Here is a 72,089-nt window from a genome sequence, read left to right as displayed (position 1 = left end):
AAACACCACCGCCGCAGACAACTGTCTCGTATGGGTGAAATGCACGCATAAACAATTTATGAAATTCCAAACCTCGAGTTCTCTCATCGTACCGAAACTAGAGCTATCTCTCTGTCTTTTTTTTTTTAACCGTAAAATTTACGTCCTCTCCTTGCCGTCCAAGAGAGCCAATTCAGAGAAATCGAGTCGAAATTATACACTCAATGTTATTACTAACCCGTCTCGCTCTTTTCTCATTTTAACGTGAAACTTACGTACTCTCCGCGCCGTCTAAGGTACACAAAACAGCCGCTTCGGAAACATTCGAGGCCGACAAATTTTCATATTCAATGTTAATTTTCCCTCAATGTTATTACTAACCCGTCCCGCTCTGTTCTCATTTTACCGTGAAACTTACGTACTCTCCGTGCCGTCCAAGGTGCACAAAAAAGCCGCTTCGGAAAAATTCGAGACCGTCGAATTTTCATACCCAATGTTAATTTTCCCATAGGGTATCATACCCCATGTTATCTCTATGGCAAATTCATACCCATCCCGTTCTCTCATTTATATACTACTCTGGGGTGTAAGTCAATAACAACAGACAGACACACACACACACACACACACACACACACACACAGACACGTCGAAATTAGAACCTCTCCGTGACATACGTCACTCGGAGAGGTAATAAAAATAGTTCCAGCGGGCGGGAAAAATAATCACACTAATGCTTTTATAAAACACGAGTACGCTCACAACAACAAGTCAAGATAAAAAAGTAGGGACGAAATTACTTATCACGTTAATTGAGTTTTCATGTTGTGGGACAGTCATCTCAACTGTTCTTTGAGGAGTGGTATTTTGCTCTTCGTTTATTCTTTCTTTTAATTGATAGTTTTGTTTTTGGGGACAATCTCGAGCCATATGGTCCGTAGAATTGCATACAAAGCATTTAGGCCTAGCTGATTTAAGATACGATTCAAGGGGTAAGGTTACTTCTTGCGGTCTACTTCTTTTATTTGGGCAGTTATAAACAAAATGTCCGTATTCCTTGCAATAGTTGCAAAATTTGTTGATGAAGGGGTTTCGGGGTTCGTTTGTTCCTTGATTTCTAGGGTGTAAAATTCCCATCACTGGTTGAAGTTGCTTTACTACCTCTAAAAGTTCATCAACTGTGGTACAAGTTTTCAGGTTCAATAGGGCTTCATATTCGGGCATTAATCCAAAAATTATATGGTCTAATCGAAGCTTGCTCAGAGGGGATAGAGGGTAATTCATCATATATGTTAATCATATCCTGCACATAATCTCCAGGACTCTCATTAGGTCTCTGCCTTCTTGTTTGAATTTTTCTCTTGATTATTTTGGAATAACCGTCTCCCAAATATTTTTCTTTAAACTTATTTTCAAAGTCATTCCAGGTATGAAAATGATTAATATTTTTCCAATACCATTTCTTAGCTTGTCCTTCGAATGCTAGGGGTATATGGGTCAATAATTCTTGAAGTGTTACGCTTGTTACCATCCCATACTCGTACGCGCTATATAGGAATTCTATAGGATTTGATTCTCCATTAAATCTTGCCGTAAATTGAGGAATTGGTAAAGCTCTATTTCTCTGGGTTGAATGTTGTAATTTTTCTCCTCTAGGAATTAAGGTAATATCGGGAATATTTGATATCTCTTGTTCTTTCTCGTATACAGGAAATATAGGACTTTTCAACTTGTCTTGGAAAAAGGTATTCTGATTTAGTATAGGTTCCTCTATAGGTTCGTTTCTTGGAAAAAGTTCCTCTCTCTCTGGTCTCAAGGGAACGTTAGTAGGGGGGTAGAAAAATTCTTTTACTCGTGTCGCATAGGGGTCTTCCGAACGTTTTTCTTCGTAAATATTGGAAGTTGAGGCAATGGCTCGGTTACCGGAGGAGTCTCTTCATGATGGACAATGTGTCCTTGTAATTCCTTCTCCGGCTAGATCTCTTCAGGCTGATGTACTTCTTGTTCTCGAGTTCTCTTTTTCGGAACCTGGTCCGAATGATCCTATCATTTCTTCTACTTCCTCGAGGGATTCGGAGGAAGACCGAGGTCTGTCTTTCTTCCGGTACATTTTGGGGTGGTGCCGTTCCTTCGGGAGTTTGCGCTCTTGGTCTCGTCTTAGTGGAGAGATGATTTCTTTTGCTAGAGTGTCTTCATCTTCCTGGATATGTCTGGTTCTTCTCCAGGAGTATCGCGATCTTAGTTTTCTTCCAATGGAGCTTCGGGGGTCTGATAAAGTTTCAGTTGAGACGACACGTTGATGGGTCCTGTTTTCTGACCGGAGATCATGTCTTCGAGGATATAAACCAATGGACGACTTCTTTTCTCTATGGTCTTGAATGGGCCGGTCCATTTCGGGCGCTGGACAAGGGATGAGTCAGCTTCCAAACAATCATTCCGACGTCTAATTCAAGATTTTTCCCTCTTGAGATCATAGTAATATTTCTCGAAATCACTTGACCTTCCCAAAAACAAACAAGGTCAAATCCTTGTTCAAGGAGATCCTTCAGGCAATGTTTTTGCCTTGGGGCATTGTTCTTGCGTCTTAGATGGACCCCCACCAATGACAGCCCAAGTTGCCGAGAGACAAGGTCGATATTTGGCAGATAACATACTTAACAAGAGTATTCCAAACAAAGATTTAACAAGTAAAGTTGAACCCTTCAAATTCCAATCTATGGGAATGTTGGCTTATATTGGTGGTTATAAAGCTCTTACTGATTTAGCTGACTTTAAACTACAAGGAGAGATTTCAGTTAAAGGAACAGTTCAGGCAACATAACAGATAATAGCTTAAAAGAACGGCCTTTTTCTAAATATGAAAGGAAATATATTGAAATCAAAATAAATGACCTCTTATTACAATATGATAATTAGCATTTAATTCGGTTAAAAAACGAGCAAGGACTTTTGCGCCTCCCGCAATTCTCACAGGCTGACGCCAGTAAAGCAATGGCCGCGCAGTTGTCCCCGTTTTTAAGACTAATTAAATGATAATTAATTTATAATAAGAGATCATTTATTGTTTTTGATATTTTTCCTTTTATATTTCGAAAAAGGCCATTCTTTTAAGCTCTAATCAGTTATGTTACCTGAACTTTTAAGTTCAAAATATTTAGTTTTAAGCCTAATTAGTAAGCTCTTAGGTGTCACATCTTGGTTTTTATGGCGATCTGCTTATTTAACACGTTTGGGGAGTTGGCGTTTAAGAATGCAGGTTCCTATGGATTGGTTAAAAACAATTCTTTTTGGAAGAGATACATCCAAATTTTAAGAATGTTGCCAAATAATTTCAAAGGTTTTGTGAAGCTTTGTGACAGGGTTTAGGAGTGTAGTTATAGTGTTTGTGAAATTATTGACCAGAAATCTTATTTATAACAGATATTTTTGAATTGGTGTTTATAATTCTTGATTATGTAATTAATGTTTTTTAAATAATTATTTTCTAATTAATAAATGATTTACAATTATACAAAAATGTAATTTCATTATTTAAATTATTTTTGCTAGGAAATACAATAGGTGAATATATAAAGTATATATATATATATTGCAGAGGTTAACGGTAATAGTTAGTATAGGGCGCTGTCGGTTAGCTGTGGCATAGGGGCTAGCCACCACCCCTCTATGCATTGTAAAGGCGTTAGATAAGTGGCAATAAGTCGCAAGATGACTTGGTCCAATTAGCTAGCTGAACTTATTATTATTAAAGTATTTGGTCTTGCTCAACTTGTCAAAAAATAAGAAAACGTCATCACAGTTGCGCGCGATTTTGCACGAGACGTAAGTCTAGATGTAGAATGCTCGTGAGGATTTTTTTTTTTCAAACTAAAACAAATTTCCTCAGGTGCATTCTTTCCATGATCTTACGAATATGAGCGCGAGCGTCATTTTTCCACACTAGAAACGTCACTCGTGACGATTTGTTATATTTTTCAATTAGCTCCTCCTACTTTATATATTTACCTATTCTGCAACAGCAACAATGGTAGCTAAAATCATACAAGTCATGACTTGCTATAATGAAATAATAATTATTATTATTATTATTAACTGTTAATGAACTTACTGCAGGAATGATGGGAGTGTTTAAAGAATATTCTACAGCTTTATAACCAAACATAAACGTTCCTCCAACAGTTAGAATAAAATTCATGACAGCAAACATCTGAGATCTTAATAATTTGACTTCATTAATTTATAACTGGTCCATGGGTTTCTTTCAAAGCTTTGTTATCCACATTTAGTGTCATTTTGTTATAGTCACGTTGGGCTTGTTCTTTCTTTAATCGTTCGATTCTAGCTTCATATTCAGCGCTCTTATTTTAAATTAAATTAAAACTTAATGGTGATTACCCGTACAAAAATTTTAAGCTGTAATTCATCTGCATACGCGCTTTTTTATCGCTACCACGCTGTAATAGGTATAAATTAAGGCTACATTTTCTGCAGCTCGAAAAACGCGAAAATTTCACAGAAATTCCAGAACTGCAAATTGTCTGCCGTTTCTACATTTTCTGTTTATTATCTGTTAATTGTCTGTATTGGCAGAAATATGCAGCGCGATTCTGCAAACGCGATGCAAAAGTAGAAATAACAGCTGCTAGTTTAAAACTGTAATTTGACCACAGTTATAGACATGTTACAGTTCTGCAAAAGTGATGGAAAAGTAGAAACCCAGCTGCCAATTTAAAACTGCAATTTGACTATATTTATTGACATGTTACAGGTCTGCAAAAGTGATGAAAAAGTAGAAATACCAGCTGCTAGTTTAAAACTGCAACTTGACCACATTTATAGACATGTTACAGGCCTGAAAATGTGATGGAAAAGTAGAAATCCAGATGCCATTTTAAAACTGTAATATGACCATATTTATAGACATGTTACAGGTCTGCAAAACTTATGGAAAAGTAGATATTCAGCTGCCAATTTAAAACTGTAATTTGACCATTTTTATAGACATGTTACAGGTGTGCAAAAGCGATAGAAAAGTAGAAATACCAGATGCTAGTTTAAAACTGTAATTTGACTACATGTATAGACATGTTACAAGTCTGAAAAAGTGATGGAAAAGTGGAAATCCAGCTGCCAATTTAAAACTGCAATTTGACCATATTTATAGACATGTTACAAGTCTGAAAAAGCGATGGAAAAGTAGAAATCCAGCTGCCTATTTAAAACTGTAATTTGACCATATTTATAGACATGTTACAAGTCTGAAAAAGCGATGGAAAAGTAGAAATCCAGCTGCCTATTTAAAACTGTAATTTGACCATTTATATAGACATGTTACAGGTCTGCAAAAGTGATGGAAAAGTAGATATTCAGCTGCCAATTTAAAACTGTAATTTGACCATTTTTATAGACATGTTACAGGTGTGCAAAAGCGATAGAAAAGTAGAAATACCAGATGCTAGTTTAAAACTGTAATTTGACTACATGTATAGACATGTTCAAGTCTGAAAAAGTGATGGAAAAGTAGAAATCCAGCTGCCAATTTAAAACTGCAATTTGACCATATTTATAGACATGTTACAAGTCTGAAAAAGTGATGGAAAAGTAGAAATCCAGCTGCCAATTTAAAACTGTAATTTGACCATATTTATAGACATGTTACAAGTCTGAAAAAGCGATGGAAAAGTAGAAATCCAGCTGCCTATTTAAAACTGTAATTTGACCATTTATATAGACATGTTACAGGTCTGCAAAAGTGATGGAAAAGTAGATATCCAGCTGCCAATTTAAAACTGCAATTTGACCACATTTATACACATGTTACAGGTCTGCAAAAGTTATGGGAAAGTTGAAATCTAGCTTCCAATTTAAAACTGTAACTATTCAACATTTATAGACATATTGCAGGTATTCAAAAGTAGAATTTCCTACTTTTGAATACCTGCAATATCTCTCTAAATGTGGTTAAATTTCAGTTTTAAATTGGCAGCTAAATTTCTACTTTTCCATCACTTTTGCAGACCTGTAACATGTCTATAAAAATGGTCAATTTAGGTCAAATTAAAGTTTTAAATTGGCAGCTGTATTTCTACTGTTCCATCACTTTTGCAGACCTGTAACATGTCTTTAAATGTAGTCAAATTGCAGTTTTAAATTAGCAGCTAGATTTCTACTTTTCAATCACTCTTTCAGACCTGTAACATGCCTATAAATTTGGCCAAATTGCAGTTTTAAATTAGCAGCTGGATTTCTACTTTTCTATCACTTTTGCAGACCTGTAACATGTCTATAAAAAAGGTCCAATTACAGTTCTAAATTGGCAGCTGCATTTCTGCTTTTCCATCACTTTTGCAGATCTGTAACATATCTATTAAAACGGTCAAATTACAGTTCTAAATTAGCAGCTGGATTTCTACTTTTCCATCACTTTTGCAGACCTGTATCATATCTATAAAAACGGTCAAATTACAGTTTTAAACTAACAGCTGGTATTTCTACTTTTGCTTAGCGTTTGCAGAATTGCGCTGCATATTTCTGCCAGGCTAGACAGTTAACAGTTAACAAACAGAAAATGAAGAAACGGCAGTCAATTTGCAGTTCTAGAATTGCTGTGAAATTTTCCCGTTTTTTGAGCTGCAGAAATGTAGCCTTAATGTATACCTATTACAGCGTGGTAGCGATAAAAAAAGCGCGTATGCAGATGAATTACAGCTTAAAATTTTTGTACGGGAAGTCAACTTCGAGCGCACCCTAAATTTTTATCTGCTTCTGTTAGGCATTAATATTACTGCTTTTATTTTTCTAAAATTTGAATAAAGAATTGGTTAGGCCTAAAAAGGCATCTTAAAAATGCTTTACTCATTCATCTTAATAAAATCTTTTGATCTAATACTGTCACGTCTCGATCCTAAAAATATTTAAACCACCATAACAGATAGAAAATTGAAACATTTTTTGGTCATAAATGGGCCAGTATTGTATATACAGTTATCATAAGTTTATCAGATATGTTTCAATAAGTATGACACTGCCTATACTTCGTAATGCTAGAGACTTACTGAGAGCTAGTTCGAGAATGACGCGAGAATTGAATACACTCGGTTTTGCAGTCCAACTTCCTATTTAGCCTTATTAAGCCTTTGACAATGGCTCAACAGGCGTCGCTTTACGAGAATATGACGTTTCACCTACACCACTTCATGAAGTAACCAGTGACAAACTTATGGAACACATCTTACGAACTTATGCAGTTATGTTTAAGGTGTATCCAATACTAACAACATAAGGATTCCAAGCTTTCAAAGGTGTTGGCAGTCAAGTTCTATAGATTCAAAACCTAATAAAATAAGAGTTACTTCTATTTGAGGTAAAAAGTCGTAGAAAAACAATTTTTCATCCAAAAAAAGTAAATAAAATTAATTTCAGTTTATTTTAGTGATTTTATTCCAGTTTTTGAGACCAGACCTAGCTTTCTGTGTGTGTGTGCATGTGTGTGTTTGTGGCCCCGGGTACACGAAAAACAAGCGTGGATAGAAACCGATTAAGACAAGATCTACTATCACCATGGCGCTCGAAATGTGAAGGAAATTGCGAACCAAAGTACTTTAGCGCTATCATATAAGTTTACAGCAGTTTTCCTGGTTGCGGATAGACGTAAAACAAGCCTGTCGGGACCTTTCCCTTCAGTTGTAATCGGTTTTTAGCTATAAGTTTGAAAGAATTTTTCGACTACGTTCTGTGAGTGTGTATGTTGTGGATGTTAGATAGACGAAAAGACCTTCTTATCTAGATGTGGTGAGAACTTAATGTACATGTACCTAAACAGATGGACCATCTCAGATATTACTTTAGCAAGTCAGAAAAGAGTGTATTCAGATGAATTACAGCTTAATATTTTTGTAAGAGATGAATACAAGTTGGGAATCCAAAATAAACCTCTCCAAGTCGAGACGCAATTAAGAGGCTATTTTTAAATATTTAAATAAATATAAATGATATTTATTAATTTAATCGTCATTAATTTACCTTAATTCTAGTTAAATCGTTTTAAGAAACTTTATTCCTAAAATCATTTTAAACATAGCTATTGTTGACGTTTGAACTCAAGCGTAAGCCTCTTTAATTTTTTTTGGAAATTTAGGGTATATAATGCTACTGATTCACAATAATTGATAGGAAAACCCGCAATGACTCTGCAAAGCATATGAAACGCGCCTGCAATGATCCTGCAAAGAATCTGAAATGCACCTGCAATTATCCTACAAAGTATCTGAAACGCACCTGCAATGACCCTACAAAGAATCTGAAATCCACCTGCAATGATCCTGCGATGTATCTGAAATGCACCTGCAATGATCCTGCGAAGTATCTGAAACGAGTCTGCAATTATTCCACAAAGTATCTATATCGCGCCTACAATTATCCTTCAAAGTATCTGAAACGCGCCTGCAATGATCCTACAAAGAATCTGAAACGCGGCTGCAATGACCCTGCAAAGTATCTGAAACGCACCTGCAATTATCCTACAGAGTATCTGAAATGCTCCTGCGAAGTATCTGAAACGCGGCTGCAATGATCCTACAAAGTATCTGAAACGCACCTGCAATTATCCTACAAAGTATATGAAAAGAGCCTTCAATTAATCTAAAAAGTATCTGAAACGCGCCTGCAATTATCCTACAAAGTATCCGAAATACGCCTGCAATGATCCTAAAAAGTATCTGAAACGCGCCTGCAATGATCCAAAAAAGTATATGAAAAGCGCCTGCAATATTCCTACAAAATATATGAAAAGCGCCCGCAATTATCCTACAAAGTATATGAAAAGCGCCTGCAATTATCCTACGAAGTATCTGAAATGCTCCTGCAATTATCCTAAAAATTTCTGAAAAGTACCTGCAATTATCCTACAAAGTATCTGAAACGCGCCTGTAATTTTCCTACGAAGTATCTGAAGTGCGGCTGCAATGAACCTAAAAATTATCTGAAAAGCACCTGCCATTATCCTACAAAGTATCTGAAACGCGCCTGTAATTATCCTACAAAGTATATGAAAAGCAACTGCAATTATCCTACAAAGTATATGAAAAGAGCCTGCAATTATCCTAAAAAGTATCTGAAACGCGCCTACAATTATCCTAAAAATTATCTGAAAAGCACCTGCCATTATCCTAAAAATTATCTGAAAAGCACCTGCCATTATCCTTAAAAAGTATTTGAAACGCGCCTGCAATTTTCCTACAAAGTATATGAAACGCTCCTGAAATTATCCTGAAAAGTGTCTGAAGTGCGCCTGCAATTATCCTACAAAGTATCTGAAACGCGCCTGTAATTACCCTACAAAGTATATGAAAAGCAACTGCAATTATCCTACAAAGTATATGAAAAGAGCCTGCAATTATCCTAAAAAGTATCTGAAACGCGCCTACAATTATCCTAAAAATTATCTGAAAAGCACCTGCCATTATCCTAAAAATTATCTGAAAAGCACCTGCCATTATCCTTAAAAAGTATCTGAAACGCGCCTGCAATTTTCCTACAAAGTATATGAAACGCTCCTGAAATTATCCTGAAGTGTCTGAAATGCGCCTGCAATTATCCTACAAAGTACCTGAAACGCGCCTGTAATTATCCTACAAAGTATATGAAAAGCAACTGCAATTATCCTACAAAGTATATGAAAAGAGCCTGCAATTATCCTAAAAAGTATCTGAAACGCGCCTGCAATTATCCTAAAAAGCATCTGAAAAGCACCTGCAATTATCGTACAAATTAAAGTATCTGAAACGCGCCTGTAATGGTCCGTAAAAGTATCTGAAACGCGCCAGTAATGATCCTGAAAAGTATCTGAAACGCGCCTGCTATTTTCCTACAAAGTATATGAAAAGCGCCTGCATTTATCCTGCAAAGTATCTGACATGCGCCTGCAACTATCCTAAAAATTATCTGACATGCGCCTGCAACAATCCTAAAAATTATCTGAAACACGGCTGCAATTATCCTGCAAAGTATTTGAAACGCGGCTGCAATTATCCTACAAAGTATCTGAAACGCGGCTGCAATGACCCTGCAAAGTATCTGAAATGCGCCTGCAATTATCCTGAAAAGTATCTGACAAGCACCTGCAATTATCCTACAAAGTATCTGAAACGCGCCTGTAATTATCCTACAAAGTATATGAAAAGCGCCTGCAATTATCCTACAAAGTATATGAAAAGAGCCTGTAATTATCCTAAAAAGTATCTGAAACGCGCCTACAATTATCCTAAAAATTATCTGAAAAGCACCTGCCATTATCCTAAAAAGTATCTGAAAAGCACCTGTAATTATCGTATCTGAAACGCGCCTGTAATGGTCCTTAAAAGTATCTGAAACGCGCCTGTAATGGTCCTTAAACGTATCTGAAACGCGCCTGTAATGGTCCTTAAAAGTATCTGAAACGCGCCAGTAATGATCCTGAAAAGTATCTGAAACGCGCCTGCAATTTTCCTACAAAGTATATGAAAAGCGCCTGCATTTATCCTGCAAAGTATCTGACATGCGCCTGAAACTATCCTAAAAATTATCTGACATGCGCCTGCAACTATCCTAAAAATTATCTGAAACGCGGCTGCAATGATCCTGCAAATCATCTGAAACGCGGCTGCAATTATCCTACAAAGTATCTGAAACGCGCCTGCAATGATCCAAAAAAGTATCTAAAACGCGCCTGCAATTTTCCTACAAAGTATATGAAACGCGCCGGCAATGATCCTGAAAAGTATATGAAACGCGCCTGTAATGGTCCTGAAAATTATATGAAACGCTCCTGCAATTTTCCTACAAAGTATCTGAAACGCGCCTGTAATGATCCTGAAAAGTATCTGAAACGCGTCTGTGATGATCCTGAAAAGTATCTGAAACGCGCCTGTGATGATCCTGAAAAGTATCTGAAACGCGTCTGCAATTATCGTAAAAAGTATCCGAAACACGCCTGCAATTATCCTACAAACTTAGCAATTTCTGACTGTAACATGCATACAATATATTTGGAAGGTACAGTACTTGTAATGAGCCTACAAACATCCTGATTTCTTACGGGAGTTACTATTTCCCCTCTGTTTTCTAGCTGTAAGGTAACTATTTTATGACTCTAGAGGTGCTAAATTTTGTATACTGTTGTACTGAGTTTTCCAATGGAAGATATTTTTTCTGCAAAACGTCTAAAATGTTCTGCATTGCTCTCTGGAATCACCTTAATTTTGTCTGAAATTGAACATTTTTCAGGTTTATTCCAGTGTTTTTCCAGAATATTCCAGTTTATTTGCAATATATTGCAGATTCTAAAAAATCTAATTAACAGCAAAAATGCAGCCGTAAATTTTTGTACGGGTAGTTTAATCAGGTTTTAAAACCTAAATCTTTCTCTTTTTGGAATTGGTATGGAAGGATATATTAAATTTTCACTGTTTTCAACCCATTCTTGGAAGTCTTTGAAGTTTTGTACGTTAAATTAGGGTTTACATTAATATAATTTTGGTTAAATGTACCTATATGTTCGTTTTTTAAACAAAAATTTTGGTAGAGTTCCCGGATTTGTTCATAGGTCAACACTTCGTTTTGAAGTTTTTCTCTAAATCTCTTTCGCAAATTCGTGTCTAAATTGATTCAGTTAGTTCTTGGGAAAGTTTAAATTTAAAGGAAAGCGCGGCTCCATGATTACCCCTAGCATTCTGGCTAATCTTCTGCACACGAATTTTACCTTGCCAAAGGCAGGAACCAATCAGACCTAATGCACTAGTTCCCATTGGTTCCTGCCTTTGGTTTAACTAGCCTTCAGCAAGCTTAGCCACTGTGTAGCAGAAAAGCCATCTATAAGGGGCATCAACGGAGCCGCGCTATCGGTTGTTTCCATTATTGTAAACTTAATTTAAATACTTGTTTTTAATAATAAAAGTTAATCCTAACCCGCTGATCACAAGACTTTCAATTAAATTTAATTTAACATTTATTACATATTAATTCAGGGATGGGAAATCCAATAATTTCACTTTCGAGAGCGTAGGACTAGCAGTTTCTGAACTATAGACCACCAAACGTCGAAAGCTAGAAATAGAATTATGCAAATTATATGAATAAATATGAAAATAACTGGACGCCAATTTCTTCTTAAATTACTTTAATCGCGAGACGTAATTAAAATCCAGCGAAACCTAACCTGGCAAACGTACGAAGTATTTACGGGTGTAACACTATAGTTGAAAGCTGAAATCGAAGACCACTTTTACAAAATTTCGTTTCTCGGTTATTTTCGGTTTCTAATTGTAATTAGCTTAATTATTTAAGGAAAGGCATCAACTCTGAATGTTTCGAGCCTCCTAATTCCAATGGTGTCAATTTCAGATCTTCACGATTAACCGTTAATTAATTATGCAATTAAAGTATTAAACCTTCAAAAAGACAGCTTACATTTTTAATTTTTCGTATCTCGAACATACTTTTGGCTTTAAAATAGCAATAAATTTAAACGAAACTATCCGATTCTGACGTAAAAATCAATGTTAGGAATCGAAGGAAAGTAGTTGCAAGATCCCTAGACTAGCAGCTGATTAGTTGTTCCCCTAATTACGGTGATCCCCATTTTTATGTTCAACCTAACTGTGAAGCGAAAGAAAATGCTATAGTCTCTGGCCTCTCTCAAAGCACTGTAGACCTTAGTGTGTGGACTTCTACCGAGCAAGCTCTAGTTTGGCGTTCGGATTTATTTACTAATTCATTATTTTTCTGTAAAGTCTATCATTTGAAGAGTAAAATCAATTTAGTTTTGATTTTTGTTATCAGTCAGCAGTGTAATTTAAAATTAATTTTTGCAGTTGTTTGTTAGTTTTGTTTCTTGCAGTGTTTTGATTTTGTGTTATAGACGTTTTAATAGCAGCTTTCGCCTTTTATTTAATTCAATAGATCCTTACTAAAAGCACAAGTAGAATAATCTTACACCAAGTTCCTATGTAAGATTTTTTGCCGTAGCCTCTGTGTCTGAAAGTTCTGACGTTAAGCTTTCTAAAGTTTCCAACGGAGCTCGCGTGAATGAAGAGATAAAATTTCTAAAATATCGGCCACGACCGAAAACGAGCTTTTGAAGCAGCGCTCCACAGCGGTGGAGAGTGAAGTAAAACAGGCGGGGTTAATTTTTTTATCCGAGTAAGTTCAAGCATGGAGGGTTCATCCAAGTGCACTGTGTTTGCGTTTTTTATGGCGTGTGGTGTGCAAACGTTTTTAGAGAAAGCCGACGGAATTATATTTTTCTGGCGCGGAAATACTCTGAGTTTATTTTGAGAGCCTTTTATCCATTTCTAAATTAATACATTTACACCTAACTTGCTCCGCCATAACGTAAACTCCGATCGCCTTAGATCTACGCGAGCGGATCTACGTCTCTCTATTGGCCGAAAAGCTCATCACAAGCGGACCCAACCTCCCATCGAAAAATTGAAGTTTCGTACATTTTTTAAGGGGGGTGTAATTTTTTTAGCGAGACCCAGCTTTCCGCGGCTGATGTTAGTTAGCGCCGAGAAAAAATGTTAGTAGAGAAAAACTTTGGGTGTTCAACTACCATTTACTCTACAGTAAATACATTCGGCCTAGCCTTGGGATATCACGTTTTAGGAACACTCGAGATGAGACGTTCGTTAGAGATAACCTGACACACATTACCCTCATTCCTAGGCTGGAAAGCTATGTCCTTTGGATCATCTCCTTTTGCTAAAAGATATAGTGCATTACCACAAACCTAGCACAGGATATGATAAAAATTGAACGCAATGTGTTGGAAATAATTAAAACTCCTCTAAACATTAGAGTTAAGGTGAATTATTTGTAAAAAGTCACTTTATAAGCTTAATGAGCACTGACGACAAGTTAATTTCAACGTAATTAAGTGTAATTAACATGAAATTAACGTGAAATTAAACCACAAATATACATTTTTTTTGGATGAAAACTAATAACTCTTAAATGATGTTCTTCATTAAGATTGTATCTACCCAAGCCGTTGGTAAAGCCCCATGTTTTCTCTTTCACACTTAAACTAATTTAAATTATCTCCAAAGTACCTTATTAGGCGCGAAATTCAAAAGTTTAGCGTAAAATGAGAATCGAAAATTCCACTACATTTAAACTCATTTTATAACCTAAATGTACACTGCCAAAACACAGTCCTTCGTTAATTTTAACTCAATTAAATATATTTAACGTGAAATTAAACCAAAACATACATTTTTTGGATAAAAGCTCAAGTAACTTTTAATAAACTCTTTATGATTAAAACTACCCAAGCCATTGGTAAAGCCCAATGTTTTCTAATTCACACTTAAGTTAATTTAAACTATCTTTAAAGTACATTAATTGCCGCGAAATTCAAAAGTTTAGGGTACCATAATGATGAATATATGGCAAAAATATTAAACTGCACTAAACACTGCAATTAGGGTAAAAAATTCAAATAAATTTTAAGCTTAATCCACTCTCACGAACCACGCTCAAATTAAGATTAAAACATCACAAGTTTTTCGTACAGCCACAGATGTTTCCTATTTCACTTTCAAATTAATTTAAATGATCATTAAAATACATCAAAAGCGCATACATTAAAATTTTAGGGTAATTGCAATTAAAGTTAATATTTTATTGAAACTTGTATTATAAACTAAATCTACACTAGATAAACAAGATAAGCCGTTAAATTAAACTTAATCAAGTATAATTAATGTGAAAGATTCGTGTTTTGGGTAAATTCATGGATACCTTACAATTAAACTAACAAATTAAAATTAAAACTACACTTATCTTTCACCCAGCCTCCATTTTCCTGTTTAATTCTTACGGTTAGTTAAATTGTCATTTAAAAGCATTTTTTCCAATTTTGAAAAGAGAGCCATTGAAAAGGCGCGATATTTAAAAGTTTTGGGGCAAAATAGCGATTGTTCCGCAAGAGTCACTCCCCTAAAGTTTGCAGTTAAGGAGAATTTCTTATTCAAACTCGTATAATGAACTGAAATAACGCTAGTAAAAGAAGATAAGCCGTTAATTTCAACTTAATATCCGTATTTAACATGAAATTTATCGACAACAACAGGTTGGAAGGGTTGAAAGAGAAATTTACTTAATTTGCGATTCTCAGAATAGAAATGGCCAATGTTACGGATAAGACTAGCTTTTGAGACGTCACAAAGCCTTTTGCTAAATTTAGAATCTTGCCGCAAGCTTCAACAGGCGCCCGTAAGAGAGAAAACACGATGAGAATATTATTCATTTGCATAACCATACAAAGGAGATTGCTTGCTTGGAGTGTATAGTCAAATTTTATATACCCTGGAGACTTTTCGAAACTAGGCGAATTTTTCAGAAAATTACATTTAGCGTTTTTTTTTTAATATTATTAATTACGTTTAGTTTTAGCGTTTTAATTAATTAGCTACAGATTAATTATTAAATCTTATCATATTCGTATAGAGGACAATGAGAGCTTCAAAATGAGACCAATTACGTCGAAATCGAACCATAAATAAGGAAGTTTGAAAATGGTAATTTATCGCAACATTAATCCAATTTGAAATTTAACGCAACAATAAACAAATTTGAAAATATGAGAAAAATCCAACTTCCTTATTTACCGGCCGATTTTGACGCGGTTTCTTTTAAAATATAGCCAATTAAATCCTCTATTTAAATACACCATAAATTTTAACTAATAGAAATTAATTTAAATCATTAAATCAATAAAATACGATTATTATTGCACTTCAAAAATAAAAATAAGAAAAAATTTAAAAGACAAACCACACAAAATAATGGGAAAGTAAATAAACCATAGGCAGCCAATATCGCAGAAACCGAAAATAGAATTTGTATCGATTTTTGTCGATAAAAAGTAAAGAAATATAAATATGGTATAAAGATCACTGCCGTGAAAATGTAAACATCGGGGGGAGGGAGGGGGAGGGGGAAAAATTCTGGAGGTTTTTGTGGATTGTAGACCCGATATCAACACTTTAAATGACACTTTAACCAAGAACTTTAATACAAATCCACCTGATCTAACTGTATTACCCCAAAGTCTTACAGCTCAAATGCCTGATTTCCTTCCAACCCTAGTAGACCTTAAACATATTCTCCGCAACCTTGACTCAAAAAGTGCTTCGGGTCCTGATGGGATTCCAAACCGCCTCCTGAAGAATTGTGCCTCCTCGCTTGCCAAACCTCTTCTAACCCTTTTTTCTGTCACCTTAACTGAAGGGACCCTCCCCTCTGACTGGCGTGTTGCCCACGTCACTCCCATATACAAAGGTAAAGGTAGCAAAAGCGATGCCATAAATTACAGACCCATCAGCTTAACATCGACGGTTTGCAAGGTCCTTGAAAAGTGCATCCGTACGCCCCTCTTACAGTTTATAACCCCCCATCTAAGTAAGTTCCAACATGGTTTTCTTAACAATAGATCTGTTGAGTCAAACCTCCTTTCGGCGTTTTCTACGTGGCTTTCAGCTTTTGATGAGGAACATAGGGTTGACGTCATCTACCTTGACATAGCTAAGGCCTTTGACTTGGTTCCCCATCAAAGATTGTTGGCCAAACTAAGGGTATTGGGTATAAATAACAATATCTACCAGTGGATTAAGTCCTACCTACTTTCTCGCACTCAGTCAGTCCGCGTTGGCGAATCCCTTAGTACCTTCCTACCAGTTACTAGTGGCGTCCCTCAGGGTAGCGTTCTAGGCCCTCTTCTGTTCCTTATTTTCATAAATGACCTCCCCTCTCAATTATCCTCTAAGTTGTGCCTCTTCGCGGATGACCTTAAAATTTTTCGTGTGATCCACTCTTATGACGATGTACAAACCCTCCAGTCCGACCTCAATCGGCTTGAGGCATGGACCTCGCGTAACGGCCTCTCTTTCAACAGCCGAAAGTCCTTATTACTCACCATTCACCGTACGTCGAGTGAACGAATGTCGTGATTTAGGAGTGCAAGTCTCCCATAACCTTAAATTCCACACCCATATTGCTAGGACATGTAGTCGCGCCAATGGGCTACTCGCGACCATCAAAGCCAATTTTCCAAATCTCTCCCACCGATTTCTTACGCGTCTTTTCAACTGCTATGTTCGTCCGACCCTTGAATTTGGGTGCCAACTTTGGAACCCCTCCGCTAGTGGTGATATAAAACTCCTTAATGACGTGCAGGGTCGCGCTTCAAAAATCCCTAAGTCACTACGCAAATTACCTCGCGAAAGCAGACTCGCTTCCCTCGGTTGGGCTCCCCTGTCCAGTCGGCGCACCTACATGGATCTAATAAGCCTCTTTCGTGTCCTCCACTCCTCCGATCAGACCTACTTTATTTCCCGCCCTCACACGCACTTTACCCGCGGCCATGGTCGCCAACTCTTTCTCCCGCCATCCTGCAAAGACCCACTAAAACACTCTTTCTTCAGGAGAACTATTCCCGTTTGGAACTCCCTTCCTGAAGAAGTTGTTTCCCTGCGTTCGATTTCCCAATTCAAACTGGCTACCAAAAAATTATTAGGTCTTTAGTTTAGTTTAGTTTATCCCCACGAATTTGGAGCTGTAAGGCTTTGTATAAAGCCCTAGCTCGTCATAAAACAAAGGAGCAAATAAAAAAAAAACCTAAAAGTCCATATCTTTCTAGAGAGAAAAACATATAGAAAACCAGAGAAAATAACAGACAGTACGAAATTTATATTTTATAAAATAATAAATAAAAAATATTGCTGTAAAAATCCGTAAGAAATTTCGGTAATCCAACTGTTTTTCCCCTCATAGGAGATATAACCCTAGGCTATATAGTCTTAGCTTGGAGAAGCGAGATGGAGTCGTAATCTCCATTCCATACCTATAACGTTACGTTACAGTCTGTACCCCTCAACCTCAGCACGTTATCAAGACCCCGCCCACAAAATCTTTTAGGAAATTAACGTGTTTAAAATATGGGGTCGCGATGATTCCCAGTAGTTGTATGTATTCTTTACACGATATTGTGCGTGAGAGTTATCATTCAGTAAGATAAATGTCTTCCAAGGTTAGAAAATAGATTTTTACTAAAAACGGGTTACGGAAACAGTTACTTTATAGGAAATCTACATTTTCTGTTATAAAAAAAAAATAACAAACGAAAGAATATTCCATTCTAAAAAGGCAGATGTTTCGACACTAGAAGGCGTTAATCTAGCGGAAAAATTCCGCCAAAACTTTTATTTCCAACTCTTTAAACAAGTAGTTCCATAAAGAAGAACAATAAGGTATTTATTACCTATATAGTAAAAATTAAATATCTTACTGGGGACGTTATTTTAAATGTAATCTTCATAATACTCTGTGTGCAATTACTCCATGGAATGTCAAGCTTATAATGTTGTACTTTCGCAGATACAATCAAAGTTAGGTCAATTCAAGTTCAACCATACATAGTTTACACGCAAGGAGGATTCATACCATTTGCACAAGGAGACCAGGAAACTTAAGAGTGTAAAATAGCAGACTATTTTAGACTCTAAGTCGCTTGGTCTCCTTGTGTTAATGGTAGGAATCCACCATGCCAGGAGTTCATAATAACCTCCCTTCGGGGGGGGAAGTATGAAACTGGCCATAGAGCTAATGGTAAAAATCGCGAAAAACAAGATTCTGTCGTTGCGCATAGAAAGGATTAGCCTGTTTATGGACATACAACCTTACAGTATATCGTAGTGGTATCTATGCTCCTTGGTTTTCGTTCCAAAACTTCCGTTGGCTGGGATTTCGGTCGAAAAGAAAAATGGCGATATGGTGGACGTAGAAACACGAATTCTTATATTAAAGATACTGCGCATAAATTTGTCCTAACCGTTTTAATTTAACCTCGGAATTCTCACTCACACATATCACAACAAAACATTATTGACGATCGTTTAAATGTTTTGTAAAAAACTAGAAACCCCGACTAAAAGCCAACTTCTTAGCCTAGGCTTAATTTACACCGTTCCGACAGAAGCAGACGTGAACCATTTTCGCTCCCAAAATCACAAGATAAAAATAGTGCTAAACCGGAAGTGTGTAAGTTAATGCGCGTGGGCGCTAAAAAATGGCGTAACTATTTCTTTGGGAGTTAAGCGGTGTATGAATCCGCTGAGCTTTACGGCGAAACTTTGTTGTTACGGGCTTTTTAACCAGTTTCGTACTTCGGGTTATTATGGACTCCTGACCATGCCTGTAAATTATGTATAACAGACTGAATTAATTAAGTTTGTAGATTTCTGTTCGATTCAGTACTGGATAATTCAGTTCCAAACCTGAATTAATGCAGGAGATACTTTAATAACAAGTTATTGGCAACCCTGATTAGCGCGGGTTAAAGTTAGTCCCTTAATCGTACAATATCTTTAACAGAACTAAAAGTTATGGAGGACAGACAACGATATCAATGTAATAAGCTAGCCAAAAACACTACTTCCTCAAACGAGGTGTACTAACAAAAGACAGAAGCAAATGGCATATTCTCGAGACACATTCCGCGAGCTCAAATGTATGATTAGAGATTGCAGGTAAAGGTATTACAGCACGCGCCAATTTCATCTTACGATGCCTACACTATAATATTCTTTCAACCATCCCCAGTTTGCTCTAAACGCAATTGCAACACGTTAAATCTAAGGTTTAATACTTAGAGAATGGTAGAGTTGATTCCGAAAAAGGATTACACCAATAAATAGACCTAAAAACAGCTCCCAAAAGGCTTGCGAAGAAATCAAAACCCCAAAACAGCAAAATTACGAACAGAAAATGCCCGCCAGATATATTGCACATCAGATTATTTACTTGGAAAAACGGTAGGATTTATGAATTTCTGATCCTAAGCCTACTTTTAAAACGATTTCAAATGAAATTCAAAACAATGTTAAGCCTTAGTTCAATTTTTTTCCCGCTCTTTTTTCTCTTAAGCCTATTTTTAAAGTGAAATTCAAAACAATGTTAAGCCCAACTCCAACTTGTCTCAATTTTTCCCCGCTCTTTTTTCGCTTAAGCCTATTTTTAAAGTGAAATTCAAAGCAATGTTAAGCCTAACTCAAACTACCCATCAGAGAAACACTTCCGGCGTTTTTTTTTTTAAATCAAAACAACGCCACTAAGCCTAACGAAACTAACCCTGCCTTAATTAGCCCGCTTTCCAGCTATACTTTAGCCCTAACAAAATACCATTTGGAAGTAAACCAACCACAAAAAGTTATCGGAAAAAAAAAGTCCGAGATTGGGAATATATATATATATAATAGGAACTGTAGATAGCTAGAAAAGTACGTAAGCCTTGGCAGGGGATAAGATAAAGGTTTTTCGATTATTGGACCAAACAGAATAATCGATTAACCGATTTAGATCATCAACTACTGTTCCGGGTTCTAGCGTGGGAGTATAAGCCAGTGCTGTCAGTATAGTTAGAGGAACACGAGTGCCACCTGCCTTTTGGATTTTCATTCATTTCAAACCAGGAGAGCGCGGATGAGAGTGACCCCTACACCGAGAACCATCATCTTGTACGAGCTTAGACAAATTACTTTCGGGTTAGAACAATTCCCACAGAGAAAACGGAATAATATCAAATTTAGAAGAACGTAGTATCTGTACATATATATTAGCCTTTCATTCAAAGCTAATTATCTCCGGTCCTAATTAAGGTAGATCAAAGTAATTAATATCGTTGGATATGGAACAAATAGGGCTATAACATACTCAAAGGATTTCCCTGTATCTCTAATAGAACCAGAGTTAAGACCCTCCAAAATTTAATCCCAAAAACCCCAAGTTACCCTAATATGTTAATGAACATTTTTCTTAATTACTCAGGCCCTAATTGATGTAGCCCCAAGTAATTAAATTAACATAATTCCAAAGCTCAGAAATAGGGCTATGACATACTTAAAGGATTTCCTTGTATCTCGAATAGAACCAGAGTTACGACCCTCCAAAGTTGAATGCCAAAAATACTTCGACATAACTTAACCGCGCCGAGAGCATGCCTTACAATAAATTGTCTATGGTACACGGACGGACACCTAAATGAATTTCCAGCCAGCCTTCTAGTTCTAGGTCTAGATGACGCAAGGGTAACTAATGGAAAGGGGGGAAATCAAGAGCGGGGGAAAGGACCTGCCGTAAAAATCGGAGTTTCTGATTAAGTTGATGAATCGTTGGAGGTTTGAAGGTAAGGTCAAGCAGCGGGTAGAGTCGCGTGGAAGGCAGGCAGCCGGTATAACGGCGATATTTATTCTTCCACCTTACGCTTCGTTTAATAGTAACCGTTTCTCCCTTTTCTCTTTGCCTAATGCATTTATTACGGAAGCTGATCAGGTACTTAGTAGCGAAAGATATACCCTCCAATCTTTACCCTGCACGAAGAATGCCAATGGACCATCCCTAAAGACATAAGTTCATAAGATATATGTTATGTTCACCATAGGTTTGTGTTGTGGTTTTCTAATTGATTAGTTTAATAAACGTTTGTGCATAATAAAAGATTTATTTGTCACGATAAAAAGTACGCGTTGTTACATGGTAGATGTTCTTAAGAGAAGTGGTTCCTTCAAATATCTCTACCGATTAAGAAGACTCGGTTTCACTCTAGTTTAATCTTATGTCAATAGATAAAATAGTTTTTTAACTAACTTAGTTTTTTACATAATACAACAAGCTTTTTTTTTTTTTTACGGTCTACGCGGGTGAGTACCAAGCGGGGGTTTTCAATGGTCGTCCATACGATGACGTGGGTGTCTGGACTGTTCTTTGTGGGAAAGGTGGAACGGTTGGTGGTCGAGATTTCATTAGAGCAGTTGGTTGTGGGATCATCCTTGGCCCGGTCTCATCACGTGTTGACGTCTCTTGCAGAGATTGTCTTGATGGGTTCTCGATGTGTGATTCTAAAGGGTGGTTAGCATCTACTTCATGAGTATCGGGTAGATTGGGGAGGATAGATGATTGCTGGGAGTGATCTGTCAATACACTGGAAGATCTCGGAGACCTCGTCTCTGTCACAGCGACCGGTTTGTGCGCATAATGAGCCACTTTAGGTGTTTTGTTGAAAGCTTCTTCAAGAAGGTTAGCACGTGAGTCGTGTTGAAATCTTTGTTCGTTAATCCTTCTCGGAATTGCTGGTTTATTTTGATTATCAGGTTTTCGTTGAATTTGGTGGCGAAGGTGAATTCTTGATCGCCGGAAAATTTGATTTTGTTCCGTTTCTATGATGTAGGAATCTGGGGAGGTAGCTTTTTGAAGGATTATTGCCGGTTTCCAAGAACGTGTTCCCACGAAGTACCAGACTTTCTCCCCTATCTCGAGTGGACGTAGATTTCTGTGCGGTTTCGTGTCAGCATGTCTTTGCATGGTGAACTGTCTGTGTCGTAGTCCAGATATGATTTCTTGTGTCGGAAAATTCGGGTTGAGTGATGCGTCATTCATTGTGATGGGACTACGAAGTTTTCTCCCCATTAGCATTTCTGCCGGTGTGAGAAGATTTTCCAATGGAGTCGTCCGGTATTCTAGCAAGATTTGATTGAGGTCTTTGCCTTCAGGTTGCGATTTAGCTAGGTAGTTCTTTAGCGTTTGGACCATGCGTTCTGCTAATCCATTACTTTGTGGGTGATAAGGACTCGATGTGATTTGTTCCACGCCCCATTTTTCGAGAAATTTCGTAAACATGTATGAAGAGTAGGGTGGTCCATTGTCCGAAAGAAAACGTCTTGGAATACCATGGCGGGCAAAATTTGGTGTTAGGAACTTGATGACAGCTTCAGCGTTCGTGGTTGTCAATTCTTGGGCTTCTACATATTTCGAAAAGTGGTCAATCAGAAGGATATAGTTTTTAGAGCGGAATTTGAACAGATCAGACGAGACCGTGTGCCATGGATGTGGTGGAATTGTCAAGGGCTGTAAGGGCATCGCAGTGTTTGCGCGTTCTCGTTCCTTGCAAACGGGGCAATTTGCTATAAATCTGGTAATGTCGGCAGTCATGGTCGGCCAGTATACATTCATTTTGGCTTTGGCGAGACAAGCTGTAACACCTTGATGTATGGCGTGTATCTGCTTCATGGTATCTCCTTGTAGTATTGCCGGAACCACCAGACGATCGCCTCTGTATAGGAGTCCGTTCTGTGAGTGTATTTCCTCCTGTAGTGCCCAGAATGCCTTTACGCCAGGAAGACGGATTGACTTGTGATGCAAGGGCCAGCCATTTTCCACGTAGCTTTGAATCTGTTGCAGGTCAGGATCTTGATTTCTTGCATGTTGGAACTTTCGGAGTCGGTCATCTGAAAAAAAGAGTGGTCAGAGCATATATTGTTGCGGCGGGACCTTCCAAAAAGTCCGTTGTCATTGTGCAGTTGGGTTGAGGTACTCTCGAAAGGGCGTCAGCGATGAAAAGCTTGGTACCAGGAACAAAAATTAATGTCGGGTCATACCGCGCCAACCGCAATGTTAGGCGCTGCAGCCTCGGAGAGAGAAGATGGAACGGCTTCCGGATAATGGTAAGCAACGGCTTGTGGTCTGTCTGCACTGTTAGTGGGGCGGCTGCCACATAATAATGAAAATGTTCGCATGCATATAATATGGCAAGCAGCTCCTTTTCAATTTGAGCGTAGCGCGTTTGGGCGGATGTAAAGGTCATCGACGCGTATTCAATCGGTTTGCCTTGCTGCAGAAGTACGGCACCAATTCCATGTTGACTAGCGTCGACGGATACAGTGTTATGTAGTTTGGGATTATAAAATGTTAACACTGGCGCTGAAGTGATGGCTTGTTTCAAGTCGTCATAAGCGTCTTGGTGGGTTTCGTCCCATCGAAATACTGTGTCTTGTTTGAGAAGAGGTCGTAGGGGAGCAGTTCGTTCGGAATATCCAGAAATAAATTTTGCCATGAAGTTAACCATGCCCAGAAATCTTAGTAGTGCCGGTTTGTCCGCTGGTGGTGGTAGTTCTCTGATCGCTCCAACTTTCTCCGGATCAGTTTCGACGCCCTTGGGAGATATGATATGACCGAGATATTTGATGCGGGTAACGGCTAGCTGAATCTTTTTGGAATTAAACTTCAGTCCTTTTCTTTGCGCCCGTTCCAATACTGTACATAGGATTTTGTTGTGTTCTGCTTCGTTTGAACCGTGTATAAGGAAGTCGTCTGTGGCAATTCGTGTTCGAGGTATATCGCCAAATATAGAATTCATTGTCCTTTGGCAGTATTCAGAAGCAGTGGATATCCCGTAGGGTAGACGCGTGAATCGAAAATTTCCAAATAGCGTTGAAAATGTGCACATTCGAGAGCTCTCGGGTGTAAGTTCGATTTGCCAAAAGGCCGATTTGGCATCCAATACGGTGAAAACTTGGGCGTCAGATAACTCTGAGAAGATTTGTTGGGATGTTGGCATGGGATAGTGTTCTCTTAATAGTGCCTTGTTTAAATTGCGCGGATCCAGACAAATGCGGATGTCATTGCCTGGTTTGGGAACCACGACCATTGGATGAAGCCATTCTGTGTGTTCGGTGATAGGAACTATGACCTGTGCAGCGACCATGCGTTGTATTTCGGCTTGAACCCGTGGAATCAGTTGGATCGGGATTTTTTGGGCTGGTGTTCTTGTTGGGATCGCATCCGGGCTAAGTTTCATGTGATATTGTCCAGGGAGTTTTCCTACCGTGTCAAAAACATCAGGGAATCTCTTCATTATTTCTTGTGGCGTGCTAGTCGCAACATCAGGTGGCACTGTGCAAGAATGTAGGGACGCGGTAGCTTGCGGTGGAGTCCTAAAGCCAACGGCTGGTTGGAGTGCCATGAATGGGGGAATTGCGCTATGTTCATTGTGCGGTAATCTTGTGATTAGGCCGAGTTTTCGAGATGCACTCGCACCAATGATATGAGTTTGATCCTTTGGCGTTATATAGAAGTCGAGCGCTATTGAGGCAAGGTTTGAGGAGCAGATGAGTTGAGTCATACCAAGAACTTCGACAGCATGCCCAGAATATGCTTTGATGATGTGTCTTGGGGTTAACATGGCGGGTCGTGGATGTAGCCGAGCGTACAGTGCTTCCGGAATAACATTGACTTGAGAGCCCGTATCGATTTTAAAGGTGGTCGGTGTATTCGCCACCATGAGTTGTGCCCGCCAGAGATGGTCATCTTCCAGATTCGCAAATCTTGCGTGTAGTGTCAAAGAAGATAAGTACAAGAATTCGTTATTTTGTTTTGGGTGGTTGTGGTCATACATTAGTTCGTCTACACGTCGGATGTTGTGTCCGTGTTCTTCGTCAGTGGAACGGGAAGGTGGTAGATAAGCATTAAGTTCATTAATGGCACGACAAACAGTTGACCAGTGGTTCGGTCCTCCGCAAGCCCGACAGGTGGATCCCATTGCGGGACATTGGTGTGACAGGTGTCGCAGACCGCATCGTGTGCAGGTTGGGTCTGAAGTTGTAGGATTCTGGCTTGGGCGACGTCGTGGCGGCACAGCGGATCGAAATTGCGAGGTTGGGCGGAAATTGTTTCTGTCTGGAGGGATTTGGTGGTAATAGTGGTTGCGAGTCCTTGGCCGACCCCGTTGTGCCTGAAATTGGCTTGTAGATTGGCGGTCGCGCCAATGTTGGACGTTAGTGAGGCTATTAACTTCATGTACAATAGAACATTCCTGCTCTGGCTGGCCGTGTGAGGAGGTGAGTATGGATTTTGTTGGATTGATTACTTGGGCCTGCTGCATGGACGTTTCCTCAGCTTGGGCTATGGCTATAGCTTGGCTCAGCGAGAGTGGTTCTAGTTTTAGTAATTGTTTTCGAACCTTGGCATTGGTCGTTCCTATCGCAATCTGGGTGGCTACCAGCGAGTCCGTCAGGTTGAGTTTGTCCAGATCACATTGGGCTGCCAGGGTTTTGATTTTCGTTAGGTAGACATCAAATGGTTCGCCTGACTCTTGTTTCGTTGTAAAGAACTTGTACCGAGAATAGGTTACGTTTTGATATGGTTTGTAATAGGTATCGAAGGCATCATAGACGTTTTGTAGCGTACGATTGACGATGGTAGATGGAAACGAGAGCGTTTTGTAAATCCGTAGTCCCTCCGTACCGATGACGTGTAGAAAGACGTTAAGTTGCAGTTCATGTTCTTCCTTGTTAAGTTTTGAGGCAATTGCGTAAATTTTGAAGCGTTCCTTGTAAGCCTCCCAGGCTTCTGCTGGACTGTTCCCAGGTGTAAAAGGTTCCGGACTTTTGAAGGAGGCCATCATATTTGTAACGATACGCGAGTGGGTGGTTGGGCACGAATTATAAAAAGACCCCACTTCTGACACCACGTTGTGGTTTTCTAATTGATTAATTTAATAAACGTTTGTGCATAATAAAAGATTAATTTGATACGATAAAAAGTACGCGTTGTTACATGGTAGATGTTCTTAAGAGAAGTGGTTCCTTCAAATATCTCTACCGATTAAGAAGACTCGGTTTCACTCTAGTTTAATCTTATGTCAATAGATAAAATAGTTTTTTAACTTAGTTTTTTACATAATACAACAGTTTGTTTAATTAATATTTGGTAACTTAGAAAACTGAAAGGCTTGTAATATTTTGAGGTGAGTGAGTGAGGTAGGTCATAGATTCGAGAGGAGGTAAAGCGAGGGAGGGGCCTGGTGAGTGAGGTGGCGCTGCTGTCAAATTTGGGCTTAGTAATGCAGATTCAATAAATAGGAGTGCCTAGATGGAATAGGTCCTAGCTGCAAAATTAATTAACCACCACCGAGTGTACTTATAACTTCAATTGACTCGCTCCCCCCGTTCTCCTTGAGTCGAACTATATTTGACAACATGGTCCACAAAAACCGCTATGGAAGCTATTATAGTACTACTTTCTCTTTTTCAATACCAGCTCAGAGCTACCCTGGTATGGCGGATTAAGCAGCAACAATTCTAGGAGAGCGATAGCTCTCTTAGATAAGACCTCATACCGACTTTAATGTATAAGGATGGTTTTTTGATTGGTTATAACTTTTTTTGTATCGTATTAACTGCTTTGAAAAAATTCCACAGAACTACAATTCGGGCCCTCAATATGTGGTTAAAATTTCAAGAAGATCCACCCATTAGTTTATTGTATAAAAAATAAAGTTGCTAAGGGTGGTTTTCATTTCCATAAAATTAATCAGCCCTTTTGGTGAAAAAGTTAAATTTTCCCATAGAAATAACATGGAGTTTTTTTCAAATTTCGCCATTTTGTGGCCACCCTTTTGAAATGAAATATTCGTTTGTTACGTTTGGGAATGGTTTTATATCAAAATTTAAACCTTTTTCTAGGACCATTTTTAAGGTTTTTGAGAAAAATTAATTTTAAGTATGTTTAATTTTAAATTTTAAAAACTACCCCAATCTGCGATATTTTAGCATTTATACACTGTTTTATTGGGAAATATCAGCGAGACCAATGTTGGCATTTTTTAACGTATAGTTGCCTCATAATAATCCGATTGTTTCTTCTTAATGCCTTTTGGTTGGAATGGCCTATCGATAGTGAGATAAGACGGCTTTAATATTGCTGCAGTGACGTTGACGCGGCCGCTACAGCGACGCAATCAAAACAAACGGGTCTAAATTGTCGCGGATATAGTCAAATTGAGACTAGCTTAATAAACATTTTAACTTTTCCCTGCTAATTATTCTGGATTACCAATAAAAGATAATTAAACTAGACTCCCAATTAAAGATAAAAAAACTAGATTACGAATTTAAATAATTAAAGTAGTTTACCAATTAAACGTTCTTAAAATAAATTATCAATTAGAGTTAATTAAACTAGTTTACCAATTAAACGTTCTTAAAATAAATTATCAATTAGAGTTAATTAAAGTAGACTACCAATTAGAGGTTATTAAACTAGATTACGAATTAATGGTTACTAATTAAATTACGAATTAATGGTTACTAATTAAATTACGAATTAATGGTTACTAATTAAATTACCAATTAAGGGTTACTAATAAAATTACCAATTAAGGGTTACTAATTAAATTACCAATTAAGGGTTACTAATTAAATTACCAATTAAGGGTTACTAAATAAATTATCAATTAAGGGCAATTAATCTAGATTATCAATTAAGGGCAATTAATCTAGATTATCAATTAAGGGTAATTAATCTAGATTATCAATTAAGGGTAATTAATCTAGATTACCAATTAAGGGTAATTAATCTAGATTACCAATTAAGGGTAATTAATCTAGATTACCAATTAAGGGTAATTAATCTAGATTACCAATTAAGGGTAATTAATCTAGATTACCAATTAAGGGTAATTAAACAAGATTACCAATTAAGGGTAATTAAACCAGATTACCGACGACCGGTAATTAAGCTAGATTAACGACGATCGGTAATTAAGCTAGATTACCGACGACCGGTAATTAAGCTAGATTACCGACGACCGGTAATTAAGCTAGATTACCGACGACCGGTAATTAAGCTAGATTACCGACGACCGGTAATTAAGCTAGATTACCGACGACCGGTAATTAAGCTAGATTACCGACGACCGGTAATTAAGCTAGATTACCGACGATCGGTAATTAAGCCAGATTACCGACGATCGGTAATTAAGCTAGATTACCGACGATCGGTAATTAAGCTAGATTACCGACGACCGGTAATTAAGCTAGATTACCGACGACCGGTAATTAAGCTAGATTACCGACGACCGGTAATTAAGCTAGATTACCGACGACCGGTAATTAAGCTAGATTACCGACGACCGGTAATTAAGCTAGATTACCGACGACCGGTAATTAAGCTAGATTACCGACGACCGGTAATTAAGCTAGATTACCGACGACCGGTAATTAAGCTAGATTACCGACGACCGGTAATTAAGCTAGATTACCGACGACCGGTAATTAAGCTAGATTACCGACGACCGGTAATTAAGCTAGATTACCGACGACCGGTAATTAAGCTAGATTACCGACGATCGGTAATTAAGCTAGATTACCGACGACCGGTAATTAAGCTAGATTACCGACGACCGGTAATTAAGCTAGATTACCGACGACCGGTAATTAAGCTAGATTACCGACGATCGGTAATTAAGCTAGATTACCGACGACCGGTAATTAAGCTAGATTACCGACGATCGGTAATTAAGCTAGATTACCGACGATCGGTAATTAAGCTAGATTACCGACGATCGGTAATTAAGCTAGATTACCGACGACTGGTAATTAAGCCAGATTACCGACGACTGGTAATTTAGCCGTATTACCGACGGCTGGTATTTAAGCTAGATTACCGATGGACGCGCAACGGCCTAGGACTTTTTCTCCCATATTTTGTAAACAATTTTAATTAATTCTAGGAGAGCGGTCGCTCTCTTAGATAAGACTTGATACTGCCTCTAATGCTAAAGGAGGGTTCTTTGATTGGCCGTAACTTTTTTCGTATTGTGTTTGCTGCTTTGAAATTTTGCCAGTGAACTAAAATTTGGGCCCTAATTATGTGGTTTAAATTTCAAAGAGATCCAACTAATAGTTAATTCTATAATGAAAAAAGTTGTTAAGGGTGGTTTTAGAATCCATAAAATTAATCAGACATTTGGTGAAAAATACTATATTGTTCCATAGAGATAACATGGGATTTTTTTGAAAAATTACCTTAATTGGGATCGTGTATAAAGAAAACTAATCATTCGTTACGTTTGGGAACCATCTTAAATGAAAGATAACAGTCCATAGATGTGCCTTTTCTTAGTTTCATTAAGATCAATTAAGTTTAAGTATTGATTTTTATCATTATTAACACATACTCTGACTTACGTTGTTTTGGGTATAGGAATTACGGCGTTTTACCACTGTTAGAGACATGCATTTTAGCCCTAATTTTTTATATTGGACTTACGGCGTTTTTGTCGTGATTCACGCCGTTAGAGGGATATTAAGCAAGAGAAACATGGCGTTTGAGCTCTTGTAGGTGCTTTGCCCGGGTGCTTGTGCGTGCTTGTGGATACTTGTAGGTGCTTGCGGGTACTTGTGGGCTCTTTTAGGTGCTTGTGGGTACTTGTGGGTACATGTAGGTGATTGTAGGTACTTGTGGGTACTGGTGGGTGCTTGTAGGTACTTGTGGGTGCTTGTAGGTACTTGTGGGTGCTTGTAGGTACTTGTGGGTGCTTGTAGGTACTTGTGGGTGCTTGTAGGTACTTGTGGGTTCTTGTGGGTAGTTGTGGGTGCTTGTAGGTACTTGTGGGTACTTTTAGGTACTTGTGGGTACTTGTGGGTAGTTGTGGGTACTTGTGGGTAATTGTGGGTACTTGTGGGTTCTAGTAGGTACTTGTGGGTACTTGTGGGTGATAGTAGGTACTTGTGGGTACTTGTAGGTACTTGTGGGTACTTGTAGGTACTTGTGGGTACTTGTGGGTGCTAGTAGGTACTTGTGGGTACTTGTGGGTACTTGTGGGTACTTGTAGGTACTTGTGGGTACTTTTGGGTACTTGTAGGTACTTGTGGGTACTTGTGGGTACTTGTGGGTACTTGTAGGTACTTGTGGGTGCTTGTAGGTACTTGTGGGTTCTTGTGGGTAGTTGTGGGTGCTTGTAGGTACTTGTGGGTACTTTTAGGTACTTGTGGGTACTTGTGGGTAGTTGTGGGTACTTGTGGGCAATTGTGGGTACTTGTGGGTTCTAGTAGGTACTTGTGGGTACTTGTGGGTGCTAGTAGGTACTTGTGGGTACTTGTAGGTACTTGTGGGTACTTTTGGGTACTTGTAGGTACTTGTAGGTACTTGTGGGTACTTGTGGGTACTTGTGGGTGCTAGTAGGTACTTGTGGGTTCTTGTAGGTACTTGTGGGTACTTGTAGGTACTTGTGGGTACTTGTGGATACTTGTAGGTACTTGTGGGTACTTGTGGGTACTTGTGGGTACTTGTAGGTACTTGTGGGTACTTGTGGGTACTTGTGGGTATTTGTGGGTACTTGTGGGTACTTCGGGGTACTTGTAGGTACTTGTGGGTACTTGTAGGTATTTGTGGGTACTTGTGGGTACTTGTAGGTATTTGTGGGTACTTCTGGGTACTTCGGGGTACTTGTAGGTACTTGTGGGTACTTGTAGGTATTTGTGGGTACTTGTGGGTACTTGTAGGTATTTGTGGGTACTTCTGGGTACTTGTAGGTACTTGTGGGTACTTGTGGGTACTTGTAGGTACTTGTGGGTACTTGTAGGTATTTGTGGGTACTTCTGGGTACTTGTGGGTACTTGTGGGTGCTTGTGGGTACTAGTGGGTACTAGTGGGTACTTGTGGGTACTTGTGGGTACTTGTAGGTACTTGTGGGTACTTGTGGGTGCTTGTGGGTACTAGTGGGTACTTGTGGGTACTAGTGGGTACTTGTGGGTACTTGTAGGTACTTGTGGGTACTTGTGATTACTTGTAGGTAATTGTGGGTGCTTGTGGGTACTTGTGGGTACTTGTGATTACTTGTGGGTACTTGTGATTACTTGTGGGTACTTGTGGGTACTTGTGATTACTTGTGGGTACTTGTGGGTACTTGTGATTACTTGTGGGTACTTGTGGGTATTTGTGGGTACTTGTGATTACTTGTGGGTACTTGTGGGTGCTTGTGGGTATTTGTGGGTGCTTGTAGGTACTTGTGATTACTTGTGGGTGCTTGTGGGTGCTTGAAGGTACTTGTGGGTACTTGTAGGTACTTGTAGGTACTTGTGGGTACTTGTGGGTAATTTTGATTACTTGTGGGTACTTGTGGGTACTTGTAGGTACTTGTGGGTACTTGTGGGTGCTTGTGGGTGCTTGTAGGTACTTGTGGGTACTTGTGGGTGCTTGTAGGTACTTGTGGGTACTTGTGGGTGCTTTTAGGTACTTGTGGGTACTTGTGGGTACTTGTAGGTACTTGTGGGTACTTGTGGGTGCTTGTAGGTACTTGTGGGTAATTGTGGGTGCTTGTGGGTAATTGTGGGTGCTTGTGGGTACTTGTGGGTAATTGTGGGTGCTTGTGGGTAATTGTGGGTGCTTGTGGGTGCTTGTAGGTACTTGTTGGTAATTGTGGGTGCTTGTGGGTGCTTGTAGGTACTTGTGGGTAATTGTGGGTGCTTGTGGGTGCTTTTAGGTACTTGTGGGTGCTTGTATGTACTTGTAGGTACTTTGCCTCCTCCATAGGATTAACATTCCACTAAGTTTTGGAAGCTCGTAACTCTGGTTATATTAGATATACGGGCATATCCTTTGATTATGTAATAGTACTATTTGCCCCTTCTCTCCTTCGTAAAAATTTGCTCCATAGGATACTCCATATACACCTACGGCACCATAGTCCTCCCAGCATCCTCAGCGGTTAGGTAGGGTCGTACTGGACGAAATTGTAAAGGGCGCTCCCTCTATCTTCAAAATAGAAGCTAGTTCTCATACAAATAAAATGGCGCTACGCGGCAGCACTTAGCAATCGCCTACCAAGGGTAGGGGCGTGCGCGAGGTACATTGGGAGAGATACAGTTCTGCAGGTCGCCCATCATCATTTCCAATCCATCTCAACTCCCTTATCCCTGTCCCAACCCCAGCGATTTCCAACCACTAGCATAGCCCACTCGATCGCGCTCTCTTTTCCCCGGCTACATATTTTGAAGATGGCACTTTTTAGGCGTATTAACATTCTTGGATCATCTTTGTGAACTTTTAGGGTAGCCCTGGCTATATTTTGTTTAAGGTTTTAAGCTTAATATCAAAAAGTTTATGCTACAAAAAAAGTTTGAAATTGACAATCTCGGATCGTCTTTGTGAAATTTTAAGGATATCCGAATTTCATATTGGGCTTATGACAATTTTGAGCGAATGTTAAACGGACATAAATCAGCATTTTTAAAATTTTTTAAAAATTGTCAATTTGGTCCTATTTCTGGAATTTTTAGGGGGGCGCCTCGCGTTTCAATAAATGATTGTAAAAAATTGTACTATGTTAATTACAATAAGAATACAAACTTTTAATGATATAGGTTTTTTTTTGAAGTATCATTATAAATAAATGTCTGATTGAGCTAAAGTTATGGTCCCCTTTATACATGTTTCTGCTAAGTGCAGATTTTGAAAATGTAAAACAGTTTCTTAACATTCTTAATTAAAATGAAGACTGAAGGAACAGATATTAATCAAAAATGTCTTGATTAGAATCAAGACCTAAAAAGTATCGATAAGACTGAGGTTATCACTTGTCTGAAGGATCAGATATTAATTTTTCTTTTTAATTGAAACTTAAATGCATGCTTAAGAAAAAACAACGTTCCATTACCGTTTTCCGTTGAAATAAATTATTTTACTGCTAATCAATTTCAAAAATTTACTTATCTCGGCTTTTCGACCACAATTCCATTCCCCGAAAACATTTTATCATTACATTAATTACTTTTGGGAGATAACGTGTTCAAATAACCTATAAAACAATAAAAAACTGTAATAGCGGTCTGTTTAGCCATGAAAACAACCTTTTAAAAGTTACAAGTACTATAACCCTTTCTAGACTAACAGGACCTGAGCAAACTATAGCTTAACCTTCTACTAGTACGACCAGGGAGAATTGATGTAAACTGGAGTTGAAATTTCATCATGTGCGACCTGCGGCCCTGAAACTCCCCCATAGTCCCAGTGTGTGCAGAACATAATTTTTTCGCTGTTATCTGCCAAAATCAATCTTTCTAGGTAGTGTTGCCTCCTCACTTGAATTTTTCATGATATATTAAGGTTTGAACGAACAAAATTCTAGATTACTATTTTCACTACCATGTCCCTCTGCTAACTGGAAGCAAACTTTCCTCTCTTTTTGCTGCTCATTACCGGTGCCATTCCCTTGACTTTATATTAGTTATAACTAATGAGTTTATTTATTTCAAACAAAAATATTAAAAAATGGATTCTTTTTCCTTTTGTGCTACTTTGAATTTACAAATGTATATAACGTTGTGCCGTGCCATGTCAAATAGTCTCTAACCATTGTTAGAAACTAGAGAGAGAAATTGGGCAGTAACACTGATCATGCCCTGAACTATGAGAGAGAACAATACGACGGTTGACTAAAGTACACTTGATATTACATCATTTTGCAAAAACCGCGAGTAAAAATCTTACTGCCCCTATTGAATTTGGCGCCATTGGTTTTAGAATAATTAAAATGTTCCACTGCGAAGCGTGCCGGTCTCGAATGGGGATGTAACGTCTTTAGGAACGCTAAACCATACACGTACTCTCCCAAAAGTAATTAATGTAATGATAAAATGTTTTCGGGGAATGGAATTGTGGTCGAAAAGCCGAGATAAGTAAATTTTTGAAATTGATTAGCAGTAAAATAATTTATTTCAACGGAAAACGGTAATGGAACGTTGTTTTTTCTTAAGCATGCATTTAAGTTTCAATTAAAAAGAAAAATTAATATCTGATCCTTCAGACAAGTGATAACCTCAGTCTTATCGATACTTTTTAGGTCTTGATTCTAATCAAGACATTTTTGATTAATATTTAAACGACTTTAATCATTCTGACTGTAATAGATACAGTTGGCTGAACGCAATAACTCTAAATCATTTTACCGTAACAAATACGGGCATATTTTAGTTGTACCAATTCATACCCGGTTGGGCTCTCAACAAAACCTAAACCTATCTTAAATAGACGAACCAAAAAAACCACAAACACACGCGTAGCGTATAATTCACGTTAATATTTGTTGCCATGGTTACGTAAAGTCATAAACCCTAAAACAATATACGATTTCGGTTTTTGATATAAATACAGTCAGGAGTAAGATGAGACTAGAAGTACTGAGCTAACCAAATTCTTCACTTGGCGCAAGTGAATATTCTTGATAAGACACCAACGGTTGGCCCTCTGGTAGCGGTTTCTGAATTTTCCCTTGCAAAACGTGACACGCTCGCGCGTGGCGGTAGACGGCCGAACTAGATTCAAGCACCCGCTTCGTCTGTGTTCGGCGGCTTTAGGTTGAGGGGAAGGGGGTAGGAAATGTTTTTGGAACTCGACCAATTTTTTTCTCAGTCTAGTGTAGGCGCGATGGAAGCGACATAAAATCCTCAAATTTGTTCACTAATGCCAGGATCTACTACCAATGCTAGAGCTCTTTACTTCTAGTCTCATCTTACTTCTGATACAGTCTACCAAACTGAAATATGCGCTTGGAAATAAGGTTTATTTGTCGGGTTTTTTTAAGGTTGAGATTAAACCATGTATAAGGGCGGGGAACATGCGAAGTTAAATGTCGTTATGATACACCGAATCTAGCTTTGAATTGTGGTAGAAATAAAAATTCTGGGAAAATATTGTAATAACGAAGTAATGATTTTTTTTTTTTTTGGTTTTTAAAGAGAAACAAACGCTATGCATGAAGCGTGTTTCATATTTACTACGGGAAATCCCGTGTTTTCACTATTTAAAGGCGTGCGATGAATTCGCTGGAGGGGTAATAATACATACTAAATATTCCTAGCTATCCTATAAATATTTGAACAGAGTTAATTTCGAGTCGGAAACCGGCGTGTTTTGCGTTTTGCCAAGCGAACTAAAAGGGGTTTTGACGTATATTTGAATAGTACGTTAAAAGAGCTTCAAAATGGCGCAAACCCCGTCCAAATCGAGTCATAAATAAGGAAGTTTGAAATTTTCAAACTTATCTCCCCTCAAGTGTATGCCATTTTTGAGTAATTTTCATCAAAGTTTCAAAGATAGTTTGTAATCACATACATAATTAAGTAGTACAAGAAAAGAGCTTTAATTTGGCGCAAACCGCGTGAGAATCGAATAATAAATAAGGAAGTTTGAAATTTTCAAACATGACCGCAAGTCATTTCTCAAGTATTTTCAAACTTCTTTATTTGTTATCCGATTTGGACGCGGTTTGTTTCATTTTGAAGCTATTTTAAAGCTCAATCCAAATCTTCAAGTAAATTAATAATATCTTTTTAATTAACACTCTTAACAATCATTAATAACCCATGAAATTCATGGTTACCACAAAAATTTAATTTTCAAAACTTTCCCAGCAGATACTGTGGCAACCCTGATATTCTTCGGTTATAGTAATAACGTAATGGATCAAATTATCGCTAATTGCTTTGGGGCACGAGATATATAACTAATATAATTACAATAATTGCCGTAATTATAATTGGAAATTAAAGGATGAAGGTTGTAATTTGAGTGTTTTTCGTATATAACCCAGACATTACCTGACTCGATTCGGGCTGCAGCAATTTAACATCATATTAATCAATAATTTCCTTTCAAAATTTCCATCGCAAACTCATAATTAATCACAAGTTATAGAACTATATTACTTCCGTATAAAATACAACCGTCAACGAGAAAAACCTTTCATATACTAACAAAATGAAATCACATCTTAATTTTTATCACTGACGTCACCAATTAAAATTAACATCAAATAGATAACGTTTATCTTTTCTTTTCTTTTCTTGAAGAAAAAATTGGATAAAAATGATTTGTTATCAATAAAAATATGTCAATATTCAATATGTAATTTAGAAGCATAAGTAACATGATAAATATAAATCATACATTCATATCTCTTTCGCTAAGCCTAATCTACTTTTGAAAGTTAACTTTTTCTTTTTTGGCGCGAAATACCAACAGCCCGCCAAAAAGATTAGGCCCGTAATCGTTAGGGTCCAGCCAGCAACCGAAGGTAAAGAAAAGCCCATGGAAATCTCGGTATGTATGCGTGAGATTTGTTCCTTGGAGGAAATAATGAAATGGAGTCATTTCTTTATACATATAACCAGCCATAAGTTTGTAAGTGATATGTTATGTTCCATAAGTTTGTTTAACTAATCTCTGGTCATGACAAACTGAAAGGCTTGTAATTTTGAAGTGAGTGAGTGAGGTAGGTCATAGATTCGAGGAGGTAAAGCGAGGGAGGGGCCTGGTGAGTGAGGAGGCGCTGCTGTCAAAGGGGGCTTAGTTATGCGGACTAAATAGGAGTGCCTAGATGGAATAGGTCCTAGCTGCAAAATTAATTAACCACCACCGAGTGTACTTAAGACTTCAACTGACTCGCTTCAACTTTCGTTCTCCTTCTCGAACTAGTTATCTCGAGGTCGGCCTATTTCGCCTCTCCTCCGTCGGAAAATATGACTGTAATTTTCTCTTCATTCGCGTCGCGCTGACGTGCACGAGTTTTCAAGAACCAATGAGATGCTGGCTGGTTGTAATTTAGAGGCGGCGGGGATTAACTTCGGAGACGTCTACGTTTGGACTGGAGATAAAGCTGCTAGAAATGTGGCGCGAATTTATTACACCTTCTCCCTAATAAACTAGATATCGCTTCTTGATAATATTGTACTCTTGTAAAGTGGTAGTGAACACTATTATTAGAAGTATGTTTGCTTAACCCGTCTTGAGTATAGGCAAGATAAGTTACCCCTCTTAAGACGTCTCTATTGGCTTAAATAAACGCGTATGGGTCATCAATATACACGGACGGACTTCTAAAAGCACCCAGCACCCCTATGCTGACTGCACCAAAGTATTTATACGAAGAGACACCACTCGGTATAGCTTAAGTATTAGGACAAACATTCATTTTGACTTCCTTGGCTACCGCAGAGAGAAATAAACCGGAGGTTTCTTTGGTAGATCAGATACTGAAGGAACACTATATTCAGGTTAACATAGGTGTATTGAAACAATTCTGTGGCAAAACATCTCAACTACCTCATCATGGTGCTATTGCTAGGCCTCGGCTAGAATTGATCTAGTTTGAAAATAAGCTAGGCCACAGCCAGCCACACTTGCGGAAAGGACCCCCATAACCCTAGAGAGCGGAGATGTCCTCGTCCTCCCACGCTCCTCCAGCCCCCCCCCCCTCTCTCTCTCTCTCTCTCTCTCTCTCTCTTGGATCCTTCGGTAAGATTAAGTTGATTGCGAGACATTAAGACAGTTGTATACTAATCGAAACAAGTACTTCTATACCATCGGGGTCCTATTTTGGGGAAGCGAAAGCGAGCGAGGACCGTATTTGTTGTATTTGTTCAATTCGACCTCTTAGCAAATTAAAGCCTCTCTGTAAGTCCATCAGAAATATCTTTAATCATTAAAATTAGTTTCCTTCGGCTTTAATTATTCCACAGGAATGTAAGGGACAGTTTCCTAAAGACATTTAGGCTTAGCCCAGATGCATTTAACGAATCTTATCATGGACTTTGTTTATAAAAAAAGCCAGAAAATTAATTACTTTATCTTAAAACTGAGTGTAAAAATAGACCAATATTTCTAAATACTACAATACTTCCTTTCAATACAGCAGGAATGCATACAACTAATAGGAATAATTTTGATTTAACGTATCTAGGCGGATTTTGTGGGATGAGTTAGCTAGACTAATCATTACTTATGAAGAATTTTAAGTCACGAATTAATAATCTATCTCCCTGCTCCTTGCACACGCCTAGGAACTCGCGTTGCAACCCAACCTAACCGAAATTTCAGTTCAAGTCCAGCCCACAAAGCCGGCATAGAAATTAACAAGGGTCACAATAATTCCAATTAGTTTTATACATTCCCAAATTTGAGACAGAGAGAGAAAAAGGACCGGGGGAAGGAAGGCACGTCTAACTAATCAAAACTTTGGTCTCTGGCTTTTGTCGTCATGGGGGTTTCCCCGTAATAGCCTTTCAACCCAAAGTTCATTTGTAATTTTCGCCGTTAAGGTTTAAGCTTAAATAAATGCATACCACCTTTCAGGAAGCCGAGGCTTAAGGCGCGTGGCTTAGTTGACAATCTTAAGCGTTTCGGTAATCACACACTACTCAACTCCAGTAAAAAAGGCGTGGTTATTCAAGCAATTAAGTTAATTTTGCCCTACGTTCAGGGCCCGATTAACAAAGGCTTAACATCCATAACGAAGATTGTCTAGTTCTTGCACGTGCAACCCCCCTTTTCACCCCTTAGGATCAAGAATAGAGCTCGAGAATCATATCACGTGATACCCTCCACCCCTCCCCTTTTCCACGTGATTCCTTTTTGAATTTTAAAATTTGAAATTTTTAGGGTTAGATTTTTTGTTAAGATACAAGGTTTTAGGCCTAATTTTTTGTTGGAAAATTGTACGATATTTATAAAATAAAGTAGTACATTAACATTTTGGTGCTCCGCCCAGCAATCATAGCGTGAACACCTGACATAAACGCTATCTATATAGAAAACAAGTTGGGAAAACCAAAATATTACCTCTCCGAGGAGGACTACTTACAAACTTACTTACCCAGATATGGCAATGTTTCTTTTTTTAAGAACAAATACTGAAGTTAAAATTTATGAAATATTAAAGCAGTATACAAAGCATAGCAAATATACTGTAAATCAGACATTTTACATCCAATAAGGATATACTTGTACACATTAAAATCATACGATGGGGGAAAAACGGGAAATGAAGAGCTAAAACTTTGGAGGGATATTACCTTTACGTTTTTGTAAAGGCCAAATTTTCTACTCCTCAACTGTATACCCTCTATGTTCAAAGCCATATTCACAACAGGGTTGCCATGTAAACACTATCCTCTCGTTTCACCTCAACGATTTTCTTAGTTTGTCAACATGACTGTTAACGTTACATAACACCAAAGCTTATTTGTGGCTACACACACTGGAAGTAAATGCGCACCATAAAAAGCATGAAAACACGAAGCTATAATCCGATTACGATCAGACCTTTCACTGGTCTGGGCTGCGTCCAGCAGAGCTCCCCAAAATGACAGCGGATTTTGGAAACGTTTACCGGTGAGATCTGTCGTCATAGCTTTTCTCCGGTCATCGGTGTTTTAAAAATGACGCTAACGCAATAAAGCGTGCAAGGTACCAAGGCTTAACAAAAATTGTATGATAACATATTTAAAGAGATAGATAACAACGTCTTTTATAATTAAAATTAGAAAGTAACATGTCTCTTAAAATTCTCGCGTGATCAAATGGTTTCACGCCAATTAAATAGCTATAGTCCCATCAGAATCAGCAAGAGCTATTTGTATTAATTCCTCCATGTTTTTTCGCCAAGCTGAGAACTACGCGTTAAACGTCACGTTTTCCAAAAACCTGACTATTTTCTTTGAGGACCGCGCTGGCTCAGCGTTGAGCACCGTGACGTCAAATTCAATAAAAAAAAAAAATCCCGTCCTGTAGGACACTGCTAACAGCGCTGAGCTCTGCTGAACGCGGCCCAGATATCTACCATGATTATAAAACCTAAGCCTAATTATTTAAAAGTGTATTTAACTTTCGGCTCACTCTGAACCGTTAATGTCTCTGCATTAAAGAAACGAAAACCAAACCCAAGCGTTTACTTTTTGGTTCACTAGGCCTATTGACAAACAAAAGTTCAATTGACCAATATCGTTGCGTTCTTCTTGAAATCACTATAGAAAGGATTATGCTATAAACAGATGTAGTATAGCTTAAGTAATATATAAATATCCATTTCAAATAACAATATTAAAAAACATCCTTGGAATATCAAAATGAAACAGAGCTTTAAAGCTTCAAAAGTACTAAATGCATCGTAATTACGAAAAAGCTTTCCACATATTCACTTTATATTATGGTAAAAGTGAATATTAAGGTTCTGTAGGATTTCTTAACACATCAAAACAAAGCGAACTGCTAACTCGGCGCACTAGTGTGACAACGGACAGACACACAGACAAACAAGTTGGGAAAACCAAAATATTACCTCTCCGAGTCAAGAGGAGGCCTACTTACAAACTTATTTACCCAGATATGGAAATGTTTCTTTTTTTAGAACAAATACTGAAGTTCATTTTATGAAATATTAAAGAGGTATACAAAGCATAGCGAATGTACTGTAAATCAGACGACATTTTACATCCAATAAGGATATACTTGTACACATTAAAATCATCCGATGGGGGAAAAACGGGAAATAAAGAGATAAAACTTTGGAGGGATATTACTTTTACGTGTTTGTAGAGGCCCAAAATTTCTACTCCTCAACTGTATACCCTCTATGTTCAAAACCAGATTCACAACAGGGTTGCAGTTTAAACATGACACTTCTAACAGCGCTGAGCTCTGCTGAACGCGGCCTAGATTTTCACCATGATGCTCTATTCAATTATAAAATCTAAGCCTGATTATTTAAAAGTGTATTTAACTTTCGGCTCACTCTGAACCGTTAATGTCTCTGCATTACAGAAACGAAAACCAAACCCAAGCGTTTACTTTTTGGTTCACTAGGCCTATTGACAAATAAAAGTTTATTAGGCCGACATAGTAGCGTTCTTCTCGTTATTAATAACGAAAGGATTATGCTATAAACAGATGTAGTATAGCTTAAGTAATATATAAACATCCATTTCAAATAATAATATAAAAAAATATTCTTGGGATATCAAAATGAAACAGAGGATTAAAGCTACAAAACTACTAAATGCATCGTAATTACGAAAAAGATTTCCACATATTCACTTTATATTATGGAAAAAGTGAATATTAACACATCAAAACAAAGCGAACTGTTAAAGCGGCGCACTAGTGTGAAAACGGACAGACACACAAAGACAAAAAAATAGACTGCTTTTTAACTTTTCCGTATTAATTTTGAATTGAGAAACAAGATTATCTTAAATATTAAAATAAATATAATTAATATTTAGTATTTTCTTCGTTAGTTGTTCGCCTTATTGAGCGTTACATCGTTTTAAAAAAGAATAATTAAACAACCTTGAGAGACTTGACTATTATTGACATTTGAAATGAAGCATCCTCCTGTTGCTTCGCCTTGCTCAAATAGGTAGTATATAAAGGATTCGAATAGCAGCTGTAGACAAGAACATCGCAATTGCGTGAACCTTGGAGGAAGACCCCTCCATTGGAAGGCTAGACGTTTCTCGTAACCCTAGCCGATCGCCGCGTATGTCTTAACCTTAAGGATGATGATGGAGTAGAAGCCAGGTGTACAGACTGGTGTCCATGTGGGATGGACAAAAACAAAGACCAGATGATGGTGGTGTTAGAAGCCAGGTGTACAGACTGGTGTCCATGTGGGATGGACAAAAACAAAGACCAGAAGGTGGTGGTGTTAGAAGCCAGGTGTACAGACTGGTGTCCATGTGGAATGGACAAAGAATAGAAGATGGTGGTGTTTAGAAGCCAGTAAGTACAGACTGGTGTCCATGTGGGGTGGACAATTGAACAGAGTTGTTAGACAGGCAATGGAGTAATAGCCTGTAAGTGGAATACAATTTCCGGGACTGTAAATGCGGTCTGGAAATTGAATACACGTTTGCTCCGATTTGGAAACTGCGAACGCGGTCACGTGGGTGTAACAACGGGCAGACAGACACACAGACAGACAGACAGACAGACACACAGACACGTCGAAATTAGAACCTCTCCGTGACATACGTCACTCGGAGAGGTAAAAAATAGACTGCTTTTTAACTCTTTCCGTTTTAATTTTGAGTTGAGAAACAAGATTATCTTAAATATTAAAATAAATATAATTAATATTAAATATTTTCTTCGTTAGTTGTTCGCCTTATTGAGCGTTACATCGTCTTGATAAAGAACAATTAAACATTCTTGAGAGACTTGACTAATATTGGCGTTTAAAATGAAGCATACGCCGGTTGCTTCGCCTTATTCAAATAGGTAGTATATAAAGATTTCGAATCGCAGCTATGGATAAGAACAGCGCAATTGCGTGAACCTTTGGTGGAAGCCCCGCCATTGGGAGGGCGGACGTTTCTCGTTACCCTGGCCGATCGCCACGTATGTCTTAACCTTAAGGATGATGATGGAGTAGAAGCCAGGTGTGCAGACTGGTGTCCATGTGGGATGGACAAAAACAATGACCAGAAGATGGTGGTGTAGAAGCCAGGTGTGCAGACTGGTGTCCATGTGGGATGGACAAAAACAATGACCAGAAGATAGTGGTGTAGGAGCCAGGTGTACAGGCTGGTGTCCATGTGGGATGGACAAAAACAATGACCAGAAGATGGTGGTGTAGAAGCCAGGTGTACAGACTGGTGTCCGTGTGGGATGGACAAAAACAAATACCAGTAGATGCTGGTGTTAGAAGCCAGTAAGTACAGACTGGTGTCTATGTCGAATGGACAAAGACCACAAAATGGTGGTGTTTGAAGCCAATAAGTACAGATTGGTATTCAAATAGAGTAGACAATTGACTAGTCAGATGAAGTAATAGTGGCCAGTTGATTTGTGGATAGATTCAAGTTTTGAAATTTCCGGGAACTGTGAATACGGTCCAGAAATAGCGAACACATTTGCTTCAATTCGGAAACTGCGAACGCGGTCCCCTGGGGTGTAAGTCAATAACAACAGACAGACACACACACACACACACACACACACACAGACACGTCGAAATTAGAACCTCTCCGTGACATACGTCACTCGGAGAGGTAATAAAAATAGTTCCAGCGGGCGGGAAAAATAATCACACTAATGCTTTTATAAAACACGAGTACGCTCACAACAACAAGTCAAGATAAACAAGTTGGGAAAACCAAAATATTACCTCTCCGAGTCAAGAGGTCTACTACTACAAAGTTATTTACCTAGATATGGAATTATTTCTCTTTTTACCTCTCCGAGTGACGTATGTCACGGAGAGGTTCTAAAATCGACAGGCATGTCTGTGTGTGTGTGTGTATGTGTGTGCGTGTGTGTGTGTGTGTGTGTGTGTGTGTCAGGCACTTTCACCCCAGGGGACCGCGTTCGCAGTTTCCGAATCGAAGCAAATGTGTTCGCCATTTCCGGACCGCATTCACAGTTCCCGGAAAATTTAAAACTTGAGGCTATCCACAATTCGCCTGGCCACTATTACTTCATCTGACTAGTCAATTATCCATTCCACATGAACACCAATCTGTATACATTGGCTTCTAACACCACCATCTTCTGGTCTTTGCTTTTGTCCATCCCACATGGACACCAGTCTGTACACCTGGCTTCTACACCACCATCTTCTGGTCTTTGTTTTTGTCCATCCCACATGGACACCAGTCTGTACACCTGGCTTCTACACCACCATCTTCTGGTCTTTGTTTTTGTCCATCGCACATGGACACCAGTCTGTACACCTGGCTTCTACACCACCATCTTCTGGTCTTTGTTTTTGTCCATCCCACATGGACACCAGTCTGTACACCTGGCTTCTACTCCATCGTCATCGTTGGGATTAAGACATTCGCGGGGATCAGCTAGGGTTACGAGAAACGTCTAGCCTCCCTAAGGTGGGATCGTCCACCGAAGGTTTTCGCAATTGCGGTTGTTCTTGCTTTTAGCTGTAGTTCGACACCCTTATATACTACCTATTTGAGTATGGTGAGGCAACCGGCGTATGCTTCAATTTAAACGCCAATGTTAGTCAAGTCTCTCAAGAATGTTTAATTGTTCTTTATCAAGACGATGTAACGCTCAATAAGGCGAACAACTAACGAAGAAAATATTTAATATTAGTTATATTTATTTTAATATTTAAGATAATCTTGTTTCTCAACTCAAAATTAAAACGGAAAGAGTTAAAAAGCAGTCTATTTTTTTGTCTGTGTGTGTCTGTCCGTTGTCACACTAGTGCGCCGAGTTAGCAGTTCGCTTTGTTTTGATGTGTTAAGAAATCCTACAGAACCTTAATATTCACTTTTTCCATAATATAAAGTGAATATGTGGAAATCTTTTTCGTAATTACGATGCATTTAGTACTTTTGTAGCTTTAAAGCTCTGTTTCATTTTGATATTCCAAGGGTGATTTTTCATATTGTTATTTGAAATGGATGTTTATATATTACTTAAGCTATACTACATCTGTATATAGCATAATCCTTTCTATAGTGATTTCAAGAAGAACGCAACGATATAGATCTCTTGAACTTTTATTTGTCAATAGGCCTAGTGAACCAAAAAGTAAACGCTTGGTTTTCGTTTCTGTAATGCAGAGACATTAACGGTTCAGAGTGAGCCGAAAGTTAATACACTGTTAAATAATTAGGCTTAGATTTTATAATCATGGTGGAAATCTGGGCCGCGTTCAGCAGAGCTCAGCGCTGTTAGCAGTGTCCTACAGGACGGGATATTGTTTTTGAATTTGACGTCACGGACGGTGCTTAGCGCTGAGCCAGCGCGGTCTTCAAAGAAAATCGTCGGGTTTTTGGAAAACGTGACGTAAAACGCGTAGTTCTCAGCTTGGCGAAAGAACATGGAGGAATTAATACAAATAGCTCTTGCTGATTCTGATCGGATTATAGCTATTTAATTGGCGTGAAACCAGTTGATCACGCGAGAATTTAAAGAGACATGTTACTTTCTAATTTTAATTATAAAAGTTGTTGTTATGTATCTCTTTAAATACGTTATCATACAATTTTTGTTAAGCCTTGGTATCTTGCACGCTTTATTGCGCTAGCGTCATTTTTAAAACACCGATGACCGGAGAAAAGCTATGACGACAGATCTCACCGGTAAACGTTTCCAAAATCCGCTGTCATTTTGGGGAGCTCTGCTGGACGCAGCCCAGACCAGTGAAAGGTCTGATCGTAATCGGATTATAGCTTCGTGTTTTCATGCTTTTTATGGTGCGCATTTACTTCCAGTGTGTGTAGCCACAAATAAGCTTTGGTGTTATGTAACGTTAACAGTCATGTTGACAAACTAAGAAAATCGTTGAGGTGAAACGAGAGGATAGTGTTTACATGGCAACCCTGTTGTGAACATGGCTTTGAACATAGAGGTAGAGGGTATACAGTTGAGGAGTAGAAAATTGGGCCTTTACAAAAACGTATAGGTAATATCCCTCCAAAGTTTTAGCTCTTCATTTCCCGTTTTCCCCCCATCGGATGATTTTAATGTGTACAAGTATATCCTTATTGGATGTAAAATGTCGTCTGATTTACAGTATATTTGCTATGCTTTGTATACTGCTTTAATATTTCATAAATTTTAACTTCAGTATTTTTTCTTAAAAAAATAAACATTTCCATATCTGGGTAAGTAAGTTTGTAAGTAGTCCTCCTCGGAGAGGTAATATTTTGGTTTTCCCAACTTGTTTGAAGTAAAAATTTACGAAATATTGAAGCAGTATTCCAAGCATAGCGAATATACAGTAAAGCAGACGACATTTTGCATCCAATAAGGATAAATCTTGGACACATGGAAATTAGTTAATGGCTAAAAGAACAGGAAATGAAGTCTACGCTTCACCTGTTTACCCTATATTCTGATAGCTACATTCACAACTGGTTAGCAGTGTAAACACTATCGTCTCGTCTCACCTCAACAATATTCTTAATTTGCCAACATGAGTGTTAACGTTAAATAATACCAAAGCTAAATTGTAGCTAGACGCACTGATAGTCAATGCGCACCATAAAGAGAATAAAACTCTGTAGTTTAGCCCTACTAATCTAACTGCCACCATGATCTTTTCTTCTATTATAAAATCTTAACCTGATTATTTAAGAGTGTATTTAACTTTCGGGTCACTCTGAACCGTTGATGTCTCTTCATTTCAGACACGAAAATCAAAACCCAAAGTTTACTTCACCTCAGGCCTCAATTATTTACTCTATATTTCACTAAGCTGATTGCAAGTAATACTGGATATACCCGCCGGAGTTTAGATCTTAGCTTTCTTCATGAAATTACTAAACAAAGGATTATTCTATATACAGATGTAGTATAGCTTAAGTAATATATAAACAGCCATTTCAAATAATAATATTAAAATTAATCTTTGGAATATCAAAATGAAACAGAGCTTTAAAGCTACAAAAGCACTAAATGCATCATAATTACGAAAAATATTTCATCATATTCACTTTATATTAAGGATAAAGGGAATATTATGGTTCAGTAGGATTTCTTTACACATCAAAACAAAACGAACTTCTATCGCAGCGCACTGCGGCACTAGTGTAATAACGGACGGACACACACAGACAATAACATAGACTGCTTTTTAACTCTTTCCGTATTAATTTTGAATTGAGAAACAAGATTATCTTAAATATTAAAATAAATATAATTAATATTTAATATTTTCTTCGTTAGTTATTCGCCTTATTGAACGTTACATCGTTTTAAAAAAGAACAATTAAACATTCTTGAGAGACTTGACTAATATTGGCGTTTGAAATGAAGCATACGCCGGTTGCTTCGCCTTACTAAAATAGGTAGTATATAAGGGTTTCGAATCGCAGCTATGGATAAGAACAGCGCAATTGCGTGAACCTTTGGTGGAAGCCCCACCTTAGGGAGGCCGGACGTTTCTCGTAACCCTGGCCGATCGCCGCGTATGTCTTAACCTTAAGGATGATGATGGAGTAGAAGCCAGGTGTGCAGACTGGTGTCCATGTGGGATGGACAAAAACAATTACCAGAAGATGGTGGTGCGTAGAAACCAGTGTGTACAGACTGGTGTCCATGTGGGATGGACAAAGACTAGAAGATGGTGGGGATTTGAAGCCAGTGTTTACAGACTGGTGTTCCATGTGGGATGAACAAAGACCAGAAGATGGTGGTGTGTAGAAGCCAGTGTGTACAGACTGGTGTCCAAGTGGGGTGGACAAAGACCAGAAAATGGTGGTGAGTAGAAGCCAGTGTGTACAGACTGGTGTCCATGTGGGATGGACAAAGAGCAGATGAAGGTGGATTATAGAAGTCAGTAAGATGGACAAATGACCTGAGGACAGTGGTGTTAGATAGGCGATGGATAATAGCCATTGTAAGTGGAATACAATTTTCCAAATTTCCGGGAACTGTAAATGCGGTCCGGAATTTGGGAAAACGTTTGCTCCGATTTGAAAACTGCGAACGCGGTCCCCTGGGGTGTAAGTCAATAACAACAGACTGACACACACACAGACACACAGACAGACAGACAGACATGTCGAAATTAGAACCTCTCCGTGATATACGTCACTCGGAGAGGTAAAAAGTAGGGACGAAATTACTTATCACGTTAATTGAGTTTTCATGTTGTGGGACAGTCATCTCAACTGTTCTTTGAGGAGTGGTATTTTGCTCTTCGTTTATTCTTTCTTTTAATTGATAGTTTTGTTTTTGGGGACAATCTCGAGCCATATGGTCCGTAGAATTGCATACAAAGCATTTAGGCCTAGCTGATTTAAGATACGATTCAAGGGGTAAGGTTACTTCTTGCGGTCTACTTCTTTTATTTGGGCAGTTATAAACAAAATGTCCGTATTCCTTGCAATAGTTGCAAAATTTGTTGATGAAGGGGTTTCGGGGTTCGTTTGTTCCTTGATTTCTAGGGTGTAAAATTCCCATCACTGGTTGAAGTTGCTTTACTACCTCTAAAAGTTCATCAACTGTGGTACAAGTTTTCAGGTTCAATAGGGCTTCATATTCGGGCATTAATCCAAAAATTATATGGTCTAATCGAAGCTTGCTCAGAGGGGATAGAGGGTAATTCATCATATATGTTAATCATATCCTGCACATAATCTCCAGGACTCTCATTAGGTCTCTGCCTTCTTGTTTGAATTTTTCTCTTGATTATTTTGGAATAACCGTCTCCCAAATATTTTTCTTTAAACTTATTTTCAAAGTCATTCCAGGTATGAAAATGATTAATATTTTTCCAATACCATTTCTTAGCTTGTCCTTCGAATGCTAGGGGTATATGGGTCAATAATTCTTGAAGTGTTACGCTTGTTACCATCCCATACTCGTACGCGCTGTTATAAAGTGAACTGAACTGAACTAAATTAAGTGAACTAAACTTTGTACTCTTTGCTAAAAAACGATGTGATACTCCGTTCTCGGAGGAAGCTTATATAAGCGTTAACGAGGTGCGATGTCGGGACTCTTGAATCTAGTCATGAATAAATAAAGTTACTATACTGCGCAATAAGTCGTCGTTTAATCACAAAACATAACATGGTGATAGAGGTGGGATATCATTAACGAGACACCACCCGCCTCGCGTTTATCAGTTTATATTTCGCGATCGCGTTCGCCAAGGGTTAAACCTAACAACGCTCTACGGAAAATAGGGCTGTCGCGTCTCCGGTTATTTATAACGTTTATCGCGGCAAGTCGGATATTTCTTCGCATCTCCCGTTATCATGTCATCATTCAAGAGTCCCCCACCTTTCGTGCCCGGTAATGATCCCGCTACGGCATGGTGTGAATACAAGGAGGGGTATGTGATCTATGCTACAGCTGCCAAATTAGGCCTAGAAACAGTCGCGATACAAAGGGCCACGTTCCTGCACATCTTAGGCCCGGCGGGCCGCCGAATTCTCAAGACCCTACCCATAGCGGAAATCGACGACGCTAGGACGGTGCAAGTAATTCTAAACGCTTTTGACGCCTATTACAAACCATACAAGAACCTGCTTTACTCCCGCTATTTATTTATGACGTCCGTACAACAAGAAAATCAGACATTTGACGAATTCTTCACGGATTTAAAGGCCAAGGCCCACGAATGCGATTTAGCTCCCTTAACGGATACTCTCATAACAACCCTCCTGGTAGTGGGAATTCGGAACGAAAAACTACGGAAGGACCTCCTCGCCCGGCCAAATCTAACGTTAAATGAGGCCGTCACGCTCTGTCAAGCGGAGGAAACAGCGAGCGCCCAAGCAGATATTATGGGGGCCTCCACCAAAGTTCCTTCAAACAACGCAATGCCTGTACAGGTTGATGCCCTAAAACGTAGGAAATTTCAAAAACATCCAGGACGACAAGCCAGCCTGTCACAATCTCTCCCATACAAGCACAATGCACGCCGAACGTCACAACGACCAAATTATCCACCTAGACAGAGACAACAAGCAACTCTTTCTAGTTGTCCCAATTGCGGCACCCAGCACACAGGACGACCGTGTCCTGCACGTTATTCGGAATGTTTGGGCTGCCATGCCCGAGGTCATTGGCGAATCAAGTGCCGACAAATACACGCTTTACAAGAAACAACGCCAAATCCGGAGAACGATCAACCACAACACAGCTATTATGAAGAATACGAATACCCTCAGGCTGACCCTCGGGAAGAAAGGCACTTTCCAGACCAATGGGAACAGCAAGCCACCGACAACGGCAGCGATTATAACGGCCAGCAAGAATATCTCAGCTATTGCCTCACACTTAGCACAAACCAACTGGTCCTACCTCAGCTCCTCACTGCGGCCCTACCTGATGACTACAAACGTAAAGAGGATGAAATATATGACCAGATATATTTAGAGGACCACCCCGTAACATTCAAGTTAGATACGGGCTCACAAGTTAACATCATCTCCAAGCAAATGTATGACACTCTACAGTTTCAAGCCCCGTTACGTCCACCGAAGCACACTGTTACTGCATACTCAGGACATATAGTGCCCATAATAGGCACAGCCGACCTACAATGCACCTCACACGCGACATCCACGAATTGCTCTTTCTACGTGTCAGCTGAAGACCGTACCCCAATCTTGGGAGCCGCTGCATCCTTTCAATTGGGCCTTATTGAGCACCACAGACATCCTCTGGGACCACCGCCACGCTCAGTCAACAGTATAAACACCAAGCCTACGTTACCAACTCCGTCTAAAATCATTTCTCTTACGGCGGAACAAATTATTCAACAATATCACACCATATTTGGCGACATAGGCAAGATACCAGGGACATATACTATCGACCTGAAACCCAATGCAATCCCTTATATCTCAGCAGCGCATAAAATTCCCATCGCACTTCAAAAGCCAGTACGCGCTGAACTTGAAAGGCTCCTACAAAGTGGGGTCATAGTCCCAGTTTTGGAAGCCACGGATTGGGTACACCCGATGGTAGTAGTCCCTAAAGCCAGGAACGAAGTCAGGATCTGTTTAGACCCACGTAAACTCAACAAATCTATCAAACGGACACCATTTCCAGTACCAACCTCACAAGAGATCTTTGCATCACTAAGCGGCTCCACGGTTTTCACAGTACTGGACGTCCAGAGCGCTTTTTGGCAAATTGCTCTAGATGAACAGAGCTCAAAGCTTTGTACATTTGCCACTCCGGAAGGACAATACCGTTTTCGCCGATTACCAATGGGCATCTCTACAGGGTCGGAGGTGTGCCAGGCAGCATTGAGAAGAATATACCCGGTCTCACAATTTCCGGAAGTATACATATCCACAGATGATTTCCTAATAGCGACTAAAGACATGACCTCCCACAATGAAAGCTTAATCAGAATTCTGGAGAGAGCATTGCAAACAGGACTCTGCTTCAGTCGCAAGAAGATCCAGCTGGCAGTATCCAGGATATCCTACATTGGCCATGTTCTAACACCAGAAGGGGTGGAAATCGATCCAGAAAAGACAAAAGCTATCGCTTCCTTACCACCGCCCGAAAACAAGGCCGCCCTGCAAAGTTTCTTGGGCATGATCAACTACATTATGAAGTTCATCCCCCATGCCACGGAAGACACCGCTCCCCTAAGGACGCTACTCAAAAAGGACACCATCTTTAAATGGGAACCTTCATACCAGCGACACTACGACAACCTGAAGAAATCTGCTACGTCAGCCCCTGTATTGGCGTTCTTCAACCCAGCTAAGCCAATCACTCTATCCGTCGACGCTAGCCAACACGGGGTGGGAGCCGTGTTACTACAGGACGACCATCCAATTGAATATGCGTCAACGACATTCACTCCCACACAAAAACGTTACGCCCAAATCGAAAAGGAATTATTAGCCATTGTATTCGCGTGCGAACACTTCAATTATTACATGGCAGGGACAAAAACGACGGTGCAAACAGACCATAATCCCCTGATTGGTCTCCTTCAAAAACCACTACATCAAATCACTCCCCGGCTACAGAGACTGACAATGCGCCTCTTCCGATACCAATTCGATCTAACGTATGTACCCGGCAAACAACTACTAATCGCAGATATGTTATCTAGAGCTCCGCAAGACAATACCTTGATTGACACTGCCAATCTGGAAGGACCCTACGCGGCCGTGCACGAAATTGTAACACTACCAGATGATGTCCAAAGGCGGTACCAACTAGCGACACAGAACGACCCCATCATACAGCAAATTATGACGTATATAAAGGAAGGCTGGCCAAAGCAACAAAAGGCTTTACCACAAGAATGTAAACCATATTGGCCCTATCAAGACGAACTTCACACAACACAAGGACTAATGTTTCGTGGGTCTAGACTCGTCATCCCTAAAACCATGCAGCAGGAACTCCTCTGTAAAGTCCATGCCACACACCAGGGTATCAATTCCTGCATTGCTAAGGCGAAACTTAACATCTTTTGGCCGAACTTAATACAGGATTTAACTACATTCATACATGCCTGCACCATATGCGCCAGCCGTCATAAAGCAAACCCCCCAATGATGATGACGCCTCACCCGACCCCATCTCTACCATGGGAAATGGTGGGCACTGACCTTTTTCAAGTGGGAAATCAACATTACATCATCTTGGTAGATTATTTATCACATTTCGTCGAGGTACAACAACTATCGTCAACCAACTCGCAAGCCGTAATAAATTTCCTGCGACCAAACTTCAGCAGATATGGACCTCCGCAGAAACTACTTTCCGACAATGGCCCACCATTCAACTCGCACCAGTTTAAACTATTTATGGCAGAATGGGGAGTCAGTCATGTCACTTCCTCACCATACTATCCACAATCGAACGGTTTAACGGAGAGAACAATCCAGACGATCAAGAACTCCATCATAAAGGCCAAACTAAGTGGAAAGGATCTCTCCGCAGTATTATTGGAATACCGAACCACCCCGAAACATAATCGCCCATCACCAGCAGAACTCAGCATGGGTCGAAGACTTAGAACACCCTTGACTACGACCAACAATGCCTTGAAGCCACACTACCCTCTTCAGGAAGCGAGACGCAAGATTATCAAGCAACAACAGAAGATGGCAACAAATTTCAACACAAGACGTACGTCACCACTACCAGCCCTACACACAAATCAGGCCGTCTACTATTGGGTAGGACAGCGAAAATGGCTTCAGGCCACTATAATAGCACAAGGTCCAGAGCCACGTTCCTATGTAATTCGAACGCCCGAAGGTCAAACTCTACGCCGCACAAGAACCCATTTACGAATAGATTTTAGCAAACCAGTAGCGACACAACCACAGAGAGTCCAAGGTAATCAGCCAGCTCACATGAATATGGAAGAGGGCATTCGTCTAGTTCCGACGACAACCAACGGAAATCCAATGGGCAAATATCGCAACTCCCCACTACTGCCAGCGCCAACCACACAAGAAACGCTGAACTCCAACCCCCAGCAAGCTAAAAATCAACAACCAGAGGAACTTCATGACGACAGACTACACGACGACTTCCGAAGTAGGGAGGACAGACACTCACCGGAGCTCCAGGATACTGAGAACATCACCACAAACTTGACACCCAGACAAGTCCTAATCAGACGCACAACACCAGACCCGAGAAATTCTCCAAGAAAACTTGACACTCACGCAAGACGAACAACAAGAAGCGGACGGCCAATCATTCCACCAAAACGCTTCTCATGACCTGAGGGGTCAACCATTCGACGACAATAGACAATAAGCAGTGCTTAGATAATAGCAAAGGATCGTGTAATTTTTAATTTTTTTTATAAAATTTTAAACAATTATCATGAAAAAGCCAAATAATCATTAAGTTATAATTCTCAAATACATTGCGACCATAAAATCCTGATAAGCTCATTAGATAATTACTGTTTACTGTTTACAAGGAAAAAAAAATGTAACGGAATCTTTTAACAATTTTAACAATATATAGTTATAACTTGGTTAAGACTATCAAGAGAACGGAAAAGGAAAGATGTTATAAAGTGAACTGAACTGAACTAAATTAAGTGAACTAAACTTTGTACTCTTTGCTAAAAAACGATGTGATACTCCGTTCTCGGAGGAAGCTTATATAAGCGTTAACGAGGTGCGATGTCGGGACTCTTGAATCTAGTCATGAATAAATAAAGTTACTATACTGCGCAATAAGTCGTCGTTTAATCACAAAACATAACACGCGCTATATAGGAATTCTATAGGATTTGATTCTCCATTAAATCTTGCCGTAAATTGAGGAATTGGTAAAGCTCTATTTCTCTGGGTTGAATGTTGTAATTTTTCTCCTCTAGGAATTAAGGTAATATCGGGAATATTTGATATCTCTTGTTCTTTCTCGTATACAGGAAATATAGGACTTTTCAACTTGTCTTGGAAAAAGGTATTCTGATTTAGTATAGGTTCCTCTATAGGTTCGTTTCTTGGAAAAAGTTCCTCTCTCTCTGGTCTCAAGGGAACGTTAGTAGGGGGGTAGAAAAATTCTTTTACTCGTGTCGCATAGGGGTCTTCCGAACGTTTTTCTTCGTAAATATTGGAAGTTGAGGCAATGGCTCGGTTACCGGAGGAGTCTCTTCATGATGGACAATGTGTCCTTGTAATTCCTTCTCCGGCTAGATCTCTTCAGGCTGATGTACTTCTTGTTCTCGAGTTCTCTTTTTCGGAACCTGGTCCGAATGATCCTATCATTTCTTCTACTTCCTCGAGGGATTCGGAGGAAGACCGAGGTCTGTCTTTCTTCCGGTACATTTTGGGGTGGTGCCGTTCCTTCGGGAGTTTGCGCTCTTGGTCTCGTCTTAGTGGAGAGATGATTTCTTTTGCTAGAGTGTCTTCATCTTCCTGGATATGTCTGGTTCTTCTCCAGGAGTATCGCGATCTTAGTTTTCTTCCAATGGAGCTTCGGGGGTCTGATAAAGTTTCAGTTGAGACGACACGTTGATGGGTCCTGTTTTCTGACCGGAGATCATGTCTTCGAGGATATAAACCAATGGACGACTTCTTTTCTCTATGGTCTTGAATGGGCCGGTCCATTTCGGGCGCTGGACAAGGGATGAGTCAGCTTCCAAACAATCATTCCGACGTCTAATTCAAGATTTTTCCCTCTTGAGATCATAGTAATATTTCTCGAAATCACTTGACCTTCCCAAAAACAAACAAGGTCAAATCCTTGTTCAAGGAGATCCTTCAGGCAATGTTTTTGCCTTGGGGCATTGTTCTTGCGTCTTAGATGGACCCCCACCAATGACAGCCCAAGTTGCCGAGAGACAAGGTCGATATTTGGCAGATAACATACTTAACAAGAGTATTCCAAACAAAGATTTAACAAGTAAAGTTGAACCCTTCAAATTCCAATCTATGGGAATGTTGGCTTATATTGGTGGTTATAAAGCTCTTACTGATTTAGCTGACTTTAAACTACAAGGAGAGATTTCAGTTAAAGGAACAGTTCAGGCAACATAACAGATAATAGCTTAAAAGAACGGCCTTTTTCTAAATATGAAAGGAAATATATTGAAATCAAAATAAATGACCTCTTATTACAATATGATAATTAGCATTTAATTCGGTTAAAAAACGAGCAAGGACTTTTGCGCCTCCCGCAATTCTCACAGGCTGACGCCAGTAAAGCAATGGCCGCGCAGTTGTCCCCGTTTTTAAGACTAATTAAATGATAATTAATTTATAATAAGAGATCATTTATTGTTTTTGATATTTTTCCTTTTATATTTCGAAAAAGGCCATTCTTTTAAGCTCTAATCAGTTATGTTACCTGAACTTTTAAGTTCAAAATATTTAGTTTTAAGCCTAATTAGTAAGCTCTTAGGTGTCACATCTTGGTTTTTATGGCGATCTGCTTATTTAACACGTTTGGGGAGTTGGCGTTTAAGAATGCAGGTTCCTATGGATTGGTTAAAAACAATTCTTTTTGGAAGAGATACATCCAAATTTTAAGAATGTTGCCAAATAATTTCAAAGGTTTTGTGAAGCTTTGTGACAGGGTTTAGGAGTGTAGTTATAGTGTTTGTGAAATTATTGACCAGAAATCTTATTTATAACAGATATTTTTGAATTGGTGTTTATAATTCTTGATTATGTAATTAATGTTTTTTAAATAATTATTTTCTAATTAATAAATGATTTACAATTATACAAAAATGTAATTTCATTATTTAAATTATTTTTGCTAGGAAATACAATAGGTGAATATATAAAGTATATATATATATATTGCAGAGGTTAACGGTAATAGTTAGTATAGGGCGCTGTCGGTTAGCTGTGGCATAGGGGCTAGCCACCACCCCTCTATGCATTGTAAAGGCGTTAGATAAGTGGCAATAAGTCGCAAGATGACTTGGTCCAATTAGCTAGCTGAACTTATTATTATTAAAGTATTTGGTCTTGCTCAACTTGTCAAAAAATAAGAAAACGTCATCACAGTTGCGCGCGATTTTGCACGAGACGTAAGTCTAGATGTAGAATGCTCGTGAGGATTTTTTTTTTTCAAACTAAAACAAATTTCCTCAGGTGCATTCTTTCCATGATCTTACGAATATGAGCGCGAGCGTCATTTTTCCACACTAGAAACGTCACTCGTGACGATTTGTTATATTTTTCAATTAGCTCCTCCTACTTTATATATTTACCTATTCTGCAACAGCAACAATGGTAGCTAAAATCATACAAGTCATGACTTGCTATAATGAAATAATAATTATTATTATTATTATTAACTGTTAATGAACTTACTGCAGGAATGATGGGAGTGTTTAAAGAATATTCTACAGCTTTATAACCAAACATAAACGTTCCTCCAACAGTTAGAATAAAATTCATGACAGCAAACATCTGAGATCTTAATAATTTGACTTCATTAATTTATAACTGGTCCATGGGTTTCTTTCAAAGCTTTGTTATCCACATTTAGTGTCATTTTGTTATAGTCACGTTGGGCTTGTTCTTTCTTTAATCGTTCGATTCTAGCTTCATATTCAGCGCTCTTATTTTAAATTAAATTAAAACTTAATGGTGATTAGTTTAATCAGGTTTTAAAACCTAAATCTTTCTCTTTTTGGAATTGGTATGGAAGGATATATTAAATTTTCACTGTTTTCAACCCATTCTTGGAAGTCTTTGAAGTTTTGTACGTTAAATTAGGGTTTACATTAATATAATTTTGGTTAAATGTACCTATATGTTCGTTTTTTAAACAAAAATTTTGGTAGAGTTCCCGGATTTGTTCATAGGTCAACACTTCGTTTTGAAGTTTTTCTCTAAATCTCTTTCGCAAATTCGTGTCTAAATTGATTCAGTTAGTTCTTGGGAAAGTTTAAATTTAAAGGAAAGCGCGGCTCCATGATTACCCCTAGCATTCTGGCTAATCTTCTGCACACGAATTTTACCTTGCCAAAGGCAGGAACCAATCAGACCTAATGCACTAGTTCCCATTGGTTCCTGCCTTTGGTTTAACTAGCCTTCAGCAAGCTTAGCCACTGTGTAGCAGAAAAGCCATCTATAAGGGGCATCAACGGAGCCGCGCTATCGGTTGTTTCCATTATTGTAAACTTAATTTAAATACTTGTTTTTAATAATAAAAGTTAATCCTAACCCGCTGATCACAAGACTTTCAATTAAATTTAATTTAACATTTATTACATATTAATTCAGGGATGGGAAATCCAATAATTTCACTTTCGAGAGCGTAGGACTAGCAGTTTCTGAACTATAGACCACCAAACGTCGAAAGCTAGAAATAGAATTATGCAAATTATATGAATAAATATGAAAATAACTGGACGCCAATTTCTTCTTAAATTACTTTAATCGCGAGACGTAATTAAAATCCAGCGAAACCTAACCTGGCAAACGTACGAAGTATTTACGGGTGTAACACTATAGTTGAAAGCTGAAATCGAAGACCACTTTTACAAAATTTCGTTTCTCGGTTATTTTCGGTTTCTAATTGTAATTAGCTTAATTATTTAAGGAAAGGCATCAACTCTGAATGTTTCGAGCCTCCTAATTCCAATGGTGTCAATTTCAGATCTTCACGATTAACCGTTAATTAATTATGCAATTAAAGTATTAAACCTTCAAAAAGACAGCTTACATTTTTAATTTTTCGTATCTCGAACATACTTTTGGCTTTAAAATAGCAATAAATTTAAACGAAACTATCCGATTCTGACGTAAAAATCAATGTTAGGAATCGAAGGAAAGTAGTTGCAAGATCCCTAGACTAGCAGCTGATTAGTTGTTCCCCTAATTACGGTGATCCCCATTTTTATGTTCAACCTAACTGTGAAGCGAAAGAAAATGCTATAGTCTCTGGCCTCTCTCAAAGCACTGTAGACCTTAGTGTGTGGACTTCTACCGAGCAAGCTCTAGTTTGGCGTTCGGATTTATTTACTAATTCATTATTTTTCTGTAAAGTCTATCATTTGAAGAGTAAAATCAATTTAGTTTTGATTTTTGTTATCAGTCAGCAGTGTAATTTAAAATTAATTTTTGCAGTTGTTTGTTAGTTTTGTTTCTTGCAGTGTTTTGATTTTGTGTTATAGACGTTTTAATAGCAGCTTTCGCCTTTTATTTAATTCAATAGATCCTTACTAAAAGCACAAGTAGAATAATCTTACACCAAGTTCCTATGTAAGATTTTTTGCCGTAGCCTCTGTGTCTGAAAGTTCTGACGTTAAGCTTTCTAAAGTTTCCAACGGAGCTCGCGTGAATGAAGAGATAAAATTTCTAAAATATCGGCCACGACCGAAAACGAGCTTTTGAAGCAGCGCTCCACAGCGGTGGAGAGTGAAGTAAAACAGGCGGGGTTAATTTTTTTATCCGAGTAAGTTCAAGCATGGAGGGTTCATCCAAGTGCACTGTGTTTGCGTTTTTTATGGCGTGTGGTGTGCAAACGTTTTTAGAGAAAGCCGACGGAATTATATTTTTCTGGCGCGGAAATACTCTGAGTTTATTTTGAGAGCCTTTTATCCATTTCTAAATTAATACATTTACACCTAACTTGCTCCGCCATAACGTAAACTCCGATCGCCTTAGATCTACGCGAGCGGATCTACGTCTCTCTATTGGCCGAAAAGCTCATCACAAGCGGACCCAACCTCCCATCGAAAAATTGAAGTTTCGTACATTTTTTAAGGGGGGTGTAATTTTTTTAGCGAGACCCAGCTTTCCGCGGCTGATGTTAGTTAGCGCCGAGAAAAAATGTTAGTAGAGAAAAACTTTGGGTGTTCAACTACCATTTACTCTACAGTAAATACATTCGGCCTAGCCTTGGGATATCACGTTTTAGGAACACTCGAGATGAGACGTTCGTTAGAGATAACCTGACACACATTACCCTCATTCCTAGGCTGGAAAGCTATGTCCTTTGGATCATCTCCTTTTGCTAAAAGATATAGTGCATTACCACAAACCTAGCACAGGATATGATAAAAATTGAACGCAATGTGTTGGAAATAATTAAAACTCCTCTAAACATTAGAGTTAAGGTGAATTATTTGTAAAAAGTCACTTTATAAGCTTAATGAGCACTGACGACAAGTTAATTTCAACGTAATTAAGTGTAATTAACATGAAATTAACGTGAAATTAAACCACAAATATACATTTTTTTTGGATGAAAACTAATAACTCTTAAATGATGTTCTTCATTAAGATTGTATCTACCCAAGCCGTTGGTAAAGCCCCATGTTTTCTCTTTCACACTTAAACTAATTTAAATTATCTCCAAAGTACCTTATTAGGCGCGAAATTCAAAAGTTTAGCGTAAAATGAGAATCGAAAATTCCACTACATTTAAACTCATTTTATAACCTAAATGTACACTGCCAAAACACAGTCCTTCGTTAATTTTAACTCAATTAAATATATTTAACGTGAAATTAAACCAAAACATACATTTTTTGGATAAAAGCTCAAGTAACTTTTAATAAACTCTTTATGATTAAAACTACCCAAGCCATTGGTAAAGCCCAATGTTTTCTAATTCACACTTAAGTTAATTTAAACTATCTTTAAAGTACATTAATTGCCGCGAAATTCAAAAGTTTAGGGTACCATAATGATGAATATATGGCAAAAATATTAAACTGCACTAAACACTGCAATTAGGGTAAAAAATTCAAATAAATTTTAAGCTTAATCCACTCTCACGAACCACGCTCAAATTAAGATTAAAACATCACAAGTTTTTCGTACAGCCACAGATGTTTCCTATTTCACTTTCAAATTAATTTAAATGATCATTAAAATACATCAAAAGCGCATACATTAAAATTTTAGGGTAATTGCAATTAAAGTTAATATTTTATTGAAACTTGTATTATAAACTAAATCTACACTAGATAAACAAGATAAGCCGTTAAATTAAACTTAATCAAGTATAATTAATGTGAAAGATTCGTGTTTTGGGTAAATTCATGGATACCTTACAATTAAACTAACAAATTAAAATTAAAACTACACTTATCTTTCACCCAGCCTCCATTTTCCTGTTTAATTCTTACGGTTAGTTAAATTGTCATTTAAAAGCATTTTTTCCAATTTTGAAAAGAGAGCCATTGAAAAGGCGCGATATTTAAAAGTTTTGGGGCAAAATAGCGATTGTTCCGCAAGAGTCACTCCCCTAAAGTTTGCAGTTAAGGAGAATTTCTTATTCAAACTCGTATAATGAACTGAAATAACGCTAGTAAAAGAAGATAAGCCGTTAATTTCAACTTAATATCCGTATTTAACATGAAATTTATCGACAACAACAGGTTGGAAGGGTTGAAAGAGAAATTTACTTAATTTGCGATTCTCAGAATAGAAATGGCCAATGTTACGGATAAGACTAGCTTTTGAGACGTCACAAAGCCTTTTGCTAAATTTAGAATCTTGCCGCAAGCTTCAACAGGCGCCCGTAAGAGAGAAAACACGATGAGAATATTATTCATTTGCATAACCATACAAAGGAGATTGCTTGCTTGGAGTGTATAGTCAAATTTTATATACCCTGGAGACTTTTCGAAACTAGGCGAATTTTTCAGAAAATTACATTTAGCGTTTTTTTTTTAATATTATTAATTACGTTTAGTTTTAGCGTTTTAATTAATTAGCTACAGATTAATTATTAAATCTTATCATATTCGTATAGAGGACAATGAGAGCTTCAAAATGAGACCAATTACGTCGAAATCGAACCATAAATAAGGAAGTTTGAAAATGGTAATTTATCGCAACATTAATCCAATTTGAAATTTAACGCAACAATAAACAAATTTGAAAATATGAGAAAAATCCAACTTCCTTATTTACCGGCCGATTTTGACGCGGTTTCTTTTAAAATATAGCCAATTAAATCCTCTATTTAAATACACCATAAATTTTAACTAATAGAAATTAATTTAAATCATTAAATCAATAAAATACGATTATTATTGCACTTCAAAAATAAAAATAAGAAAAAATTTAAAAGACAAACCACACAAAATAATGGGAAAGTAAATAAACCATAGGCAGCCAATATCGCAGAAACCGAAAATAGAATTTGTATCGATTTTTGTCGATAAAAAGTAAAGAAATATAAATATGGTATAAAGATCACTGCCGTGAAAATGTAAACATCGGGGGGAGGGAGGGGGAGGGGGAAAAATTCTGGAGGTTTTTGTGGATTGTAGACCCGATATCAACACTTTAAATGACACTTTAACCAAGAACTTTAATACAAATCCACCTGATCTAACTGTATTACCCCAAAGTCTTACAGCTCAAATGCCTGATTTCCTTCCAACCCTAGTAGACCTTAAACATATTCTCCGCAACCTTGACTCAAAAAGTGCTTCGGGTCCTGATGGGATTCCAAACCGCCTCCTGAAGAATTGTGCCTCCTCGCTTGCCAAACCTCTTCTAACCCTTTTTTCTGTCACCTTAACTGAAGGGACCCTCCCCTCTGACTGGCGTGTTGCCCACGTCACTCCCATATACAAAGGTAAAGGTAGCAAAAGCGATGCCATAAATTACAGACCCATCAGCTTAACATCGACGGTTTGCAAGGTCCTTGAAAAGTGCATCCGTACGCCCCTCTTACAGTTTATAACCCCCCATCTAAGTAAGTTCCAACATGGTTTTCTTAACAATAGATCTGTTGAGTCAAACCTCCTTTCGGCGTTTTCTACGTGGCTTTCAGCTTTTGATGAGGAACATAGGGTTGACGTCATCTACCTTGACATAGCTAAGGCCTTTGACTTGGTTCCCCATCAAAGATTGTTGGCCAAACTAAGGGTATTGGGTATAAATAACAATATCTACCAGTGGATTAAGTCCTACCTACTTTCTCGCACTCAGTCAGTCCGCGTTGGCGAATCCCTTAGTACCTTCCTACCAGTTACTAGTGGCGTCCCTCAGGGTAGCGTTCTAGGCCCTCTTCTGTTCCTTATTTTCATAAATGACCTCCCCTCTCAATTATCCTCTAAGTTGTGCCTCTTCGCGGATGACCTTAAAATTTTTCGTGTGATCCACTCTTATGACGATGTACAAACCCTCCAGTCCGACCTCAATCGGCTTGAGGCATGGACCTCGCGTAACGGCCTCTCTTTCAACAGCCAAAAGTCCTTATTACTCACCATTCACCGTACGTCGAGTGAACGAATGTCGTGATTTAGGAGTGCAAGTCTCCCATAACCTTAAATTCCACACCCATATTGCTAGGACATGTAGTCGCGCCAATGGGCTACTCGCGACCATCAAAGCCAATTTTCCAAATCTCTCCCACCGATTTCTTACGCGTCTTTTCAACTGCTATGTTCGTCCGACCCTTGAATTTGGGTGCCAACTTTGGAACCCCTCCGCTAGTGGTGATATAAAACTCCTTAATGACGTGCAGGGTCGCGCTTCAAAAATCCCTAAGTCACTACGCAAATTACCTCGCGAAAGCAGACTCGCTTCCCTCGGTTGGGCTCCCCTGTCCAGTCGGCGCACCTACATGGATCTAATAAGCCTCTTTCGTGTCCTCCACTCCTCCGATCAGACCTACTTTATTTCCCGCCCTCACACGCACTTTACCCGCGGCCATGGTCGCCAACTCTTTCTCCCGCCATCCTGCAAAGACCCACTAAAACACTCTTTCTTCAGGAGAACTATTCCCGTTTGGAACTCCCTTCCTGAAGAAGTTGTTTCCCTGCGTTCGATTTCCCAATTCAAACTGGCTACCAAAAAATTATTAGGTCTTTAGTTTAGTTTAGTTTATCCCCACGAATTTGGAGCTGTAAGGCTTTGTATAAAGCCCTAGCTCGTCATAAAACAAAGGAGCAAATAAAAAAAAAACCTAAAAGTCCATATCTTTCTAGAGAGAAAAACATATAGAAAACCAGAGAAAATAACAGACAGTACGAAATTTATATTTTATAAAATAATAAATAAAAAATATTGCTGTAAAAATCCGTAAGAAATTTCGGTAATCCAACTGTTTTTCCCCTCATAGGAGATATAACCCTAGGCTATATAGTCTTAGCTTGGAGAAGCGAGATGGAGTCGTAATCTCCATTCCATACCTATAACGTTACGTTACAGTCTGTACCCCTCAACCTCAGCACGTTATCAAGACCCCGCCCACAAAATCTTTTAGGAAATTAACGTGTTTAAAATATGGGGTCGCGATGATTCCCAGTAGTTGTATGTATTCTTTACACGATATTGTGCGTGAGAGTTATCATTCAGTAAGATAAATGTCTTCCAAGGTTAGAAAATAGATTTTTACTAAAAACGGGTTACGGAAACAGTTACTTTATAGGAAATCTACATTTTCTGTTATAAAAAAAAAATAACAAACGAAAGAATATTCCATTCTAAAAAGGCAGATGTTTCGACACTAGAAGGCGTTAATCTAGCGGAAAAATTCCGCCAAAACTTTTATTTCCAACTCTTTAAACAAGTAGTTCCATAAAGAAGAACAATAAGGTATTTATTACCTATATAGTAAAAATTAAATATCTTACTGGGGACGTTATTTTAAATGTAATCTTCATAATACTCTGTGTGCAATTACTCCATGGAATGTCAAGCTTATAATGTTGTACTTTCGCAGATACAATCAAAGTTAGGTCAATTCAAGTTCAACCATACATAGTTTACACGCAAGGAGGATTCATACCATTTGCACAAGGAGACCAGGAAACTTAAGAGTGTAAAATAGCAGACTATTTTAGACTCTAAGTCGCTTGGTCTCCTTGTGTTAATGGTAGGAATCCACCATGCCAGGAGTTCATAATAACCTCCCTTCGGGGGGGGAAGTATGAAACTGGCCATAGAGCTAATGGTAAAAATCGCGAAAAACAAGATTCTGTCGTTGCGCATAGAAAGGATTAGCCTGTTTATGGACATACAACCTTACAGTATATCGTAGTGGTATCTATGCTCCTTGGTTTTCGTTCCAAAACTTCCGTTGGCTGGGATTTCGGTCGAAAAGAAAAATGGCGATATGGTGGACGTAGAAACACGAATTCTTATATTAAAGATACTGCGCATAAATTTGTCCTAACCGTTTTAATTTAACCTCGGAATTCTCACTCACACATATCACAACAAAACATTATTGACGATCGTTTAAATGTTTTGTAAAAAACTAGAAACCCCGACTAAAAGCCAACTTCTTAGCCTAGGCTTAATTTACACCGTTCCGACAGAAGCAGACGTGAACCATTTTCGCTCCCAAAATCACAAGATAAAAATAGTGCTAAACCGGAAGTGTGTAAGTTAATGCGCGTGGGCGCTAAAAAATGGCGTAACTATTTCTTTGGGAGTTAAGCGGTGTATGAATCCGCTGAGCTTTACGGCGAAACTTTGTTGTTACGGGCTTTTTAACCAGTTTCGTACTTCGGGTTATTATGGACTCCTGACCATGCCTGTAAATTATGTATAACAGACTGAATTAATTAAGTTTGTAGATTTCTGTTCGATTCAGTACTGGATAATTCAGTTCCAAACCTGAATTAATGCAGGAGATACTTTAATAACAAGTTATTGGCAACCCTGATTAGCGCGGGTTAAAGTTAGTCCCTTAATCGTACAATATCTTTAACAGAACTAAAAGTTATGGAGGACAGACAACGATATCAATGTAATAAGCTAGCCAAAAACACTACTTCCTCAAACGAGGTGTACTAACAAAAGACAGAAGCAAATGGCATATTCTCGAGACACATTCCGCGAGCTCAAATGTATGATTAGAGATTGCAGGTAAAGGTATTACAGCACGCGCCAATTTCATCTTACGATGCCTACACTATAATATTCTTTCAACCATCCCCAGTTTGCTCTAAACGCAATTGCAACACGTTAAATCTAAGGTTTAATACTTAGAGAATGGTAGAGTTGATTCCGAAAAAGGATTACACCAATAAATAGACCTAAAAACAGCTCCCAAAAGGCTTGCGAAGAAATCAAAACCCCAAAACAGCAAAATTACGAACAGAAAATGCCCGCCAGATATATTGCACATCAGATTATTTACTTGGAAAAACGGTAGGATTTATGAATTTCTGATCCTAAGCCTACTTTTAAAACGATTTCAAATGAAATTCAAAACAATGTTAAGCCTTAGTTCAATTTTTTTCCCGCTCTTTTTTCTCTTAAGCCTATTTTTAAAGTGAAATTCAAAACAATGTTAAGCCCAACTCCAACTTGTCTCAATTTTTCCCCGCTCTTTTTTCGCTTAAGCCTATTTTTAAAGTGAAATTCAAAGCAATGTTAAGCCTAACTCAAACTACCCATCAGAGAAACACTTCCGGCGTTTTTTTTTAAATCAAAACAACGCCACTAAGCCTAACGAAACTAACCCTGCCTTAATTGGCCCGCTTTCCAGCTATACTTTAGCCCTAACAAAATACCATTTGGAAGTAAACCAACCACAAAAAGTTATCGGAAAAAAAAGTCCGAGATTGGGAATATATATATATATTCTAGAGGGCCGGTAGGCCCTTCTAGATAAGATCCCACACCCTCCCGTAATGTTAAATGAAAATTCACAGATTTTCGCCGATTTTCCCATAGGAATAACATGGGGTTTTTGGTGCTCCTGTACATCGAATCATTTAAAAACTAAAGCGAAGTTACGTTTCGGAATACTTTCAAATTATCAAGTAACTATTCAAGGTGTGCCTTTTTCAAGTTTCATCAAAATTAATTAAGTCTAAGTATGTTAATTTAATTAAAAATGTAAGTACCTCAAAATATTATTCTACAGCAGACGACGCTAATTGTTCATTACTCTACAGTAGACGACGCTAATTTGCCCTTTCACCGCCTTGAAACTTTAACTTGATATTTTTCAATAAATATAACACTATATTTATTAAAAATTTCTTTGGCGGGTCTATTTTTCGTTTAATTATGTGTCTCGGTTGAAATTATATAATTAAGATACCTTTTTAATTTATATTTTAGATGTTAGTTTCGACCAAGGCTTAAGTTGCCTTACTTAGGCCATGGATTTATAATAGAAGCTTACGCTTCATGGATATTTCACTGTAGCCTTCAGTAAGGCATAAGGATAGATGGATCAGTGTTGGAAATAAGGATTTTTTTTTTAAACTGGACCTGTGGCCTAGGTATTTTTATTAAAACAACTGGCCACGGTGCCACTCACTGTAAACGTACAAGGGCAGTGAACGCAATGTCATGGATAATTGTAATCGTAGAGTGGACTGTAAAAGATACGGATTTGATAGTTTAAAAATCGTGGCAGGATGTTGGTTTTGAAGTTGACTATTAAGCTCGGGTTCTAAAACGAATTGTGAGCCGTATCTTATAAGAATTAGTAGAAGTGTAGAACCATTTTTAACCTCGTCCTAGAAGTGAAAAATATCGCATTTCAGGCAAAAAATTGTTTTATAATAGATTAATACAAATGCAGACTGAAGGAACAGATATTATATAAAAAAGGACTTGGTTTGCCCAAGCCTGAAAAACAAAACGATAAGAGTTTTTTCCAGTTGACTGAAGCGCGGATATTTTATTTTTCTATATAATTTTAAAGACAATCTGTATTTTACTACTCTTTAATTCAATCTCCTGATTTTACTGGTAATGGATTTATTTCCAATAAATTAATTGAAATAAAATATTACTTATCTCAGATTTTTCATGATAAAAGTTTTTACGAAAATGGAATTGTTGTTGAAAAATCTGAGATAAGTAATTTTTTATTTCAATTAATTTATAGGAAATAAATCCATTACCAGTAAAATCAGGAGATTGAATTAAATTCTAAAGAGTAGTAAAATACGGATTGTCTTTAAAATTACATAGAAAAATAAAATATCCGCGCTTCAGTCAACTGGAAAAAACTCTTATCGTTTTGTTTTTCAGGCTTGGGCAAACCAAGTCCTTTTTTATATAATATATAATAAGAACTGTAGATAGCTAGAAAAGTACGTAAGCCTTGGCAGGGGATAAGATAAAGGTTTTTCGATTATTGGACCAAACAGAATAATCGATTAACCGATTTAGATCATCAACTACTGTTCCGGGTTCTAGCGTGGGAGTATAAGCCAGTGCTGTCAGTATAGTTAGAGGAACACGAGTGCCACCTGCCTTTTGGATTTTCATTCATTTCAAACCAGGAGAGCGCGGATGAGAGTGACCCCTACACCGAGAACCATCATCTTGTACGAGCTTAGACAAATTACTTTCGGGTTAGAACAATTCCCACAGAGAAAACGGAATAATATCAAATTTAGAAGAACGTAGTATCTGTACATATATATTAGCCTTTCATTCAAAGCTAATTATCTCCGGTCCTAATTAAGGTAGATCAAAGTAATTAATATCGTTGGATATGGAACAAATAGGGCTATAACATACTCAAAGGATTTCCCTGTATCTCTAATAGAACCAGAGTTAAGACCCTCCAAAATTTAATCCCAAAAACCCCAAGTTACCCTAATATGTTAATGAACATTTTTCTTAATTACTCAGGCCCTAATTGATGTAGCCCCAAGTAATTAAATTAACATAATTCCAAAGCTCAGAAATAGGGCTATGACATACTTAAAGGATTTCCTTGTATCTCGAATAGAACCAGAGTTACGACCCTCCAAAGTTGAATGCCAAAAATACTTCGACATAACTTAACCGCGCCGAGAGCATGCCTTACAATAAATTGTCTATGGTACACGGACGGACACCTAAATGAATTTCCAGCCAGCCTTCTAGTTCTAGGTCTAGATGACGCAAGGGTAACTAATGGAAAGGGGGGAAATCAAGAGCGGGGGAAAGGACCTGCCGTAAAAATCGGAGTTTCTGATTAAGTTGATGAATCGTTGGAGGTTTGAAGGTAAGGTCAAGCAGCGGGTAGAGTCGCGTGGAAGGCAGGCAGCCGGTATAACGGCGATATTTATTCTTCCACCTTACGCTTCGTTTAATAGTAACCGTTTCTCCCTTTTCTCTTTGCCTAATGCATTTATTACGGAAGCTGATCAGGTACTTAGTAGCGAAAGATATACCCTCCAATCTTTACCCTGCACGAAGAATGCCAATGGACCATCCCTAAAGACATAAGTTCATAAGATATGTTATGTTCACCATAGGTTTGTGTTGTGGTTTTCTAATTGATTAGTTTAATAAACGTTTGTGCATAATAAAAGATTTATTTGTCACGATAAAAAGTACGCGTTGTTACATGGTAGATGTTCTTAAGAGAAGTGGTTCCTTCAAATATCTCTACCGATTAAGAAGACTCGGTTTCACTCTAGTTTAATCTTATGTCAATAGATAAAATAGTTTTTTAACTAACTTAGTTTTTTACATAATACAACAAGCTTTTTTTTTTTTTTACGGTCTACGCGGGTGAGTACCAAGCGGGGGTTTTCAATGGTCGTCCATACGATGACGTGGGTGTCTGGACTGTTCTTTGTGGGAAAGGTGGAACGGTTGGTGGTCGAGATTTCATTAGAGCAGTTGGTTGTGGGATCATCCTTGGCCCGGTCTCATCACGTGTTGACGTCTCTTGCAGAGATTGTCTTGATGGGTTCTCGATGTGTGATTCTAAAGGGTGGTTAGCATCTACTTCATGAGTATCGGGTAGATTGGGGAGGATAGATGATTGCTGGGAGTGATCTGTCAATACACTGGAAGATCTCGGAGACCTCGTCTCTGTCACAGCGACCGGTTTGTGCGCATAATGAGCCACTTTAGGTGTTTTGTTGAAAGCTTCTTCAAGAAGGTTAGCACGTGAGTCGTGTTGAAATCTTTGTTCGTTAATCCTTCTCGGAATTGCTGGTTTATTTTGATTATCAGGTTTTCGTTGAATTTGGTGGCGAAGGTGAATTCTTGATCGCCGGAAAATTTGATTTTGTTCCGTTTCTATGATGTAGGAATCTGGGGAGGTAGCTTTTTGAAGGATTATTGCCGGTTTCCAAGAACGTGTTCCCACGAAGTACCAGACTTTCTCCCCTATCTCGAGTGGACGTAGATTTCTGTGCGGTTTCGTGTCAGCATGTCTTTGCATGGTGAACTGTCTGTGTCGTAGTCCAGATATGATTTCTTGTGTCGGAAAATTCGGGTTGAGTGATGCGTCATTCATTGTGATGGGACTACGAAGTTTTCTCCCCATTAGCATTTCTGCCGGTGTGAGAAGATTTTCCAATGGAGTCGTCCGGTATTCTAGCAAGATTTGATTGAGGTCTTTGCCTTCAGGTTGCGATTTAGCTAGGTAGTTCTTTAGCGTTTGGACCATGCGTTCTGCTAATCCATTACTTTGTGGGTGATAAGGACTCGATGTGATTTGTTCCACGCCCCATTTTTCGAGAAATTTCGTAAACATGTATGAAGAGTAGGGTGGTCCATTGTCCGAAAGAAAACGTCTTGGAATACCATGGCGGGCAAAATATGGTGTTAGGAACTTGATGACAGCTTCAGCGTTCGTGGTTGTCAATTCTTGGGCTTCTACATATTTCGAAAAGTGGTCAATCAGAAGGATATAGTTTTTAGAGCGGAATTTGAACAGATCAGACGAGACCGTGTGCCATGGATGTGGTGGAATTGTCAAGGGCTGTAAGGGCATCGCAGTGTTTGCGCGTTCTCGTTCCTTGCAAACGGGGCAATTTGCAATAAATCTGGTAATGTCGGCAGTCATGGTCGGCCAGTATACATTCATTTTGGCTTTGGCGAGACAAGCTGTAACACCTTGATGTATGGCGTGTATCTGCTTCATGGTATCTCCTTTTAGTATTGCCGGAACCACCAGACGATCGCCTCTGTATAGGAGTCCGTTCTGTGAGTGTATTTCCTCCTGTAGTGCCCAGAATGCCTTTACGCCAGGAAGACGGATTGACTTGTGATGCAAGGGCCAGCCATTTTCCACGTAGCTTTGAATCTGTTGCAGGTCAGGATCTTGATTTGTTGCATGTTGGAACTTTCGGAGTCGGTCATCTGAAAAAAAGAGTGGTCAGAGCATATATTGTTGCGGCGGGACCTTCCAAAAAGTCCGTTGTCATTGTGCAGTTGGGTTGAGGTACTCTCGAAAGGGCGTCAGCGATGAAAAGCTTGGTACCAGGAACATAAATTAATGTCGGGTCATACCGCGCCAACCGCAATGTTAGGCGCTGCAGCCTCGGAGAGAGAAGATGGAACGGCTTCCGGATAATGGTAAGCAACGGCTTGTGGTCTGTCTGCACTGTTAGTGGGGCGGCTGCCACATAATAATGAAAATGTTCGCATGCATATAATATGGCAAGCAGCTCCTTTTCAATTTGAGCGTAGCGCGTTTGGGCGGATGTAAAGGTCATCGACGCGTATTCAATCGGTTTGCCTTGCTGCAGAAGTACGGCACCAATTCCATGTTGACTAGCGTCGACGGATACAGTGTTATGTAGTTTGGGATTATAAAATGTTAACACTGGCGCTGAAGTGATGGCTTGTTTCAAGTCGTCATAAGCGTCTTGGTGGGTTTCGTCCCATCGAAATACTGTGTCTTGTTTGAGAAGAGGTCGTAGGGGAGCAGTTCGTTCGGAATATCCAGAAATAAATTTTGCCATGAAGTTAACCATGCCCAGAAATCTTAGTAGTGCCGGTTTGTCCGCTGGTGGTGGTAGTTCTCTGATCGCTCCAACTTTCTCCGGATCAGTTTCGACGCCCTTGGGAGATATGATATGACCGAGATATTTGATGCGGGTAACGGCTAGCTGAATCTTTTTGGAATTAAACTTCAGTCCTTTTCTTTGCGCCCGTTCCAATACTGTATATAGGATTTTGTTGTGTTCTGCTTCGTTTGAACCGTGTATAAGGAAGTCGTCTGTGGCAATTCGTGTTCGAGGTATATCGCCAAATATAGAATTCATTGTCCTTTGGCAGTATTCAGAAGCAGTGGATATCCCGTAGGGTAGACGCGTGAATCGAAAATTTCCAAATAGCGTTGAAAATGTGCACATTCGAGAGCTCTCGGGTGTAAGTTCGATTTGCCAAAAGGCCGATTTGGCATCCAATACGGTGAAAACTTGGGCGTCAGATAACTCTGAGAAGATTTGTTGGGATGTTGGCATGGGATAGTGTTCTCTTAATAGTGCCTTGTTTAAATTGCGCGGATCCAGACAAATGCGGATGTCATTGCCTGGTTTGGGAACCACGACCATTGGATGAAGCCATTCTGTGTGTTCGGTGATAGGAACTATGACCTGTGCAGCGACCATGCGTTGTATTTCGGCTTGAACCCGTGGAATCAGTTGGATCGGGATTTTTTGGGCTGGTGTTCTTGTTGGGATCGCATCCGGGCGAAGTTTCATGTGATATTGTCCAGGGAGTTTTCCTACCGTGTCAAAAACATCAGGGAATATCTTCATTATTTCTTGTGGCGTGCTAGTCGCAACATCAGGTGGCACTGTGCAAGAATGTAGGGACGCGGTAGCTTGCGGTGGAGTCCTAAAGCCAACGGCTGGTTGGAGTGCCATGAATGGGGGAATTGCGCTATGTTCATTGTGCGGTAATCTTGTGATTAGGCCGAGTTTTCGAGATGCACTCGCACCAATGATATGAGTTTGATCCTTTGGCGTTATATAGAAGTCGAGCGCTATTGAGGCAAGGTTTGAGGAGCAGATGAGTTGAGTCATACCAAGAACTTCGACAGCATGCCCAGAATATGCTTTGATGATGTGTCTTGGGGTTAACATGGCGGGTCGTGGA

The 72,089-nt window shown here is 38.7% G+C and overlaps 1 protein-coding gene across 1 annotated transcript; it reads right to left on the bottom strand.

Annotated features, from left to right (window-relative positions):
- Positions 1 to 21,705: 21,705 nt before the first annotated feature.
- LOC149612787 (uncharacterized) lies at positions 21,706 to 48,429 on the bottom strand. The gene is made up of 5 exons (XM_089858254.1): positions 48,006 to 48,429; positions 23,604 to 26,328; positions 23,457 to 23,556; positions 23,341 to 23,410; positions 21,706 to 23,297 (listed from the first exon to the last, which is right to left on the bottom strand). Exons 1-5 carry the CDS (start codon positions 48,427 to 48,429, stop codon positions 21,706 to 21,708), a joined length of 4,911 nt encoding a protein of 1,636 aa, XP_089714380.1.
- Positions 48,430 to 72,089: the final 23,660 nt, after the last annotated feature.

Source organism: Phalangium opilio, unplaced genomic scaffold (genome assembly GCF_054372755.1).
Source record: "Phalangium opilio isolate 3A_F unplaced genomic scaffold, DU_Popi_V2 ptg000232l_1, whole genome shotgun sequence".
NCBI classification, from domain to species: Eukaryota; Metazoa; Arthropoda; class Arachnida; order Opiliones; family Phalangiidae; genus Phalangium; species Phalangium opilio.
The sequence above is the reverse complement of the archived record's forward strand: the minus strand, read 5'-3'. Positions and strand labels throughout refer to the sequence as shown.

Bases quoted from the DNA above. Each gene is read 5' to 3' on its own strand.
- LOC149612787 (XM_089858254.1), bottom strand. From the start codon at position 48,429: ATGCCCGAATATGAAGCCCTATTGAACCTGAAAACTTGTACCACAGTT. The intron at 23,411-23,456 runs GTTGGCGCGGTA...CCTGGTACCAAG, and splicing joins CTGCAGCGCCTAACATTGCG to CTTTTCATCGCTGACGCCCT. The intron at 23,298-23,340 runs GTCCCGCCGCAA...TCTTTTTTTCAG, and splicing joins GACAACGGACTTTTTGGAAG to ATGACCGACTCCGAAAGTTC.